This window comes from Pagrus pagrus (assembly GCF_965226575.1).
Source record: "Pagrus pagrus genome assembly, chromosome: 16".
Lineage (NCBI taxonomy): Eukaryota > Metazoa > Chordata > Actinopteri > Spariformes > Sparidae > Pagrus > Pagrus pagrus.
In genome coordinates this window covers 7,620,896-7,692,984 of record NC_140200.1, presented here as the reverse complement: position 1 = coordinate 7,692,984, position 72,089 = coordinate 7,620,896, and the positions used below count along the sequence as shown (strand labels likewise).

General features: G+C 43.4%; 1 protein-coding gene across 2 annotated transcripts; it reads right to left on the bottom strand.

Moving 5' to 3' along the window:
* Positions 1-26,990: 26,990 nt before the first annotated feature.
* Positions 26,991-43,332, bottom strand: vegfab (vascular endothelial growth factor Ab). 2 transcript variants are annotated; one of them, XM_084376928.1, is made up of 8 exons: positions 42,544-43,332; positions 40,469-40,511; positions 39,390-39,586; positions 37,912-37,988; positions 34,717-34,749; positions 31,723-31,797; positions 30,001-30,144; positions 26,991-28,678 (listed from the first exon to the last, which is right to left on the bottom strand). In XM_084376928.1, exons 1-8 carry the CDS (start codon positions 42,595-42,597, stop codon positions 28,657-28,659), a joined length of 645 nt encoding a protein of 214 aa, XP_084233054.1. In that variant the 5' UTR covers positions 42,598-43,332; the 3' UTR covers positions 26,991-28,656. The 2 variants fall into 2 exon arrangements, with proteins under 2 accessions (XP_084233054.1, XP_084233055.1); XM_084376929.1 differs by lacking the exon at positions 31,723-31,797 and having other exon boundaries at positions 42,544-43,331.
* Between the last annotated feature and the right edge of the window lie 28,757 nt (positions 43,333-72,089).

Sequence of the window (72,089 nt, the reverse complement as noted above, 5' to 3'; positions counted from 1 at the left end):
CTTTTTATACCCTTTAATTTCGTCCTTCACTCCTCTCATCTCCCCTCCATTATCCATCATCAGGTAAATCTTCGTTGTATTCATTCTGCCTCCTCATCCTCTCTCCTCCTCCTCCTCCTCCTCGTCTCATTCTTCTAAATCTTGTGCTGCGTAGTATCACCTCTGACCTTGGCCTCAAAGCCCCGTGTTTGCACACAGTCTCAAGATACTGGAGCAGTCACATGGGTGTGTGCATTGGCATGCTACTGCATGCGCGTATGTATGACTGGGTAAACTTGCCTTGCTTATACACACACGTATATACACACACACCCCTTCTAGGTCATTTCAGGACAGATATGTGCGTGCGTGTGTGTGTCAGTGTGTGTGAGAAAGCGGATCTTTGCCTTCCTTTCTTTCCTTTTCAGTCGTCTCAGATATCCTTTGGCTGGCCCGGACAAGACACATCTCTCACTGTCAAGGTCCTCGCCGATCGGGAACATGACGTGGGAGAGCAAAGTGAAGGGAGTTATGAAAGAGAGGACGGTGCGAGCGAGATTTGAGCAAAGGAGGAGGAGGCGGTGGCGCTGTTAGAAGTCTATTAGAAGCTCCAAATGAGCAAAGCAAAGGGGGAGTGCGAGAGATGAGAGACAGTGAGAGAGTGAGTGAGGGAGGGGGGGCCGAGACGAGGAGCGAGAGCGTTCCTGCCGATGCTCACGTAGGCCCACAGCTGCAGAGGCGCAGTTGCCACGCTCGTCTTTGTGCCCCCCCCCACCTCCTCCAACCAACACCAACTCTGATTCAAATCAGGGGCTGATCCCCCCTCCTTCCGCCAACACACGCGTTTGTTGTCACGCTGCTAGTCACACTCTCTGCCTCGCGCCTCTCCAATCAAACCCAGATGTACATGGGGGGGTAGGGGGGTGAACAGTCATGACCGGATGCGCACAGGACTTTGCATATAGGTCAGGATGTATGCATGGTCTCAAAGGGGGCCCCCACACACTCAAAACCCCCCTGTGGTGCTGCCACAGATATAGAAAAGTAATTGAGCTGCGTCTCCTCTGTGTCTGCCCTGGTGTGTAACATTTGCATTCCTAGTTTGTTACTGCACCGTCTGAGAAACTGCAGTTTGCCCGGAAAATGTCTTACGACGCAGAAAACGTTTGAGTCTCGACATCTGTGAGAATGTTAGCAGCACAGTTTGCTTGCGTGCACGGAGGCGACAGACACTGGCACTGTGCCCTTCAGCTCGTCCTGCTGACATCATCGCTCCCTCCGGTGCTCCCTGCGCCGGGTGTCTGCTGGTTGCGGACTCGTGATATCACCATACCCAGGTCCGATTCGAGGCACAAAAGGTATTGTGCACGGTTATCCAATCCCACCGTAATGCTATCTTCCTGTCTGAACCACAAAGCCGTTCAGGCCTTCAATTAAATACCATTATCCTTAATATCCTCCCATGATTCACCAAGATTAGCCAAATCGTGTAACAGATACTTAAGGTGGAAACCCCCTCTTTTGAACCACTGACAGAGCCTTTGCATGAGCTTATGCAATGCACTCTGTGTTAACACAATCTGAAGACTAGGAAAAATGCTTCAAGGTGTGTTCTTGTTTCTTGACCTTTCTCGTCTATTTGACTTAACGAGCCAGTTTAAAAAAAATTATATATAATCAAATATATTTATAACGTGATTTGAAGGAGCTTAAAACCACATCATATCAAGTGAATCCCTCTTGGGTCAGAGGCTGCAGAGACGACAGTTACTGCTACTGCGCTAAGCTAGGCTATTTACATTTTAGCAGGATCAGTTTATCTGATGTTTTTCCTACATCAGGATATGATGCCTTATTTGTGTGGGATAACAAACACAAATATTACGTTTTTGGATCTTTTTGTATGCTAAAATTGCTTAAGCTACGACTGGCTAGCTTAGCAGTCACTGCAGTTTGGTTTTTACTACCTCTGTTTTCTAGTGCGTGCAAATTTTATATGCTGTTTTTTTCCCACCATAATAATTTTATAGGGGTGCTTATATGTAGATAGACAAAACGTTAGCTAAGCCACAGCACATGAAGTCAATTCTTCTTGAGCAAAGGCTGCAGACACAACAGTTACTGCCACTCTGCTAAGCTAGGCTAATTACAATTTAGCACAACTAATTTATCGGCTGTTACTGTTGTTTTCCCTCCATTATGATGTTACTGCCTTATTTGTGTGGGCGGAAAACAACACAATTAATGAGATCCAAATAGAAGATGCCATTGTAAATAAATATGAGCCTACGAAGGCGATATCATGAAGGTATCAGGTAATTTGTGCATTCCTTGTTCTGTAGACTAAATAAAAACTCGTAGAAAAAGATATTTTTGTCTTGTCGTGTCATCATAGGCTGAATTATAGAAGGTATACTGTAGGTCTACTGTGTTACAATTAAAAATATTTATTCCTATCTCATAATATATCAGACTTTGATCCTTTGTCTGCCTGCTCATCCCGTGTCCAAGGCCATTTGTTTATTTAAAAAGATCTAGGCTATTTAATTGTTCTGTATTTGTGCATTTCGTTGAAAGTAACTAAAAAGTAGGTTAATAAGTAATATATCACTTAATGCACTGTATGACACTTAAGATGACACCCGTCCTCCGGCCCCAGTGGCTCACATTACACACTTTTCTATTAACTTGGACTGTGGACCCATAAAGCAAAGGGCAGAGTGCTGCTCGTCGCAGGATCGCCGTGTGATCATTAAATTGATTTGGGTTCAGACACCTGGTGGCGGAGGTTGTTCTGTCCTGTTCTGCCCTATAAGCTGTTACAGCAGAGGATGTCCTGCTGGCTGTGAGGAGACGCTGTTATTTCAGCTGGAGCGAGGATGTGTGCATATATCTGCCGTTGCATCAGCGAGACATGTATGGTCAGGGGATGTGGAAATATGTGTGCACGATGGCAAAAATGTGTAATGTCTCGGTATCACTGATGAAATCTTCCGTGATGTCAGCGCAGAATCTTTCTCTGAAGCGGCAGTAACCGCCAAACGTCACATGAAACACTTCTGTGGTCGTGATTTTTATGAATGAATGTCTGGATTTGTCCACCAGTGGCTGCTGTTGACTCAGTAACACAGACACCCCGGGTTACTGTTTCCTGTACGAGGCAGGCTGCACGTTGCCGAGGCGTTGGGTTCACATGGCATCTGGCCAGGCTGTCAGCTGCCTGCTTACTGGCAGCTTGTGTGGGTCAAAGTCAGAGGCTGCAGCCAGTACTGCTCTCTCTTTCTCTGCTCACACACACTCAGACAGACACTGTGACCACACACACACACTGTCACGGTCTCATTCTGTGCCTTTAACGTTGCACATTCACACTCACAACCTGGTTATTTGCTCTCTCTTCGCTGCGTTTCACTTTCTCCGTCTCCTGTGCAGACAAATCCTCTAAATCCTCGATCCCAAGGCGTACTGCGACCACATTTTTCCTCCCTTCGCCGACATACTGTACATCTGTGGGAGTGTGTGTGTGTGTGTGGTCACCCCATTCCCTCACTGTATTCCTCTGTTCCGACGTATTCTCTGCCTGAGGTTTCCGTGTCAGATCCCGAAGCCTAATCTGGGCAGCAGAACAAAACCCCATCTTCTCTTTCACTGGCTGGAGCAGAGCACAGCCAACACAGCAGCAGGATTTGGCCCATACCGCCTGCGAGGAGAATGGTTGGAAAGGACTGGAAAGAGCAGGTGGAGATCTTTGGCAAGTGTGTTTTTGCCGGTATGCCTGTGTGTGTGTACGTGTGTGTATCACAAGGGTCACACTAATAGAAACTTGACAGATTTCCAGCAGATATCTGATATGCATTCACACGGCAACGATTTGGTAACGTTACGCCGTTTGAGCCGCCGATCATTACGCGTCTATTTCTGGGTAAAGGCTCATAACAAAACACAACATGATGCCGTAGAAACAATGACTGACGAGATTAGTCGGCAAAAGGTTTCACGTATAAAAATAGAGACGTGATCGGTCAACAATGCTTCCCCTAACCTTCAGTCCAGTCATGTCAGTCGTGGTTTTCTTGGCTATTTTTGTTTGCTGCTATCAGCATTTAGACTTTATTCGTCATCTCTTCGCTCGCGTCGTGTCCGTCAGCGAGATCACTCTCCCCTGGCTGCGTGTCAATCTGTCACTTGTTCGTATCCTTGTGATTAACTGTGTCCGTTTAAAGGGTGAAGTGTTCCCAGGGGTCAAAGCTTGTTAATGATGATTTAATTTGCACCAGTGAAACCACCATTGTTTGAGTTCATCTCCCTTTAGCAGTCCTACTAAACCACAGGAAACTACTAGCATATAGCATGCTAATATTTTACACCGACAGTCGTGGTTCCCAGACCACGAACACTAACAACTTTGGTAATCCTCGACGTTTTTTGGGACAAAATACCAACAAAATGTATTCCCATCATCCTCTGATGCAAATGTTAGCATGCTAACACTGGAAGATTGTGATATCTGGATACAGCGTTGGAGACAGGCCAACAAAGCTCAACTTGTCAACTTCTGGGCTCAAAGAGCGTCCGCACTAGAGACCGAGTCAGCTAACTTCGGGTTTAGCGCCCGGCTAACTTGAGTAGGGATTAAATCATTTAAACGTGAGGCTCTTCTAGACTTTCCAAATTTTAGTGGACTGAAAGGCTTTGACTAGTATGAGCGGTCCACAGTACCCTTTCTTGGCCCTGGCACGGTTGGAAGAGCTGTGCTTCGGCACTGAACGGTTGCTCATGGACAAGCACGAGCATGGTGTGCAATGTGAACATGAAGTATAATCATGCATATAGCGCCGCCTTGTATAATCAAGAAATCCAGGAACATTAGAGGGCCGTCTTTGACCACAACGACACAAAATAAGCCAGAAAAAAGTCAGCAAAGTCACGTCATGTCATGTACACGAGGTAACCGCGCTCAGGTCCGGTTGCGGCCAGCGCAATGTGAGTGCAGGCCAGTGGGGGACTGGAGAGGAGGGACAATCGTGCTTCGGCACGGTACGGAGCGACTGGGCCAAGTGTGATTGCGCCATGAAACACCAGAGAAAGAGAACCGAAAGACAAACTCAAGGGTCAATCGCCTATTTTTTAGCAGGTTTACCCGCAATTATAAAACCTGCACATACATGCTAATTGGGTGCATGTGTTTATGTTAATATGTTTATAGCCTAAATCACTGTATGTGCTGTCTGTGTAGCATGAAGGAGCTACCTTAGACTTTGAATTTTGGTATAAAAATGTTATTCGTCTTGTTTAGTCACTCATCACAGTAACTGCATTGACTATAAAGTGTCTGCAGTGAAAAAGTTGCCTTCAGATTATATTTCTGCTTGAAAAGAAAAGGTAGCCAATGTTTTATTATAATTGACTAAAATGTGTTTTGTTCCACCGTCTCTGTTTAATGAACTTCTGTGGATATCTACAAAACCTTCAACATCCTGTTTTTCTGTCTGCCAGTCAGCCTCCTTCTGTCTCGCTCTCTTTCCACCTCTCTCGTCGACCTACTTCTCCTGAGGTGATTGTGCCCCCCCTCCCACCCCCAAGGTTCTTAAATCCATGTCATTTGGCTCGCTGTTGGCTGGAAAAGATCAAACAGCACATGTAGGGCTGACCTTCAGCCCAGCGTCCCCGCCGCCTGCTGCTTATATCTCAGCAGGCATAGTGCGTCTAAACATTAACTCTGGGGACTGGGCACAGTTTAGTCTAATGGACCTGGTCTGAACGTGTGTGTGTTGTGTGTGTGTGTGTGTATTACTTAGTCGCCTGTTGTGTAAGCCTATATGAATAAATGTATTTAAAGAGAGATGTCTTGAAGTTTTAGTGTTCAGAGAGTGAAGAGACGGAGGTTGAAAGAAGAAGATGTTGCTGCCTGAAGTCTACAATCTGTGACATAATCACTCCCTTACACCGTTGATGAGAAACAGAGTTCAGGGTGCAGGAAGCACCTGCTGTACTGGCACAGCCCGACCAGAGTCCTTCTGGCACTTCTGGGGCCGACGTGCACCTGCACCAGGGAGCCCCACCTGTGCTGCGGAGCTCACATCCACACTGGGACCTTCGCTGACACCTGCAGCACAGGGCCTTTCTCAGCAGACAAGCGCGGTTCACAGTCTTGGGGCTGACATGTGAGCAGCTGTTCTTTCACTCCATTATGAGCACAGTCGAGGCTTTGTGCATGGCGAAGAAAAGATCTGCTTGTCAAAACTGTGACGCAAAAAGTCCCCGCTCTGTGGCACAGTGGGGTTTTTTGGGTCAAGTCGCAGTTACATGTGATTGTTGTCACGTACGGCGTTGTAAATGACTCACGGTTACAGTATATCAGACAGGTACGCAAGTCAGATTTGCTTTATCTCGCTGCCTTTCATTCTTGTTTTATTGACGGCTGCTTGCCAGAAGAAGTGGAAGCACAGGGATGAGTCATTTGTAATATTGTGACACTTGTTGCACTCTGGAACGCCAATTCAGTGATATCCTGCAACCCTCAGATTAAATCAACAATATAGGCCAGGTTACGTAAGAGATACAAGTACATTAAGTTTCTTAGGGTTACTCTCACAACAAAACTTTTATTTAAATAATGTATATTTTGTTTGTTTTGGGTCACAATGAGGGCTACGATAAAAGTTTTTTGAATAATGCATATTTTGTGTTTTTTGGGTTATCATAAAACTTTTTTAATAAGTATATTTTGTTTGTTTACCATACAAATTCAACTGGCAGTATGCATTTATATGACCTTCAAGTTCATTTGTATTTGCCCCATGACCACTGGGGGGCGGTAGGGTATTGCCTGACCCGTGACGGGGCATCTGATCCCCAATAACTCAGGTGCTTTCCCCTCAGAACCCGCACTGCCACACGTCCGCTGGCTAAAAGCCCTGAGCCTTCATGAATGAATGGCATCTGGAGTCACGTCTCTTTTAGCTGACCTTGTCGCCAATGCGCTGCACTCATGATTCACACTGGAAACCCAATCCACTACGCAGCTATAACGCTGTTTTTGTGATCGTTTCGTCTTCCTTTTCTCTCTGCCACGCTGTTGCAAAAGCTGCGGGGTGGGACAAACGTGTACGGCGGCGTGTGAAATGATTGTTTCCTGGAAAGTCAACACTCTCCTGTAATCTGGCCTTTTCTGGTCAGAGGGTACATTAGGTCAAACACACAAAGGGGGAACCAGCGGCAGAGGAAAATGAAAGGTAGAGATTTATAGAACTGGAGGACAGCATGTGTGGATCACAGTCTTCATCTGAGGAGTTCATAAATCACCTGCGGTTGACCCTCTGACCCTGTTGCAACACACGGACACCTCCCACGTCCACTGGCTGCTGCTCAGTCCGAACATTTTTTCCTCAAAGGAAATCTCCGATAAGCCCTAATCTCTCACCTTGATATTGTATGCCACCCAGCAGCCCATTCTCACCCCCTCCAGCACTTTGAAGTCCTGAAAAGCAGCCTTTGTTTATTTCAGAGCGGGGCGGGAAGAGAAAAAAATCTGCTGATCTGCCACTCATGTGAACGATATGGAAATTACAGACATGGGAATTTCAGTTTGAGAATGCCACAAAAAAAAAAAGAATAAAAGCTCGAAAATGTTCCGACTATCTCGAATGTTTCTTGCGGTTTACATGAATGGAAATATTGTTGTGGGAGGATTTATTGTGGTTGTGTGTGGGAATTTCAAAACCGGGGTCGCTGAGAGAAAAAGAAAAATATGATGGATTCATTTTTATCTGATGCTGGGTTTCCTGCTGTTACGGTCTGCTTGCTTGTGTATACACAAATGCACACATACACAACAGATGTTAAATTAGCTCTAAGCTAACTCTGGTTTGATTGTACGTGGTCCCTGTACACATGTACGTATACTTCCAGCATGTGCACGGTCAGGTGTTTAACAGCCAGTAGCTGGATGGAACAGGAGCTTTGTTTTCAACACCCATGGAAAATATGGCCACATAAAGTCACAAGACTACCTTTGTAATTAGCCAGTGTCAAATATTTGACTTTGTCATCACAACCACCTGTCTCTCACAGACACACACACATAAACACACAATCTTGTTTTTGTCACATAAGAGGACACTGCATCACGTACACCTTTTTTCCCCCGGGGGACTCTGGTTTCGGTTTATTGCCAACTTTGTATTATTATTGTAAAAATTCAAACACATCAGATTTTGTCAGGGAGAAGACGATAAAGTCTTGGATTCATTTCCATCGCTGTTCCTGGAATTGACACAGTTTACCAACTTTTATCAAGCTGGAGACGGGTATTTAACGTCTGACATTAAGCAGCCGTGGTAAAAATGTTTTTACCTCTAAATTACTTACAAAGACGACCGTTATGAAACAAGTTTAAGATGCAACGATAAAGGCCGTGAAAGGTAGATTATGGAAGACATCGCCACATTTTATGTCTTGTAGCTATTTAAAATGTTCCCAATTTAAAGGAGGCACCTTAAATTCCTTCAATGCACAATATAAATAAAGTCTTTATGACCTAAAAAAGATTTTTAGTCTACCACCCAGGTTCTGGGAGCACCTCCAAGTAAAATCCTAAAAACAATACTCAGCTAAATATGAGGAAGTTGGTCTGGCACTAGAAGTGAAGCTGTAAGAGCTGACACCCACCAACATGACTCACGACTATATCAAAATATCTAGAAACAACAAGACTTTGTTATTGTTATCCGAACATTTCCAATGACAGTTAAACCCAGAGTGACGCGTAATTTTATTCCAGGTAATGGAAGGTGTGTTTCATTTGGTCACCTGTTGCTTGAACTTCCGGGAGAGACTCGTATAGTGTGGAAGGAAGTTGGCGTACGAGATATAAACTAATCATTTCCTTGTCCTTGTGTTGATAGATTTTCATTGGCAGTGGTGGTTGTATAAAGTTCTCAGGAAATAGTTGGCAGGGTTTTATTTGCATGTTTCCTGTGAAAACGGTCAAGCAGGGAGGGACTTGTTTGCTGTCTATCAGAGCCAATGTGCTATTGGAGCGCTGACTGTGAATTATACCCGCTGCCATGCAGCTACATGTCAAAGTAGTTGACTAGGAGATCCCATTGATCACAACCGATTAAGTGATGGCAGGGCTCGCCAAACATCGCTGCTCACGGCAGAAGCATCCAAGACCGACGGCTACGAATTCGTCAACAGGGAATACAGTAGCAACTTGGTTTTCCTGACAGGTTTGGCTCCTGGCAATCTGGGGCTGAACACCAGTCAGCCAATAGTTAAGCCATCCTTGGCTGCATGGCTTAACAAGCAAGCAGTAATTGTTTAACAGCAACTAACTGTACCAGGCTCCAACTGCAACCAATTTGGCAACAGAGAAACCACTACCGAGGTAATTTAGGAAGTTTAGCTGCTGTTAAACAGTTACTGCTTGCTTGTTAACCATGCAAGCCACCAATTTAGGTTACTTTAGCAACAAGTAAAGTCAGTTTGTCATCAGGAAGCTCTGTAAATCACTATGGGTTCAGGACGAGCAGCTGGAGGAGGATATGATACAGTTTCCCAAAAATCTGTGAAAAGTTAGAAATGTTTGTTTTTGCTCAGTAATTAGTGAAATACTCAGCCTCAGCTGTGTCTTTCTGACATGAAATCTTCGCTCTGTGCCACTCGGCCACTGCTTAAAGTTGAAGATTGATTGATTGGGTTGATGGCATTATATTGTTGACCCCTTGTGGCAGAAATGATGTGCGTACAATGCATCTGCCTTCCAAGCATTAACCTAATCTAAAACTAATCTTAAAGATATGCAAAAACCGCTACATGACAAACCCAAACTCTTACCGTACACCTCAACCAAAAACCAAGTCTACAACCCCAAACTTTAATGGTTTTCCCCTGAGTCCCCATTATGTCGTCTGGACTTGTCACGTCCCTAGAGTATTTTTTGGATCGGTCCTATGAGAATTTGCAAGTTACCGCATATAACCTGCCATTACTGTAGACAGAAGCTGAGGCTACACGGATGAAACACAAGCAAACATTACACAATCAAAAGTAGCTCATGTGCGTGACATCATTTAATATTTATGTCCAACATCCTCCTACTGAGGCAGTAACACAGCAGAGAGGACGGCAGTTACAGTGATGATGATGATGATGATAACCACTGAACTTTACAGCCCGAGCCAGCTCCATTACGGAGAAACCTGGAGGATATTTTAAACGGCAGCTCTCACCACTGCAGAATGTAGATAAACACATACCATTTAAGTTCCCTGTCATAATCCTACAGTCAACAAACCTTCCCTGGCAACGCTGCCCCGCCAGTTTACAATGCAAAGTCACAATTACAGTACCCCTAATTACCGGGTTACCTCCGTGTATGTATGTGTGTCGGCGTATGCGTGTGAGCGCGCATATCTGTGTTTCTGCCTGGCCGTGCCAGTGTCTGCAGGACAAAGAGGGCTGAGGATGTGGGTGGGGGTAGGAGGAATCCCTCGGCTGCATTACTGCATGGCTCTCCTCAAGCTATAAAAAGTATTTTAACCAGAATGTCTCACAAAAGGTATATATATACTACTGAGTACACGTAAAAAGAGACACATTCCCTAATGTGGAAGTGAGGAATCGATACAAGGTGGAGGGACTGACACAAGAGAGATGAGGAAGGTTTACTGTACAGTCTCTCTCTAAGAAATAGCTTCTTGCTCTCACTCCATTTTCACTCCCAGAACTCAGAGTTATATTTGGCCTGAGTTGCTCTGCTCTGTCCGCCTTTGTAACTGGCCTTTTCCTCCTGCCCTGCCAAGTGATGGAGAGAGAGAGCGAGAGCGAGCCCGACGGCAGCGCAACAGCCATTTATGTTGGAGGTGATTCGAGCTAACTGCTAAAGTCAGCGCGCTTGGAGCTTGTATTTAAGTGCCAACAAACACAGTGTAGAAATACTCTGTTACAAGTAAAATGAGCGCATTTAATTTTATACTCAGTTTGTATAAATTACATAAAGCACTCATCATGCAGAATTGCATAATGGCATACGGCGAGAGCTCTTAGGTCATCCGATGCTGGTGTTTCATTTGTTCCTGAAGTGGCCAACAAAATGACTGAGGAAGCTGCTTTTAGCTACTATTCCCCAAGACTGTGGAAACCCTGCCCGGTTACATAAGGCGACATGTGCGAGTACTGTTTCAGTTTAAGTTTTAAAAAATCAGCTCAAGACCAGACAAGCATTTACTTAACATTACACGTTTAACTACTTTTACTTAATACTTGTTTTTCTATTATGTTTTGTTGTTAATGCCTTACTGTGAAGCACTTTGGGCAAATGTCAACCTCGGTTTGCAGGAACGTTAACCGCTAATATTGCGACCTAGAAATATTCCCCACGTGTATGATTTGGAGACGACGGTATCCACAACAGAATAATTTAAATTTGATTTTCCGCCTTAGTTTATTGGTTAGACAGGGAGTATGATGATGATAGTGGGGCAACAATTTGTCAACAGGCTGCGCTGTGTGCTGGTGTGTGCAAACCATTACAAAAAAAACAAAAAAAATAAATAAAGTTGCCAAAGAGAAGACCGAGTCCTGTCGTTCTGAGGGTGCAAGACTCATTTTTTATCTGTTAATCTGGCTAAAAATGAGTCAACTTTTACACTGATGTAAGACAACACAAAGTTTCATCAGCTATAATAAGGTGAACTCAAACTTTCAACTCATTGAAAGGCTGTGGACAGAACAGACAGAACAGAACACAAAGTGAACACAGAGGGCAAGAGAAGGATGGAGAAATTGAATTATTGCTCAATGAGTGCAAGTGGGGTGGAGACATAATGTGATAAACGAATCAACACAGCACAGCACAGTGGACAGCGGCGGGACAAAAGAGCAACGAAGGAGAGGTTCTTGCAGGAAGTGGGTTAAGGAGAAGGATAAACAAATGTGGGGTGACTCAGCTAAACAAAAAGGATGTTTTCTCGGTGTATCATCGAGAGGAAAAGGGAAGAAAAATGAAACGGGAGATAAGCAGAGTAATAGTGACGATTCGATTTCATGTTCTTGCTCTTGTTCACCTTGACCTTTTACTGTGTATTCCCTCTTAATGTGGCCACTCCTAGTGACATTCTGCACACACTCACGGAGCCACAGCTATAAACTGTTTTCAAATCATGCTCTGAGCGCCAGGGAAAGAAATGTGAATGAAAATGGGTGTATCAGCAAGTACGGTGATATGAAACATGCTTTCACACGCATGCACCGCCGGTATGCTGTAGGCACGCATGTCACACACTTAAACATTTATTACAGACACACACACACACACACACACACACACAGTCACAACCGCATATACACCGTGCACAGATGCTGTTGATGGCTGGCGTAGTTGGGAGAGTTGAGGCTGCCGTCACTGCCAAGAAGTTTCTCTCTCTGTACCGCTTTCCTCTGAAACCCGAGGAGCAGCATTGACATTATCTAAGCGCAGAAGCGTTGGATCGGGGGGGTTGCCGAAAAACCGAAGCGGTATCACCTGCGTGCACCTGTTTGAGCCGGTAGCCTCCGAGATGTACCGCTTTCCTTCTGTCAGAAATGTTGTGGATCCTTCGACTTCACGGTGCGGTCGATAAGCTACAAGCCTCAACCTGTAGCTCACCCACCTTGGCCTCCAGAAAGCCCCCCTGGGTCGGTTTGTAGTTGTGTGGGCCAGCGTCCGTTAAGCTGCCAATTGGGAACACATGCCATTCCTGAGAACTCTGCGGGACTGAGGGGATCTGGTGACACCAGCTCTTGGCTTACAGATAGCCGATGCTAAAATGAGATACACTTAGGGGCAGGCAAGTGGAGGAGGGGAGGGTGGGAGGGAACAGAGTAGAGAGCGGTGTAATGTGGGGCTGCGATGACCACGCGCCAACAAGTTCATGTTTATCCCTCCTTGCTTGAGGGGTTTGTGCTTTGCTTAATCCACTGCGCTGTTAAAGGAGACACATGATGCTCATTTTCAGGGTCGTAATTTTATTACTAGAATAGGTTTACATGCTTTTATGCTCAAAAAATGCAGCCGTGTATTCTCCCTTTGTCTGAGATGCTCTGTTTTAGCTCCTGTCTCTTTAAGGCCCCCCCTCCCAGAGCCCAGCCCACCCTGATTGGTCAGCTCCCACACGCCCGAGCAAGTCTCCGGTTGGCTCTACTGTGAATGTGTGACATGGTGACATAGTGATGTCGCCGAATTAAAGGCGGGACTACTGATGAGGCGTTCAGGAGCTGTGTTTTCTATGGGAGAGGGGAGCTTTTTTTTCCTTTTTTATCTTTCAAGACTTTTTATATGCACAAGAACCTCAATAAAGAATGGGAAAAAAACCATAAAGCACATATGTCTCCTTTAACTTTTCTATATCATCTCCCCTGCATGGAAAGAGTTAAGATCAGGCTTTCATCTCCACTTGATTTAACATTGTTTATACAGTCTGTGTACACAGTGCAAGGAAGTGAAATCCCATTAGAGCTCGCCCGATCCTTGATAGGTTGGTTACATTCACCGTACCTGACATGCATTCATAATGGGAGTTTGTCGTCACTGAAAAATGCCCCGTGAGGTTCATATAGAGTCAGAGTAAAGCATATAAATAATACGTGCACTCCCTCAGGTTGAAATGAGAAGGAGCTGACATGTTGGACAGAGAACACTTGCTTTAATAAATAGTGCATGGAGTTTATATTTGAGGCGATGCTTCATTCCTTCCTAACTTTTTCCCTGAATTTGATAAATATTTGATTTAGTCTTGGAAACTTGCGCGAGTGTGTGTCTACGCTCAGTGTGTGTGTGTCTATGTGTGCGTTCTCTTATCTGTCTGTCCTTGAGCTTGAGCCGAGCTGCCAGACAAACCTGGGTAAGCCTGCAAACACAGAGGCAGGTTTCCAAAGTAGGAAATCTGCACTGTTTATTGGACGTTTCAATCACGGCCCCGACGAGATGTTTCACTGTTGCTCGCGGCTGAATCTCACAGGCTTTCACAATGACGGGTTTCAAACTGGTTCAAATTACCATTTTTTTTCTGACCGTACAACCCTGTGTTTTAAGGTTTGGTAAGGTTCAGGTACAAAAACAACTTGCTTAGTGCCGGTGAACGTCTTCTTTTGGGTTAAAATTACTTCTAGACTTTCATTGTCATGGTCACAATAATGAGCGCTTGGTTAAGGTTAGGAAACAACCACATGACCATCGTGACGGTTTAAAGAAAGCAGCAAAACTAACAGCGGTCTCCAACGCTTGCTTGACCCATCCAGCCACCCAGGCTGCCTCCGTCTGTGGACTCTGTGGCTCTCTAACAACGTCAGGTTACTTCCTTACTTTGCTCCAGACCGACGAGAGTCATAATTACTGCGGCTGCCAGAGGGCTTTGTCACTTGAACCTAAACATATGTTTTGGGGCATTTGCTGAAACAACTGATGCTTTCGTTTTTCTTGGGAGGACAGTCTGAGTAATAGCTGCTCATTTGTGCCCTGCCCAGATAGACACACAGACTTTAAAGGCACCAAAGAGACTGTCGCAGAGATGAAACAGCATTTGTCAGAAAGAGCAAGAAATGACACTGTAAAAGAAGCTTTCTCTTAATCTTACATAAGACAAGAATGGTTGCGCTTGTACTTGTTTTCCCTTAATGCCGTTATCTTGAGATCACGAGTTGAATTTTGTTCAAACTCACGATAGCGACGCATGTTTCCTCGCGATAATGGGTTATTTATCTCGTTATCTCGAACAACAAAGGGCCGATTTTCTTTTTTTTCGAGATTGCGAGATAATTTATCACGAGGAAACAACTTCCTAACATTCCTAAGAGTGGTACATGACGTGGACACGCTGTAGGGAGGGGTTTGGGAGTTTCAAAGCAAAACCACGTAAACTTTTTATGAACTTTTGCTGCTTGATGGAAGAATGTTTACCCTCCTGTTTGATATGCAAGTATTTACATTATGGCTAATTACTGTCAGGGATTAACTGACGTACAGTGGTGGACAGGATTACAACCAAGGATGTCTCATTGGCACAGGAGAAAGAAACTTCCCACATTTCATGGTTGTTTGATTGGTATAATAAAGAAAGGGGAACCTCTTAGATCGGAAATCTTCACCTTGAATTATGACACGTGACAATCGGATAAACGTGATAAGAAATAAGAGGAAACAACCTTCTGTTTCCTCGTGATAACAGGATGTTTATCGTGTTAGTTTAACAAAAAACCTGAATTCATGATCTCATAATATCTTCATAATAAAGTCATTAAAATAAAAAATATTATAACTGGCATTAAAAAGAAATCTTGGCTTCCGTACAAGTTATTTTATGATCTTCCACCCTGAAGATATCAGACACATTTACGAGCAGGTATATTTGAGAAAACAACCCTTGAAAAGGGTTTACATGCACACATGAAATGGTAAAGTTGATGTGTTGGTGAAAATCTGACAAAGTTCAATGGAAACAGACAAAAAAACATTTAAAAAAATGCAACAGAGAGGAAGGAAAGATCTGTGATGCGATGAGGAAACCGCAACCCCGTGTCCTTCCTCAAATTAATACATGACACAAGCAGAAATGCCATTTCCATCATGTTTTTCTATATTGCCAAACCCTAACAACTGACAATATTTGCAAAACAATAGTGGATGGACCTGCTTTCATTCACATTTGCAGCTTTTCTCCAAAAAAAAAAAGATTTATATTGTGCGCTTTTTGTCTCCGGTCTCTCCTCAATCACATCACAAGTGCATTCGACCGAGGCCACAGAGAAATACTTCAGATCGGCTGGCAGGTTTCAAACACAGCTGCACTTTTCAGTCGAGAGCTGTTAAACTGAGAATTGAGAGATGAACAAAGTCCGAGTCCTGTGATGCAACAGTCTCTACTCTGTGATGCGGCCAGCTCCACCTGTGATGTAACAGTTGGTGCAACAGTAGATCTGGCAATGCGACGGAGCAGTTGGACCTGCGATACAGCTGTTAGTGCTGTGTTGCAGCAGTCAGTTTTCTTCTGTGGGTCCTCTCATGCAGCGTTGGCAGCGAGTTGAAACCGTGGCGCAAAAGTTTTTTGCACAGCTTTGAGTGATGGGGTGCTAGATTTCCAGAACGGATTTGGCTCCATGTATGTGAAAATGCTTAAATATGGCACAGTAAGCAGATTACACACTAATCCACTTTGGGTTTTAGATTATTACCCTAATGTATAGGCAATATACTGCGTGATCACAACATGAGACGTAATGCGACAAGGTCACACATTATCATCGAATTTAAAAAATGAGAGAGGAAACTGAGGCGGGGGAGAACGAGGACGGCGACGCAAGTGAACTACGGACGACTCAATGACAAAATTATAGATAGATTGTAAACATCATCCAAAAACAGGTGTCAGATTACTGACTATCGGGGTCAAACTAAAAATAGAGAGGACCAGATCTTACATTCAAACCTTCCCAGAAAGCTGTGTTCATTTTTAGACGATGTTGTCGCTTGTATCGGACGCACCACGCAACATGACCTCACTATTTCCCCTCACATGCAATCTGATCGACCGGCGAGCGCCAGCGAAGCGAAAGTAATCACATGTAAATGATTTAAGTGGTCAGAAATAGGCTGATTTCACTGAGAACATGCAGGGAATGTCTTAATCTCACCTTTTCCCCCGGCCCCTCGCACTGCTAATCTCCCAGAAACATCTACAGCTCCCGGAGACCGTGTCTCCGTTATCAACAATTAGCCACGGCTAATTAGCAGCAGCGCCAGTCAGCATGTAGTAAAACAATGAGTCATGGCTGAGGTGTCAGGGCTTCATGCTGCCACACACATTATGGTGTCTCGCTCTTTTAAAAGCAGCCATGAATCATGGATAACGAGTGTACGAGTAGATAACTTGTCGGACTTTATTTCTCATATCATGTTGCGAATTCCTGTGTGTGTGTGTGTGTGTGTGTGTCCAGAACATTCAACCAGGCCTTCTGATCACTATACTGTGTATATTTAAAACCTGTTTTAACACAAGAAATACTGTAAAATATGTGATTAATCAAAGTAATGTATCTCTGAATTATCTCAGAAAAAGTTTTTTCCTTTTCCTTAATTAATTTAATTACTTATAATGTATCTATCCCTGACCATTTGTCACGTTCAAGGTGTGTTCATTTAAATTTATTTTAAAGTTGATGTTATTTAATTATATTACTTACATAAGAGTGGATATTGTCATTTACTTGTTTAATTATTAACTAATTATGTTTGCTTGGTCAACTTTGTATTTGTTCTTGGGGTTAGGGTGATATTTTAATGATTTATTTATTACTTTTAGCTAACTGTTTAACTGTAGATATATATAAAAAAAAAATATTTCAACCATTTATCTATAACTTTGACTATTTTAATGTTTATCCCGACCATTACCTAACTATTTAAAGAATATATCAGTGACCTTTAGCTTACCATTTCAAACATTTATCAATTACTATTAGTTTACTATTTAAACTATATATCCATTAGCATACTTTTAGCTAAGCTATATTTCCATTAGCCTACTTGCAGCCAACTATTTATGCCTAAGATATTTATCCATGAGCCTACTTTTAGCTAACTATTTGTAGTAGAGCTAACTATTTTAAATGTTTAGCCTATTCTTAGCTAACTATTTGTAGTAAAGCTAACTATTTTAAATGTTTAGCCTATTCTTAGCTAACTATTTAGGTCTAGCCTAAGCCATCAGCTCACTATGTCATATATTTATCCATTAGCCTACTTTTTGCTACTAATACAATTGTTAATCTGTTAATTATAGCTAACTATTTTTTCAACTGTTTATCCATTATTGTTATCTAAAGACTTCCACTATTTATATCCATTAGTTTTAGTTATGATTTAAAGTTTTTACCCAGTCATTTAATTAACTTAACTATTTAAAGTGTATATATACAAATACATGTAATAAATTGTACGCTTAATAAAAATTCGGACTCAAGTGTTGCCTACTCAAAAATGTTAAGCATGCATCGGCACACGCACATTCATACATGTATATAATATTTTTTTCAATCAGCTGATCTCCACAGTCTTTCCGTGTACTCTGCCAGCTGCTGCGTCCCCCCTGATGTACCGGTACCCTGGGTTTTGGAAGCAACTACATAGCAGCACAGTGAGTAAAGTACTGGTGAAATGTTATCCGGTGAGATCAGTGCGCGGGGGGCACAGGAGTTTGGTTCATTATGGGAAAAGTCAAGGAGACACTGCACAGCATGTTTATTGTCTTGGGCAGCTGATGCCAGGGAAATGTTCAGGCCAAAGTTTGTTGTGGTCAGTTGAAAGAAGAAGAAGAAGAAAAAAAAAAGATCCCTGTGTCTGCCCTGAGGGAGTGAGCTCAGAGAACTGAGTCATAGAGGAGAGAGAAATAGCAAGAAGCGGAGAGAAAAAAGTATAAAAGGAGGGAGAGGTTGACAAATACAAGGCATCAACTTTGACCGAATGACTGCGGCAAAAAGCTGAGCTCCTGTGACGTGGCAGTATCACAAGACGAATGTCAAACAGAACAGAAAATCTGGAGAATGTAACCCCCCCGTTTTTTAAGAGCTACCTTTAAAATAGATGGCACGGTCATTAGGGAGAAGGTAACCTAAATGAAAGATAAGAGATACTCATCACATCGTCTATCACTTATATGTTTCTATAAAGCACCTCGCGAGGGAGTCGACATGTAGGTCAAAAGTTACGGAGGGTAGAGATGTTGGATTTACAGTGTATGTGGGAGAAAGAGGGAAATGTTTACATTGTGGAGCGGTCTGCCGTATAGCACGCGGCGTATTTATCTAAGGTGGTTATGTACATTTTCTTATTTAAAACAAAGTCAAGCAAACTGTTATTTATAGCATCTTCAAACGCAGCCGTAAAATGGGCAACCGGCGCTAAAAAACACTACAGGAAGCATAAAAATTAACATAAATATACTGTAAAATGTTGCATGTTTTTTAAGGTTTATTCCAGAAACAGTTGTTTGATGTTTATTCAGCTGGAGCGTGAAAAGCAGATGGATGAAATGGATTTTGATAAATGGTCTTTTGCAACATGACAAATTAACACCGAGCGAGATAAGAAGTCAAACAATAACTTGCGACATGCACGCACATGCACAAGAAGTGCAGACATAATTCCCTTTTGGACTTTGGGATTAGAAGAATCAGGTTCCACTATGAGAGCATTCCTTCATCCACCTTCAACACAAAGTGTGCCAGCATCCCCCCGACAAACCCTTTTAATCGCTGGTTTTCCTTTTGGGGTGATCGGGAGAGTAAATCGGTGTTGTTCTTTATCTTAATCCTCCAAATTTCGTGCTTTTTTAAGTCAGCTTTTCGGGGAGATTTGCGGTCGATCAGCAGTTGGATAGTTCTGCCAAATTTTTAACACTGAACCCTTGTGGATTCTCTAACAAGGCCGGGCCTGTCTAATACGAAAACACAACACAAATCCAGCTCCTTTTCTGCCTGATCTGCAGTAATTCCCCAGCTCACATCATTTCCGCACTTGCAGATCTCACTCGCAGATAAGCAGAGAAAGTTTATTACTGAACAACTGCTTTACAAAAAAAGTTGTATTTCAAGCGGCCGTACAATGAGACGATTTGGATCGAGTGTTTGTGAGCAGGACACTGAATGCCTCGCTATTGTTTCGGACCCTGTGCTCCATCTAAGGGATAAGAGCATTTCCATAAGGAGATTGATTAAACATCATAATCCCAAGAGTCTGTTCTGTTTTTTAACAGCCAAGTGGCCAGGATAACATATGGCACTTGAACCCCACTGATGCGTTCACATGTCATATCGTGTTCACATTACATGTTCGTGACCTGACTTTCATGTCTGGAGTTGGACGGGATCGTGGTGGACTCACAGGCGAGAGGGTTGGCGAGCTATTTATTGCAGACTGCATTTCAACATTCGTAACACTGGTTTTATTTTGAAGTTATTAAGCTATATCCTTCTGTGAAATGTCTTAATGTCTACTTCCTACCTTTGTCTGCTTTCCCACATTGTGACTGTCTGCCTCTCCCTGGCTTGTCTCACCTGTGTCCAGTTATCCCGACCTCCCTTGTGTATTCAGTCTGTGAGCGCCCTGCTCTCCATGTCTGTTCCTGTGCCTCCCGTTATCTTCTCCTCCTGGTATGTTTCTGGCTTTTCGTTCCTGATTTCCACGTGTTATTCCTGTTTTTTTCCCCTTGACTTTTGATTTGGCACTTAGCTTTTTGTATTTTGTCTTTCATGGATTTTGGTTTTCGACTTTTGTTATTAATACGCAGACAAGATGCACAGCAATGAGGTATTGTATATATTTTATAGATTAGTAAACGATGGAAAATCAAAGTAAACTTTGTTCTCGTGCTGTTCGAACACCGAGGTTAGCCTGCATGTAACCTACAGCTAAAAGATTTGGTTGCTCAGTCATAACAATTTTGTTGAGAAAGCTATAAATATCAACATTCCTGAGTAATTTCATGATTTCACCAGTCTTCTTGCTGACGGTCTCGTTATGTAGGTCACATAAAGGCATCTGTATTAAATTGAGAAGCTGTTTCATAATCGTGCAGCTCTTCTAGACACTCCTAACGTTATCGGACCGACTGGCTCAAATGCTGATAATGAAATGAGTCACAAAAAAAAAATGTAATCACTGTTTTACAGCTGCTTCTTTCACAATGTAAGCTGATGGGAAAAGATCTTGTAAGTTGTAATTACATGCTTTGGCCACTATGTCAATTGGCTTCAACTCCAGGGAGTCATTGCACGTGTTTATTTTATTATTGTCTTGATTAAACAAACGAGAAACAACTCGTCATTAGCGAGTTTGGACGTAGCGCCAAAATATGCCTTGTGCACTAAGGTTAAAGTAAGTACTTGGATGTAGGGCACAAAGAAAGACAGACAGACAAACTGAGAGGATTCAGTAGAAAAGGTTTCTTTGATGTCGGTTAATAAACTCCAGGACACACACGAACACGAGCGCGCTGTCTGCCTGGTGAATGGTAACGTCGTGGTGATGAGTGTAAACTGGACTACACCCATGTGAGAGGGCGAGTGGGTGCAGCCAGGCTGGCAAAACCACAATGGAGCAGCCGTCTACAGACATGTCGCACAGATGTAGCGTGTTTGAAAGATGTTTTATGCAGATGAAATCTCCTGCGGTGAGTTTTTACAGCAGTTTTGAACAAGAGAGGAGAAAGAATAAAGTCACAAACTCATATATGTGAATGAGGAGACATCAGTACGACTCCCTTCCTCCACCTCACTCCTTGTCACTCATGCTTTACTCCATCCCATTTTTATCCTCTTTTCCTCCCCCCCTCAACTCAATTAGTCTCTTTTCCACCCTGCTCCACTGATCCCTCCTTAAACTGATTTTCAGTCTTATTCCCATTCCCTCCCTCCTTCCTTCCCTCTCCGGTTCCCTGCCTCATGACTCACAGAGGATATTTTTCAGTGTCACAATCAGTCGGAAACTCGGGTAAATATAGATCAGAAGCCTTAAAGACGCACTACGTGTGAGTGAGCACATACCTGCCGACACTGCCGTCACCGATCAGGGAGGGGTTTCTGCCGAGTCGTCGTTTTCTCTCCATTTACACCGGCAGTGGGAGGTGACCTACCTGCCTGCGAGCACGTCGCCTGGCACAGATCTTTAAAGCTGGCAGGACCTTTAATCACACCAACATTGTTCTACATTTCTACTTAAGCCCTCTGCACTTAGATCTGATCTCGTCCCCTGTCAGGTGGATCCTCAGACCTCAGTTAGAGAGACATCACATCACTTCTTTGTTCGTCTAGAAAAAAAAACACCTGAGAACCGCGTTGTGGCTTGAATCCCTTTTGTTTGTTAGAAAAACACAATAAAACCTTTAATGACCCTTAAGGCAACACTGAGCTTTGATGTGGCAGCGTGGGAAGCGACATGCTAACTGATAAGGTAATGTTCAAGTTAAAACACACTTATATGGTCCCATTTAATGGTCTTTACTGTACTTTAAAGCTGCTCCGATCAATTTAATTAACTGAATTATGTATTTAAATAACGTGTTCAAATTTCATAAATACTATATCGATATTTGCACAGCACGTGTCGTATCACGCTCACATTACGTGTTTATTACGTGACTTTCTTGGCGAGAGGTCGAGGAAATCGTGGTGCAGTTACAGGTAGGCAGTAAAGCTGCCAAGCCACTGACCGCAGTTCAAGACTGTGTTTGAGCATTTGTTCAGTGTGTAACCTCAGGATAATTTTGTTTATGATGGGATTTTGAGCCAGATGCTGGTGTTCATGCCTGACCAGAACACAAGCACAGCGTCGTCACAACATACAATAGAAACCTGAACCTAAAGAAACGGAAAGTGAAAAATGAAGACGTGTGAGGTTTCAACATATCTGTGGTTTGCAGAAATGAACACTGTGAGCATCGATTCTGGTGATTGGGTCGGCTATGCAAAGTGTAGTTTCGTCATAAGTTGGCGTTATATGCTACGACATGCATGGCCGTGCTAAACAGAGGAAGTAGAAGTCTCAGACAGGAAACGATAAACCTCAAAGAAGAAGAAACAAAACTATCTTCGACATTTACGAGGAAATATGGGAATTTTAGTGGGAATTTTTTATGAATATTCAGGAAGACGCTCTCCTTCTTCTTCTTGTCTCGCAGAGGAAACAGCTGAACACCATGCGAGTAACAGTAAATGTTCTCACTCAGAACTCATTCAGAAAAAGGTGTTTCCATCTCTAATCAAGCGCATCGACTCAATAACTACCTCAAGCATGAGTAAAAGCTGAATGGTAACACTGAGGTTTTTTTTTGTAGATTTCCATGAACCTTTTTTAATGTGATACATCAAAATGAGCGTGAAACACATCGATGGAAACAGTTTAGAGTCTAGTGAACAACGTTAACACATACAATATGCAAAAGGTGGATTACAGCTAAAATAAATATGGTTGTACATGTAATTTCATTAAAAAAAACGTAAAATCCTTCCATGACATGATGATAAGAACACTATCTGTCTGTTTTATTTAAAAAATGTGTGTTCGTCACTCTCGTTCTGCTCTGACTTGTTTGATTGAAGTTGCATAACAGCGCAAGATTACATACAAATCTGTTCAATTAAACCTTCTGCGAGATAAGAACGCTCTGATAAATCCCCAATCACGTTTCTCTCTTTTATTTTCCACCACACGTGACCAGAAACTGTCCAACGTCCAAATGTGAGTCCCGGAATGATAAGAAAGGAAAGGGAGGACGCCTTCACACCCACGCACACACACACGAAACCGGTAAATGAATCTATATATGACGAGCTAGTTTCTCTTTACTCTTAAAGGGTCCGACTTTAAATAAGGATTAATGCGCTTGTTAGTTTCCCATAGTAAGACTCAAGTGCACTCTTGAGAAATGTATGTTTACATCAGAGATATAACGACCTCTTTAAAACCTTAGAAAGGCGAGTTAATTCAGGGGATAACATGAGCAAAGTGGGTTGACGTTGAATTTTCCTTCAACCGTTAATTAAACGAAATTATAGATTGTGTCTTAAAGCCCCTCTAGCAGTATACAATATACATTTTGCTGACGTCACACAAACAGAAAGTAAGTCCCGTCTCTGGTGCTTTTAAATGTCAGATTAAAACATCCCAACAGTCCAAACTGATGGTAAATCAACACAGTTTAGCGCTGTAGACAGCCAGCTAGCTCTGCTCTCTGGGCTCCTGGTAAATCACAGATTAGACGGTTTATAACATTCTTCGGGGTGTTTTCTCCGGTGAAGGGGGGCCCCGCAATTTACAGGGATTATATGGTGTGCTTTATATTTAGGTATGCACATAAAGAGCATGAGTCAGGGAGAGCGGAGCAGAAGCATTAGCGCTGTGCAGGAGCTAAGCTAGTGGGGAAGCAGCAAGCAAATGGGGATAAGAGGGAGCCAGTTTCAAAACAAACACGGCCAAATATCTGAAAACCTCCGCTTAATCTGCTTTCATTGGGGTTAGATTTGGGTCCAGGGGCCTAGAGATCAGCTGCTACAGTGTCACTGATCACTAATCTTGTGCTCTGCTGGCTAAAAACTGCTCTTTGTCCTCTCTGGTGGAATAAGGGAGGACAGGTGATGTGATAATCTGGTAAAGCAGAACAGAAAAGAGGACTGTTTCCTGCAACATGCCACAAAAGTGAGAATTTCTTTGTTAACGAAAGACAGACTCCAGCAGCAGGTCCAGCAGCCGATGTCCCGAAATAGGAAACAAGTTCCCGGAACCTTTGTTCCAGGTAATTCTGGGTCTTCTGGGTTCCTAAAAAAGGTTCTTAAGTTCCTGGAAAAGTTCTGCAGTGGGGGAAAACAACCAATCCAGAGTTTTAATTCCATTTAATCTAACAATGCAAACTGGTAAATGACTCATCAGTTTCAGCGATGCCGCATGTGATGATAACGAGGCATGCAGTGTTGATTCAGGTACCGGTGAGTTGATTAGTAACGATCCAGGTGAGCTGGTTTAAGTTTCGTCCTCCATCTTCCACGTTGCACTGTGTCGTGGCAAATCACCAGGTTAAACCAAATACGTATCACCAATTTAAAGGTGAAATACGTAAGATTTTTAGTTGAAAACATTCAAAAATGTATTAAAATATCATCAGAATGTTAAAAATGAACAGTTCTGACATAATCAACATGCTAACGAGCTAGCCCTGGCCTGTCCTGGTCCAAAGCTCCTGTGTTACCAGTGTAAACACCAACACGCCTCTTGTGCACTGAGCTCCCAGTCGGGACAACTAGATGCACTGCGAACTGAGCTAACTAGCTAGCGGCAGCTACAGTTAGCAGCGGATACGCCTGACCACTATTTGTTTTTTGAACATAATTTCAACAAATGGCAAATTAATTCGTATTGCACCTTTAAGTGACAACATTGAGGATGTTTGAACAGCTGTTACAATCAGATGAGGAATGATGCAATGTTGATTCAGGTACCGGCGAGTTGATGAACAACCATCCAAGACAGCTGGTTTCCGGAATAGATAGAAATGAGTTTCATCATCCGTTTAAATAATTCGCTCGGTAAACAGTACAATCAGCCGGATGACGCTTCAGAGTCACCTACAAGTGTCTACAGTGTCTCCCTAGATGATGTCGAATTGTGTTGCAGCAAAACTTTTCCATTTCTGCTGGTGCAAATGTCAGTAACGTAATGTCCTGCAATGCTAAATTTACCCCAAAGGTTAATGAGCATTCAGTGCGGACAGAATTATATGTTTTTATTTTTAAATTACTAACCATACTCTTACCCTAACTTTAACCAAACCAAGCCATTACTTAAATCCAACTACCTCTTGACAACAGCGCAAGTGTTTTCAACTTGATCTCGAGGATTATTTATAAAAATAACATGTTTTTTTTAAATCTAGTCTCGTATACCAGACTGATCTCCACACACACGCGCCCAAAAATCTGTAAAGGGCAACCAAACATTTTCATTGGTTGCATCAGTGCGCCTGATGTTCAGACGCTATGATTACAACAAAACATCACCTGAACCTTTACTCCTGTTGACAATCATTTACATAATGTGTTAGGAATTAAATTTAAATGTGTTAATGGATGCACCAAAATGATGTGCAGGTACAACCAGTATCAAACGTTAGTCTGGAGCCCTGGAGAGAAAAAAACACTTGGCATGTTTGCATTTCTTGCAGTCATTCACAATAAACCTTATTTACATGGCGGCCATTTTCCTTAAGGTTATGCTCAGGGTGGGAAACTTGAATGCTGTGGTAGATAATCTGACAAATTGTTGTCATTTTACAGCTTCAGCAACTGAAAAGCTGATGGATAGTGAAACTCCAGAGGCACATTCAGCCATATTCAAGGTAAAACAACATATTTGTTGACTCGTTCGCTAATGTTAGCATTTCAACAAGTTCCTAGCTAACGTTACCTTTTTATTACATCCTGTGTGTTTTACTTCCAGGTTTAGATAAATGTCTTTATGCCTTTCCTAATCGTATCACATCAAAACAGTTATGTTAGCTGGAAGGTGGTTGAATGCTAACATCAGCTGTGTGTGTACTGGAAGCCAATCCGTTATCAAACCTGTTGATTTACCTCTAAAATATGGTCCAACGTCCCTCCGGGTTAAAGTACCCGTTGTCTTTACAGTTGCTAATCAGTCAGGAAACAGTGAAATAATGACAATTTGTCAGATTACCTACGTTTATGACTTGCGATGTAGAACACAGCAGTAAGAGACTTGAGCTTCCCACCCTGAGAGTGATGTCAGAGGAAAAGTAACAGTTGCTAGCTTGTTTAATTTGTGCTGTTAGCAAACAGGTTAGGTTTAGGGTAGCATGTCATTTTCAACATGTAAATTGCTAGCTCTAGGGTTGTTGTTGTTTCTCGTAGAGACGGGGATTTTGAAAACAGTAACATAGTCAACCTACTGCAGGCTTAAACCAACAGTCTACTTTATAACCCAGCTTTCAATGTTTTCCTGCGCAGGAAAACATTGAAAGAAATGTTTGCTACGGTTTGTTTTAATGCATGATTTCTTCGTTAACCATTGCACAAAACATCATCGCAAGCACCAAACTGCTTCAGTTGTGTAATTCTAGTTTCCCCTTTTCCACAGATTATTTCGCTAGCGTTACATAATTCTTTAGCAACTGTTAAAAAGTTATCTTCATCGTTCGAGAGGTCACAGACTCTGCTGTCGCCACCTCCAGCGCTCCTAAACGGTCGTCTACGGTTAGATTTAACAGATGAAATTACTGCACACCGCTTCAAAGTGCCATTTTATTCGTGAGGCTGAGTATCTGTCCGTCTGTCATGAAAAGCGTGCAGGAATTTCTTTTTTTTTCTTCTCTGATCTGCTTTCTTTGCTTCTTTCTGCCGCACAGAAACATGGAAACCTCACGTTGCCTTTATGAAATCTCTTGAAAACACAGCATTCACAACACAGCAACCTTTTCCTTATTTTATATAAAAACAATATAATTTGAAAATAAATATGCTTTACTGTTTTACATAGACACAGAAGACATGTTAATAGTGAAGAAGACAAAGAGAACTAATAATGAGGGCTCTAAGACTGATGGCAGATCCAAATTTAAAACCGGTGGTGGTGTCGTGGTAGTGTATGCTGAGCTGCTAGCAGTAGTTTATTCGTATTTGCATCTTGCAGGACGGACAAAACACAGGTCCGCTACTTATTTAAATACTTAAATACAACTTACTAACACCTACACACAGATGTGTGCACGTGGACACACACTCATACACACACATGGACGCAAACAACACATGTTAAAAAGTCTACACAGCACCCACACCCTTAGATAAGAGGGGTTGAAAGATCCAAGAGATGTCATCAGCACACCAGTACAAATGATCCATTTAGGGAATGTTAACAAATCATTCTTGATGGGTTATTTTTTTGTTGTTTTTTCTCGTTTTTTGTGTCGTAGAAGAGCACAGAGAGTCTCGTGCTGAGAGTAGCCATCAGTGAACTTACACATGAGGGGGAGAGAGGACAGCTACAGGTACATAACACTGCATATACAGTATAAATAGACCAAATTAAATATGGGTAGAAGACTGAATACTGAAAAATACTCTATAACATTATAAATTATCTAGAATGGACTATGGCATAAAGGCATATTAAGTATGTACAAGTTCAGAGAAGAAGATATGTAATCAATGGATTCTGTATTGAGTTCAACAACTAACAAAAAAACTACGTCGACAATCCCCTCTCCTGACGAAGGAAACAAAAAATAATTTAAAAAGCACTCGAAAGATTTCTCAGTACATTTCGTGAGGCACAGTTTTTCAAATGGAATCAAACTACAGTATAGGATGTTTTCAGTGGTTTTTCATGTGGGGTATAGCAAAAACATCAGATGCTATATTAACAACCAGTATCCCTTTAAAAAGTATATGGCACTCCAGAGTCTCTCTTCTCCTGCAAGCTGATCGCAATATTGTTTAAAGTCCACAGTCAGTCCTCGCAGGAAAGGAGGTCGATATCACGCAGAGACAGATTTGTTCATCGGATGTCCACTGCTCGTATAGTCCAGAAGCAAAAAAAAAAAGTGGACGAAAAAAAAATCCATCCGTCATATGAGAAGCGTCGAAATGAGAGCGCTCCCACGTCCTCTTCGGCCTCACCCGCTGTTTTAGCAGTTAAATATATCTCAGATTGAGAGGTTTTGCAATTTATGATTGACACACAACCACAGTAGACTCATATCCAGTGAAGTAATTGCATACAATGAATTGACAACAAGACTACACCTGCATCACAAGCCTGTTAGAAATGCAAAACCACATGGCGGCTATTTGCTTTTTTGTCAAATGATGGGTTTAGTGATTCGTTTCTGTAGCAGCATAACAATTTCTGTACTCTTTTTTTCTTTTATCATGGTCTATATACACACAGATATACAGTGGGAGGAAACTTCAGTTCTGTCTCTCGGTTTTTGTTTTTTTTCTCTCTCTCTCAGTCAGTCCACGGGAATGCTTTCCACAGAAAAGAAGAGCTTACGGTTCAAAGGTCAAAGTGCTGTGCTGTGAAATATCTCTAGAATATTCCTTCATCTTGTACATCTGGTGCCGCCACCTCTCTCATCTTCTTGGCTTGTCACATCTAAACGAGAAGAGAAGAATAAAGACGGTTAGTTATCAGTTCGTTAGCGTTCATGGAGACATCTTTCAATCTCCTTTTAACTCTGTTTTGGTCTCCACCAACTCCTGAGGGAAGTATCAGTCTCTTTAGCTGCTAAATTCTCCAGTTTGGCCTCTAACTAGTCACTTAATTAGAAAACAGCAGATGACATACCTCTTCGGATAGCATTAGGAAGATGTTAAGACTTGCTTTAAAGTAATTCTTAAGAACTTTTTGAATTTGACACATTTTTTTTCGAACCGACGATGGAAGTAGCTGAGGAGAGCGTCATCGTGCTTCTTTCCCATCTGTTTTGTGAGGTGAATATAAGCCGTACCGACCAGTCAGTGTCATTATCAGAAAGAGAAAGACTGCTTAAGGCATTTTGAATAGAGATGTCCATAATGCCCCCAAAAGCCAGTCGTAGCATCCAAACTAGGAAAGATGTCAGGCAATTGCATTGTTGCACTGACGGGAGTGAGATCCACGACAGTTTCGACTGATTCGAAAGCACTGAAGACTTGTGGGAAAAGCGTGTTTTAAACCTTATTTTAAAGTAAAGTCAACAAACTAAGCGTTTTTTATGTCCCGTTGACCATTTAAAGTTAAGACAGGGGCCTGGTCATGTTAGCCTGAAATAACCGCCTTGGGGGCGTTGCAGAGATGGCTGCAGCGTGACAAGACTTACCTATAGGGACTCTGGTCCATTGTCAAAGTTATCTTTTACAACGTTTAAGCGCTGCTTGTAAGATACAGTGTGCAGAATCTAGTGGCACCTAAAGAAGGTGAGGTTGCACACCTGACCCTGCCCTATAATGGACGTTAAAAACCCGAAAAACAAGAGAGGCCAGTGTTTTGTTTGTCCGTTGAGGGCTACTGTAAGAAACTCGGCAGTGCAACATGTTGGATGCCGTGGACTAGGACCGAGAACACACATGAGTGGGAAAGTATTTAAGCGTCAACGTCCTTAACTTCAACAAACGTCATCGCATTGGCAGGAAAAGAGACGGAAAGTTAACACATCCAGCTAGTTGTCACGGTTCCATCACTATCGTTTGAAGCCAGTACACCCGTATCTACTGCAGAGTCATTTGACACGGGAGTGGATGCCAATGTATCTTTTCCCATCATAGACTCGAGCCAGATGTTACTGGATGTTTGGGATTTTTGTGTCCAGTGTGAAAAGGGTGTTAGAGAAAGTCTTAGACCCCTAGGCCATGGATTCTTAGTAATTTGCACTGTTATTTTAAATGAGACTTCTTACTTCTTGGAACATAACTTGTACGTTAACTGACAGCACTTACTTGCAGGTCCTCTCGTTGAGCTCTAGCTGGCGTTCTTTGCAGTATTCGTCTGTGTGTTTACAGGAGCACCGGCAGGTCGCGGGATCCTGCACGAACAAGCGCTTTCTCCTCTCTTGGCAGTGATTGCAACATGGCTCACAAAGACTGGACAGAGACAGACAGACAGACAGACAGACAGACAGACAGAAGGAGGTGGGGAGGAAGAAGGAGAGAGGCAGATTATCACAGTGTACAATTACCGCCTCGAAGAAAAAGGCCGCCCTTGGGTCAACCCTTTCGTATTGCTCCAGTTTGCTCTCCCAAGCCAAAGCGCGACAAGTTGTACTGCATGTGACAGTTGGGTAGTATTGCACACAGGTTCCCACCAAGCAGGCAAACATCCAAGCAGTAAAATTACCCTCCACCACGCCCCCCAAACCCTCCTCCGTTGATTGGACCAGTCGCGGATGCCTCTTGTGTGTTAGACATGCAGAGAGCGAAGCTCCGGTTCAAGTTAATGCAACACAAAATGACACAGATTGACTTTGAATTGCAGGTCAATGACAGAACAGAAGACTCGAGGGTCTGCTTGGTGCACCATTAGGAAAGGTTTCATTTTATTGAGTGAAAACGAAGACTACGTTTCCCACAGAGAGACATTAGATTCAGAACAGAGGCTGAAAGTGGTTCGGATGACATTTCTCAGCAGATGAAGGCTCAGATACTCCATTGACATCTCAATATACAAATTACAAATGAACACAAAGACATGTATTCTTTCACAGTATGGGCACAAGATCATCTTTATATTATTTTTGAATGAAGTAAGGGTGCTTTTGTGTATTTTCAAAGACAAAGAAAGACACAAAACAGTACTCGCTAAACAACTTTCTGGTTTACAAACCCCCCCTAGCAAAAGAAAAAAAAGGGCGATAGATAGCCATCAGTCATATCTTTACATTACATAAAAAGTACCAGCATTGTGAGCGGGACAGCAAAAAAAAACCTGTTTGTGAAGATGAAAAGAACAAAGAGTTGAAAGGAGACGGGAACGAGACACAGCAAAGCAGCACAGACTCAACACTGAACACAGGACTATGATTACAGCCCCGGTGATCCCAACGCAGATACCAGGACGGTACGAGCCTTGTCTGCAAAAGCCATGCTGGTGGAGCTGTGATCTGTTTCAGTGGAAGGTTCAAGTTACAGCTAACAGCTGATCTGTTTATCCCAGCTTCTTTAAACACGTCCGTTATCGGTCGTAAAAACTGGCTATCTGACAAGATGTTAGGAGCAACCTCAAGTTTCTACTGCTTTTCATCAGACGTTGCTGTATCTCATCCCAACCGTCGACCCAGTCTCAGCCGTAAAGAGAGGAAATTCTTGCAAACATGGAGCTGGTGGGGTTGGGGGGGAGATTAGATGGGAATTTTGACAGGTGGAGATGGGTTATGGATACGGCTAGCAAGTCTGCTGTACTTCCCTGGGTTATCGCTGTTATGTAAAGTTTTGCTGAAGCTACGTTAGCAGAACATGTTAGCAAACAAGCTTTGGGCACTGATGCTCTGAGCACATGACTGATGGGACAGAGTTAGTTAACACTTGAAAAGCGTCATGCCAATCGCTGCGGCTAATTAGATGGTGCAAAATTAAAAGGGGCAAATGAGCTCCTCCCAAACGAGCTTAGTTATGAGAAGCGCAACACTCAGGTGCAGGTAGGTGGAGAAGGCGGAGCTGACATACGCATCGTGAATTGTTTTGTCACGGTTTTTCTTTCGTTTTCTCTTTAGGCCTTTGCCCTTGCCTTTCCGGGATTTTCTGCAAGAGAAAGAGGACAACAACGCAGAGAGATGCCTGAGAGACTGAGGTGTTAAACTGATGTGTTTAAAACTGATGATCGCCAAAACCAGCACTGATTAATAGCAATCGCTTTGAATCACTATTAATTAAAGAGCCAAACAATCAGTTATTCAAAACAGGTTATTGTTCGATTTGATTATTGTTAGTGATCGGATGATAACTTATACCATCAAGCAGTGTTTACGTGAGAATAAAATAGACAGTTTCTCAACATCTTCAGTGAAGGATGACATGTATTCAAAGATTGCAGCACAAAAAAAAATGTCTTAACCACTTGACGTAACAGCAGCCAATGAAATGTGTCCTGATTTGATTTGTCGGTGGTTTCCACACATCCTGACAATGACTGAACCCATGTAAAAACCATGGGAAAAAAGTATTTTTTCTTAAACAATACACTGACTTTGCAGACAGTAAGCAATCAGTACTTGGTAGTTTGTCTTGGCCGGCTGTTCTGAAATTTCCCAGATGGATTAAGGACAATGAAGTTGGACTTTGCCAAAACTGCATCTTGCGGCCTATCTGGGTCAAGTCCTTATGGCTGATTCAACAGCACAATGAGAACAAGCTCGTTAAAAGCACACACCTGGAGTCCCACAGGTGCAGGCCGGATGAAAATATCAGGGAGCGTGTTCGAATTAAAGCTGGGTCGCACAAGTTTTTGCTGTATAAGATGTACACAACTATATAGAAAGAAAAAAAAGTCCTTGTCCAGAGGGTCAAATCTAGCATCTCTGACCTCATCACTCTGTACTTTAATCCAATATTGGGTAACATGTGGCTTTCCCTTTGAAAAACTTTGGACATGCCAAAATATTTGACCTGTTATTATTATTAAGGTATTTTCATAAAGCCAACATTGCCACTGACTTTGCCACTCTGGCCTTTTTCCTACTCCTTTGTTGGAACCTACGTTAGGTCTCCTGCTCAGGATGTGGAAGTAGCCGAGTCAGTCTGTGGAAATATTGGTTTTGCTCCAGGCAACTAGAACCTGCTACCGGATAACAAGTAAAAACAAGACAAAGAATCTACAGCCACCTTTACACCACTGTAAGTCTGTGGTGCTGTGAGCTAAATGCTAACATTAGCATTCAGTAACACCTTAGTTTCACAATAAGGTAACGCTTTATAATAACCATCAATGATAAATGGTTAATTTAGAGTGAATTAAACATGAGTTTATAGTTATTTCACTGTAAACAAACAATGAAATGCTTTATCAACCATTCATTAAAGGGGCAATGCATAAGAATTTGCTATGAAAACATTAAAAAATAACTAAATTTATCAACAGAATATGAAGAATTAACTGTTTTGATGCTATGATGTTGATATATTGTATTAAAGAGATAGCTAGGGATGTTAATGTACTACTCTGGACCACTAGATGCACAGCTAAATGGGCTAAATAGCTAACTGCAGTTATGGTTAGCTACAGTTAGTGGTGTGGCTTACCCTTAAAAAGTTTCATCTGATGTTTGTGAACCTTTTCAATTGCTTAACAATGGTTTTAAAAGCATTTTGTTGTTTGTTAACTGTGAAATAACTGTTAACTAATGTTGAATTGACGATAAACTTACCATTTATTAATGACTGCTATGAAGCGTCGACATCAATGCTAACATGTTCATGTTTCACTGGTAAAATGTTCACCATGTTCATCTTAGTTCAGCGTGTTAGCATGCTAACATTCGCTAAGTAGCATTGCACACAAAGTACAGCAGAGGCTGATGGGAATGTCAGTTAAAGCAAAGACATTTTGACCGAGAATTTCTCCGCAGACCGTAAACATGTTTACCACCCGTCATGACCATCCATCCAATAGCTGAGGTCACAAATGTGGCTGAGTCAGATCAAGCAGGAAGCGAATGACGCAAATTACACCGCTCAATAGGGACATCCAGGGAGTGATGAAGTCGATGTGTTGTAAATGTACATCGTAATTTCCCCTTTTAACTTGTTTGACATCAGGCCAAAGTTCGCTGCGACAGTTACCAAATTTCACAACCTCAGCAGGAGGACTCATCCTAACGGACCTCTGGTGACCCGTCACCCCCGAGAGGTCGGCTTCCAACGTTAAAACTAACATGAAAAGTATGAAACAGAAACAGGAGTTGAATGACCTAGAGACCGTCGCTTTGTAGACGCACGCCACCAAAGCCGCACTCGTAAACAGCTAAGACAAGGTTAAAGAGTAGGTCTCAAAAACTAGCCTCTTATCTATATGACGGATGACCTAACATAAAAATACAACCAACAAACCCACTCTGCGACAAAGATATTAACAACTCTTCGCATGAGGAGGATTAGAGAGTTTTAATGACCATCAGCACACTGACGGTGCTGCGGGAAGAACGCTTGGGCAAGAACCATAAACACAAAAGTTTAACAGGTCTTCAAAAACACAGTTATCTATATCAGAGCAGCCTGTAACAGGAGTTAAGTGGGATGTAAACAATAAAGAAGAGAGAAGAGGAATGTAGAGATGAGATAGAAAAAGGGAGGAAAGGTGTAAAGGACAGGTAGAGAGGGCAATGACCTCATCAAGTGTCACTCATTCACCTGAGTGGATTACGCCGGTATTCCCCCGTGTTTATCACCTGAGAGCTGCGTGCTAATGTCGTGTAGCGGCCTGTCTGCCGGGGTTTTTATAATGAAATATTATCATTGTGGGTGTTTTAAATCAAAGGAAAGGGGAGTGAGAAACTAACAAGAGATAAATTAAATAAGAACAAGCACGAGGGATAATGTAAGGAAGGCCGAGAGTCGCAGACGGCCGAGAGTTCGTTCAGCAAAACAGGAAAAAGATCAGATCTCAACTCCTCATTGTTCCCCCTGAAAAGCCCAATCTCCATGCAGAAAAAGCACTGTACTCACCTTTCTTTCTGTTCTTTCACTTCTGTCTTTAACCTGAAAGGCAGGAACAAAACAACATGGCATTAGATCACAGCATGTGGTTGTTTCCCAGTAAACAGATACATATCAAGATCATCGGAGGCTCATTATCTGCATGTGTTGCATGTGGCTCCCATCAGTCCTTTTCAAAATCGTGTTACGTCATCGTCCTTTACCAGAAACCTGTGATAAAACTGGCTTTCACTTTCAAATGCCTGGCTTAGCAAATGAACCAGATTTTTGTTGGGAAATAAAGCAGTGTGCACGCTCAGTAGACAGGCGCACAAAGGGGTGTGTTCGCCGACGGACACACACACACACACACACACACACACACACAAACACGACCACAATAGCAGGTTGTCAGGTTTGTTTCACTTCTCGTCCATGTGACAACTCTTGCCGATAACAGAGTGTGGAGCAATAAATGTGCTGGCAGCAGCTATCCAAAAGTGTTAGGAAACCGCTTCATTCATAAAGGTCACGGACACGAAGCCAAGTTTCTATCTGAGCGACTGGTACAAAAACTCTGCATGAGCACGCTGAATAAATCATGAAGGTGTACGTGTGCGAGTGCATATATATGTACATTACGTTCGAGAAGAACGATATAAAAGGGCTCAGTCACAAGCAGCGCGAGTAAAGTAGAGCAGCTTTAACAACGAAAGGCACTCAAGCATTAAAGGTCCAGTGTGTAGGATTTAGAGGGCTTTAGGGGCAGAAATATCACGTTAATAGCTATGTTTTCATTATTGTATAATCACCTGGAACTATGAGACGTCTTGTTTTCGTTACCTTAGATGAGCCTCTTTAATCCAGAGAGATTTCTACAGTAGCCCAGAACGGACAAACCAAACATTGGCGAGAGAGAGAGAGCGAGAGAGAGAGAGAGAGAGAGAGAGAGAGAAAGGGGTCCTTTCACATTTTAAGCGGCCACCATAGGGGAGCCTGAGACGAGGGGTGATCTGTTGGTTTCAGTCTGCGACCTCACAGCTAGATGCCACTAAATCCTAAAAGTGCCTCACTCTAGACGCATCACATACAGCAGCCTGGTAACGTTGTCGTTACCCCTCTAGCATCACTTCTTGAAGCGCTGCTCTAGTGTAACAGTATAAAGAGCAAGTATGTGAGTATTAATAGGACTTTCCCTCCAGAGACCTGTTTGTGACTAAGAGTCAAGAGCGATTTGTTTTTCATTCATGTAACGTAAGTAGGTGAACATGTGTAAATAAACGATGATCTTTTCCCAACCTAACCAAGAATTTTTTTTCCTAACACTAACAAAGAAGTTTATTTAGCATAATCCTAACAAAGTAGTTTATTTTTCCCTAAACCTAACCAAGAAGTTTATTTTTCCTAACCCTAACCAAGTATTTTTTGCGTTAACCTAACCAAACCATGACCGTTTGACTGTGAATAACATTAAAAGCATTCAGTGTGCTTTATTTTGAAAGTCTAACCGCACATTGCATATGACGTGTTTGTGCAAACTTGACCACGGACCCCTTAGGTAGAGCGTCACAGTTCGAACCTTAAGGCCTCTGACCGAAGCTGCCTAATTTTCCAAGTTGGGAGTGAGATCGTGTTGAGGTAAGCTTTCTAAATTGGCAGAACGACCCTTTAAAGAATGTTAAACTGGATTACTGTTACTGATGCAGTGGTGGCAGCACTTATATGTAGATTCTCAGAGGTATAATCCCTGAAATATTTCGGTAAATCAAACTCTGTTTTTGATGCTATTATATTGTTGGTGGCAGGGTCCGCCATCCCTGTGCTGGATTCTTGCCTTGCCCTCCCATGCACGAGGGATTCACAGTAAACATTACAGCATGTAGTCGATTGTTACGGTTTGTAATTGAATCTCGTTGATGTAAGCCTCACTGTTTATTGTTATGCTGCAGCTGTATCAGGGCAAATACAAATCACACAAGAGCCTCGAAATAAATGGAAACTACACACGATTTGATCTTTACACCAGTGGTTATACGTCATTACGTTGTTTTTGTTTGAAACATCTTACATTCATTGCGTTAACAGCACTTAGAGGTAAAATATAACTGTGAGAAATAGATTGATCACATCCTCTAACATTTTACAAAGGTGCCTTAAAGGTTTATAGGTGCAACTAAATGGTTTTACACTGTGCCATCACAGACAGCAGTGAGCCAGGGGCTCGACAGGCAGAACGGTGCAGCCTCACTGAGACCAGCGAGACAAACATATGCCAGATTTGATAGCTCTGGAAAGAAGGCGGAAAGTGACAACCGAGTTTGGTCCTCCGCCAGTAGTCCTCCCTTCACTGTTTGTTTGCTTTTTTACATTTCCTGCAAACGTGGGAGGATGATACATGTTCCCGCTTCGCCGCTGTGTCACGGTCTAATATTTCATGTCGCACAGCTCAAATCTCAGCCGCCACCACGATCTGATTACGACAAAACGTCAGGAAGCGATGCGTCCGACCGCTACAGCTTCCAGCAAGAGGCCCGACAGCAATGAAAGGTTTGTTTGTTAATGATTGGCCCGGATAGCGAGAGGAACGTTTGTAGAAGATGATATGAAGATGAAATATTTACTTTTGCCTCGTTTCACCTTTGGGAAGCATCCAATCCTGCGGTTGCCAGCCGGGCTTAAATGCCAGCGCAAGAACATGCCGTTATGTCACTCCACTTTTACTGTAGTTGCTTTACAGCAGGCTTTTTACAGATTATATAAGCAAGCTATCAAAACAACAGACGAATAACAAACCGAGCCATAAAATGTATAAATCTGAACTCATGTCTAACCTCACTGTGAGGCCACAAAGAGGACACAGGACTTATCTAACAGATCGATAACTATGTAGCTCCAGGTACGACCTCAACAAAGGGTTAGCTCGCTCTGTAATCACACAAATGCTTTTACTTGAGCCATGTGATGGAATGAGGATAAAGCAATATGGAGGATGTGCTTCGGCCTGCTCGGGTCTCTCAGACACGTCATGCACAGTTATCGTTTTCTGACACATTCAACAGATGCATATCAGGCAGATTCACAGCTTATCTTTGCTGCTTTTACTTTGACTGATCTTTAAAAGACCTCCGCTCCGCTGCACACATGCACAGTGGCTGGTTTTGTCTTTAACAGTGTGTGTGTGTGTGTGTGTGTGTGTGTTGCAGTGTGTGCTCGGGGGTTTCTTACCTACACTCACATGCGCTGTGTTCTGTAAAACTCATGAAAATATCATTTTGTTGCCTTTGGGGTTTTATTCTTTTAATCTGTGAAGAAGGAGACAGAGAATTCAGTCAGACTTGAATGAAACATGTGCTGCAATCAACTTCTTGTTTTTTCAGTGTCGCAATCATCGCATTCAAGAAATAACACAGACAGGAAGACGGACGAGGATTCACAATGAAGGAGAACGAGGATCTGTGTGCATCAGGTCAAACAATGAAGTTCCTCATTTAGAAGTTGCAAACTGTGTCCTTAAATGTCGATGCTCAAGGGTAAAATCTCTGAAATATTTAGCAAATCAAACTATAAATGATGCTATAAATCCCGTGCTGGATTATTTCCTTGCCTTCCCGTGCACGAGGGATTCACAAGACACCTGTCTGCATGCAAAACAGCGACGATGAGACTGAAGTTCCTCAAATTCATGCATGACACAAACATAAATTCCATAATTGAATCATATTTTCCTACTGATTGTAGGAATCTTTTATTGACGTCATCTTTCTATTGCCCTTCTTCTTCTTGTGCGATGAGTTGAATGGAAAATCAGCACCATATGCTGTTTACCTCAATGTCCCCAACTCCTACTATACGCATAAAGAGCAGTGGGTGTAAACCTTTTGCCAGCTTTCTTGAAAATTCGCAATAAAATTTGCAATGCATTTGGACGGAAACTTGACTTTAAAGAGGGGAGAGAAACAATGAACGTGTGATCCGGAGGACAGACTGACTCGACGCAGGGGTTAAACATTAAAAAAGGGGCAAATATAGGGTTGATTTTTACCCAAAGGTCACACATGAGCAGCCTTTGAGCAAACAGCAGGAGGACAGGGCGGCATTGTGCCAACCAGAAGGGCACTTGGAGGGCTCTGGGCCAATCACAGGAGCATATGTGCCCCTCTGGTGTGACATTTGGCAAAATATGAAGTATGAAAGGAGACATATAATGCTCATTTTCAGGTTCATAATTTCTTTTTGGGTTACTACTAGAATGGGTTTACATGCTTTAATGCTCAAAAAACACTTTATTTTCTCATACTGTCCGGTTTAGCAGCACTGTATTCCCCCTCAGTCTGTTTTTAGCTCCTGTCTCTTTAAGGGCCCCCCTCCTCCTGAACACCCAGTCTGCCCTGATTGGTCAGCTCACACACGCCTGAGCCAGCACCGCTCACTGTGTCTCCAGTCGGCTTTCAGCTTCCAGTTAAGTATAAATTATGCACGTATGACGTTTAAGGATACGCAGACTTTTAAACTCTCAATACCTTTTACATGCACAAGAACATATATAACCCACTGAAGGAAATAACAAACGAAAAAGGACACAGATTTAAGACATATCGTGGATAAATAAGGTAATTTTAGAAGAAGAGGCAGAAAGGGCAGCCCTCGCCACTGCCACTGCACAAAACACCCAAAGAGCTGCTTTTCCAAACAACACTACTGACCTCCATTGTAATGTTATAGCTGGACGTGGGCATGCACTGCATTATCTCGTCATTGCAGCAGCCGGCGCAGCGCGTCAACACCACGCAGGACGGGATGAAGATGTGCTCCACCTCCTCCGGATACTCCTGCAGAATCTCCACCAGCAGCTCCCGAGGCTGACACAAGCTCTTGTTGTACACCTCCATTAAAGGGATCACTAGGAGACAAGAATCACAGGGAACTGGGGTTATGCAACAGGGCTGCAGTCTAAACCATTGACACTTGAATACTACCGCCCTGTAACAATAACACACGCCTCAAAGGAGACGTGAATCAAAAAACGCCGGCGGGCTCGCGAGGGAGTGAAAGCAACACGTGTACATGCACACACATGTCATGATTTCGATTCTTCCATTGAGGAGCACTGTGTTTATAAAAGTAAACAGAGATTTACCTCCTGCGACAGACACGCAGTTTCCCAATGGAGTGAACAACCACTCCAACTACTGTCTCTGCTGTACAATTACAGCTCTTTCACCTTCAGTCTACTCACCCCCCCTGTTTTTTTCTTTGCAGGAGTTCTTGTGTTGAGAAAGATATTAGCAAAGACACCATGCAACACCTCCAAAATATCACTTATGGGCCTAAAACAACCCCAGCCTGACAGCCCTCTGGTGAGCCAACCCAAATATACAGCGCCTGAACAATATCATGAAGTTCAGCGTCTTGATTGTCCAAATTAGATTGGGCAATGCTGGGATTGTGCAAAATGAAATTGCGGGCCAAGAGGGTGAAATTCCTTTCTAAAAAGGAGTCTGGTCGCCATAACATTTCCCCAGCTCGACCTCAAGCAGGAAGGAATGCTGTCCAAGCGTCCAGATTTAAGGCAAAATGCTCTCATTTGTAAAAGGGGGAGTTTTTTGGGGGTGGGGGGGTGAATCTGGACAGGGTCAAGCTGCACTGCTGTCCACCAGGAGGCGATAATTTCCCCTTTTTTAATGTCAAGGTGAACCTCTAACCAGCCCTTTTCTATTTGGCTGCGTGCCAGCCAGGGAGCCCAGCGCAGACTGTATTCCCACGGTGCCTGTGGGACACCTACCGTCATGTGGACCTCTCTCTGTTGCCTTCGGTATGTGGGCACTCTGCGAGGAGGAAAAAAAAAAGAGAGAGCAAGCTGTTAGTTACAGTAGATTGTGCAAGAGCTCAGAAAAAAAAAAACGCCAGTGACTTTTACTGATCCACAGTTGCGCAAAAAAAAGGCATTTACATTTTGACATTGCCAGCATATAAAACTTACATTATGTGTCTTATCTTAACACAACATAAACACAATACAGGGGGAGAATAGAAGTCAAAGGCACTGACAACATGATAATATAGTCTCAGCTTTAGGAGCCTGATTCTTCTGCAGCACATCTGGAAATACGTTGTCACATTTTGAGTAAAAAAAAAGAGGTCAGCCAAGAGCTCTTAGTTTATGTTTTGACTTTGATTGCTTACTTTATTAAGTTGTCTGTGTGATTATAATCACAGTCTGTTTTGTGTTGTGTATAAAGCGTCAAAAAGGCCAAACGTTTGATCTCAGCCCCACAAGCTGGCCTAAATTCTACCACGTGAGCTACGTGACCAAACTTAATCTGTTGAATTAGTGTGTTTGGTTTTGTTTCAGTCACCAAATCTTTAATGTGTGCCTCCGCCGCCTCTTGGCAACGCGGATTAATACCAGTTGCCATTTAAAACCGGTAAGAATTTCAGCCTGCCACTTTCCCTCACAGGGGGTAGCTGTCACCACACCAGCCGGACCACAATGGATTCTTTGGCAACTTTCCGACATCCGTGCGCGCATTACGCACAACTTTATCGCGCCTTGGCTCACACACGCAGAGCCGTGAACCCCCCCTCCCTCCTCCTCCTCCCTCTCTCTGTCTTTATCTATCCATTTCTCACGTACGCGCGCGCGCATCTCGCGCAACATATCGCCAATATTGCGTAGTCCTGCCCCGTAGCACCGGCTTGTATTCACCGAGAAAGCATTCCTTAATGAAAAGTGAAAAAAAACACAGAGGGATGTGGCTGTGTGGGCGCCGCAGTCTCCACCCCTTCTGGTGGCGTGAGAGGGTCCAACCTTGTGGGCTGAGGGACCCCAGCCCTCCAAAACACGATATATTATTAATGGATGGGTGTCAAGCTGCGAACAGCGGCCCCTAAACCGAGTGATGATAGGCCGAATGATTGTGAGCAGTCGAGGCAGCATCCTGATACTGTTCAGCGTTGATTGGGTGACTTAGCTGCCATTTAATCAGCCAGTTAGTTAAATAAACACTTTACTTGGACCCCTGAGGAGGAAATTTTGTTAACTTGGGCGTGAGATGCTCGACAGGGAACCTCACAACACCTTTGGTTCCTTTTTATAGAAATAATCCCTCAAAGTCCGATCATGTCGCTGGAAAATATGCAGCCCAGCACTGAAGTGGCATTTTGTGGGGTTTTTTTTTTCCACCTTGAAACCTTTGCTCAAGCCTCCCTGGGCACACTGCGCCTGATTAATGATTATACGAGAAACGATTTACAGCGCGCTGTCAAACAGCCATTAAACTCTCGAGCCAACCTGATTAATCTGCCAAGTTAATGCCGCGTTTTGTTCCGAAAACTGTGCGCGAAGTTCCAGCGTGGAAGAAAAAAAAGTGGTGTTTCTTCACGCTGAAACGGGCAAACCGCGAGAGGAGCGTCGGTGCCAGGAGTGAACCTGCTCACATGTCCTAATTCAGAATGGAGCCGCTGCGCCTTTAAAGCGTAATAATATCTCCAAGGTGGTTTAAGAGCAGGCCCCTGCGATCACCCAGCGTCAAAACTTCACAACATTATTTATTTGATTTTTTTTTTAAATCATCACATATGCGACGCAGAAAAGGCGCACCACCCACGGGTGAGTGGGTTAGGTTTATATAGTGTCGGCTTTGCGTAATGGCTGTTTAAATCTCCCCAAAGCCACCAAACATTTGGGCTTGTTTAAACATGAGCGATGACCTAGCAGAGCAAAGGCAAGGACGAGCTACACATTAATGACCAGTGGCTACACTTCGCAAACAGAGGTCGACTGATATTTGTCTTGTATTATTTATTTTTTTCTCCCCCTCCTGTTATTCCTCCTCCTGCTCGCTCTCTGCAACTCACCTTGACAGCTGACAGCGTCAAAAATAATAGTGTCAAACTGTCAATAAAGTTCATGGTGTTGGGGAATCTAAATCCAAAGGCAGGCGACGCTTTAAAATCCAAGAGGCCAATGTGGCGATTTGTCCTCAAACAACAACAAGTACAACAACACAAGCGGACCGGCTAAAACTTCTCTACATGAGGGGCAGGGGGGTGTAATGGCAAATCCATGTTGGTCCCGGGGTCGGAGCATACAATCCTTTGCGCATAACTTCTCTCCTGGTCTTCAACTGTTGCCAATGATTTTCAGAATATCCAGAAACACGAGAATCCAAGACGCAGAACGTCTCACATTTTTCCGCAGCAGACCTTTATTTTCTTGCAAGGCGATAGCAATCCACATTACAAAAATAATCCCATGCTTGTTGCGCCAGCCTTCTCCAAGTGTCTGTCCATTGGAAACTTGCTGCCTGCTCCTATGTGCAACTTGAACCCATGGACCAGGATGACGTTCAGTGTAAAAGAAAACCGCGCCGAGAGATACTCGTCCCACAAAACTTTCTATGTCTGTGTGCCTGGGCTGCTGCTGCTGCTTCTATTCCTCTGTCACTGCGCACTCGGCTCTGCTCGTTGAAACACAACGCGTCCACCTCTGCCCGTGTGTCTCCATACTGTGGCTGTCTGCTGGTGACTAGTAGCGGGACGTGGATAACGATTGGTGGATGATTAAAACACAGTAGGTGTGTCCTGTGTGGGCCGATACGCAGCTCCTCTCTCCTCAAAGTCTTGTTTCAGAAAGTTTCACCTATTGAACGTCGACTCATGTGACCGTGCACATCAGCAGCGAGCTATTAAAAAACGCAGAGCCGAGTTCAGACGTGCCGGCCGGTCTATTTTTATGATTTCATTTGAGGAGAGAGAAAAAAAAAAAAAATGTAACGAGGTCATATTGATATTGTGTCTGTGATCCATGCTTTTATACCATTTCATCATCTCCACAGCTGCAGCTGTGACAAGCCTCGTAAAAGATGCAGGATCTAATAATAAGCAGCTGCTGTGTTGAGGATTCACGCGCTTCTAGACCTCATCCTCTCATTTCTTTTGCGAGGAGACACATTTGTGCGCACACACACTGTAGACAATGTGACCTTGGATGCTCCTCTTCTCTTCTCCTTCCTCCTTTTTTTTTTTGCTAAATATCATATGAAAAAGCTGGCGGAGGTAAGGTGAGTGCCACACCTTCCCGTGTCCAGCTGCTCATATTTTCCAGTCTCGTGGCCACTTACTCGGGGTTGCAGGAGAGTGTGTGCCCCGACACGTAGCCTATACGTCTCTGTGCGCGGCGTGCGTGCGTGCGTGCGCCGGGCAGCGTTTGCTGCGAGTGACGGCATGAGTTGTCGCCGCGTCGCGCCGGGTCAGTGCGCCCCGGCACGAACGCACACACTCACTGGAAAAGTAGGACTTATACGCGCGTCGTGACTTCCTCCCCGTCACCTCACGGACGGAGAATGGGTTTTCTGTGTGTGATGTGCCGGTCAGGTGGTCCGGGCAACAGCTGAGAGACGTCGCGGCGAGGAAGAGGAAGAGGAGGGAATAATGCGCCAAAAGGGAGCCGGAGAGGAGAAAGACGGTCTTTGACTATATATAGTGAAAGAGCTTCTTCATCGTGACTGTTGCTGATAATGATGATGGTGATGAAGATGATGTTACTAAGGACAACGGTCTGTTCTCTGCGACGCTGGGTGACGAAGCATGTACACGATTTACTTCAGAAGAAAAGGAGCGACGTGACCATAAAGTACAAGTCCGCAATTATGAGCCAAAGAAATGTCATGAAGTTGTTCATTAAGTCCCCATGAACGTCCCTGGTCAGTGTTACAGTATTGGATTATAATAAGTGATGCATTAAAGGGGCATTACGAGGTTTTCAAACCACAAGAATTTTAATATGTACAATATTAATGAGGGAATAGAACACTGTTTGAAGCTATAAAGGGTGGCAGGGTCCGCCACTTATAGACAAAGTTGTCCTTTAAGGTCAGTTTGTTTATTCAGTCCATAGTGCTCCTTCATCATGTAGAGATGTGGCTGCGTGACATGGAGCTCATTCGGACTGTTACACTCAATCAGATGTTTTGTATGCGAAATCTTCAGGGTTACTATAGCAACAACTCCTTTTTACAGTAAAATATATAGTAGAAGTACGCAAGAAAAGTACAAGTATCTCAAAAGTGGACTTAAAGGGGCATTATGTAGTTTTGGGGAAGAAGAGAAAGATCTTCATTGTTTTTTTTTTTTTTTTTTTTTTACATCTGAACAAACTAAATAAACAAACTCTCTGTTTTCACGACTGAGTAAACTGAATAAACAAACTGAGCTTGAACACAATTTCATGCTGTTTTACTTTGTTTATATGTGGCGGACCCTGCCACCTTTCTAGCTTCAAACAGTGTTCTGGGGACTTTATTTTCCTCTGAGAACAGCTTGTTTATTCACTTATGGAAAAAATAAACATGTCTGAGTTTGTATTATTACCTCATTAATATAGTAAATATTAAAATTCTGAGTTTGGATTTCTTTTCCAAATACACACAGTGCCCCACAAAGGGCACTTTAAGAGTAAATATAAGCTGCAACATGTTTCATTTATTTGGCTTGATGTGGGGGAAACATTTTATTTTTATCTTTTTTAATTTTCCTCTGCTTATGTTCAGTAAAGTGCAAAATGACCTTGAGTAAAATAAGTTTCAAGGTTCACTTTGTTCATCTGCTTCACATTTGAGGCTAAAGAGAAGAAATTAAAAACAAAAAAATGAACCTTAATCAAAAGGGTGTGTAAAAAGTCTGCAAACAACCTCCTGTCTCTCAACAACCACATGATTCAAACGCTCATCTGCGATATTACTGTCAGTTGTACTTGCCACACATAGCGCGCCCTCTGCTGGACACACGGGTCCCTGCAGGACCACTGCCTCGTCCTTCCTCCAGCTCACTGACAGACTGACAGACACTGAGGAAGTGGAAAGAGCTGATGAAGTCTGTCATGACATAAGTTGGCAGCTATGTGGCCGACATATTAAGGCTTGCTTGCTACAACTCATACCTCACGGTGCGTGTAAATGGAAAAAAAAAAAAAAAGACACGGGACAATGAGACTTTCCAGTAGGAAGAGAAGTGAGGCATGATGGAGCAGGAAAGCAGAGAGGCAGAGTGAGTGATAGATAAGGAGAAAGAGAGCTTTCAGGAGCAGAAGGATGTCACCGTAACCGAAGCAGACCTGAGAGGAGTTCCTTGGCTCGCTACCCATCCAGTAGTTTAATTGAAGAATAACACTTGGGTTCATTAACAGTGCGACCAAGCTCCTGTTTCTGCTGACTCAGAGTGTGTGCGCTCGCCTCTGTGCACTCAAGTGGGCAAGGTTACACTGGATACAGTACATGTGCGAGTGTAATCCCAGTTTATGCTGACATGCGTAAACACACACACACACACACACTTTAATGAAAAGGCCCTGTCTTCAAAGTACAACAAACAGACTCCCCCGGCATCAATCTGCACGTCGACGCACATTTATTAACATCACCAGGGTGATTCCTGTACGTGCTGTGGGAAGCGTTGACGCTTTGATACCACAGAAAAACACTCAGCTACTTTTATCAACAGAAGAAGTACAACAGAAGAGAAAATGACTGTGTCTTGTTTGGAAAAATGTGACAAACCTCGGTGATTAATACGCTGGATTTCCTGTAACTCCTACACATTAAAACCCACGATGTGTAACGCCTGAGCCCGTTTGATTTGATATCAGTGAGATGAAACGACGAACAGTAATGCTGGATTTGCACGTGTGCATTGTTCGAAGCAGTCGGAAATGGCGGACCCCGCCACTGACAATCAAAACTTCTATATATGGTGTATATAGAGAGATAATTGCAGGATGGAAATACATTGAATCCCTGTTAAAATAGGAGCATATACTATAAATAACAGCTTTTATTCTTTAATGACTTCAGTTTCTATTGTTCTCACATGGCTCATATTCCTAAATAGACTTTGTTGGGCAACAGGGGCCCAACGGCTCATTTTTACCACATGTGTAGACAATAATCAAATGTTTTGACTGTGTGCAGAAAGCCTGATTCAATTTCCCCCATTTTTATATCAAATAAATACAATTGTGAGAAAGTTTTTTACTTTTTTTAAACTCACAAACAGCACATTTTCTTGCCTTTATTGCGCTTAAACTATCAATGAATGACTTTCCCCGGCAGAAACAGAAGTGTGTGTGTCTGTGTGTGTGTGTGTGTGTGTGTGTGTGTGTGTGTGTGTGTGTGTGTGTGAGCATGTCAGGATGAAAGTCACATTGTTTAAGTGTATAATGTAACAGACATTCCGTTACCGAAAGCCTAATGGCCGACTGCCACACACTTTTATCACCTGGCACCAAATTACACATTCTTGCTCTCCGCTCACTCCCTTTTTGTAAGTCTGCAGTCTTCTCCTGTTGGCGTGTGTTCGTGAGAGCTGCAGCAAGCCGCCGCCGCCGCTGCTGCTCGGTTTGTGGAGAGGAGTGATTTGCACAGCAAGGTGCTTCTGACCGGTTTATCAGAGTCGACCTCTTCACCAATCTTATATAAATTATCCAGGAACTAACCTTCACGGCGTGCCCCGATAATGTGCTCTGATAACATTCACTGTTAAACATCATGTGACCTCGCCGCATGCGTGCGTGCACACATACGAGCATGTGTGAAATATTAATGGGGTGTATGTGTCCGACCTGTGACAGGCAGGTTGTTTTCGCACTGCTGCAGAGAGTCCATTATGTACGTGCAAATGTGCGTGTCTGAGATTAGAGTGAACTCGCCACTTTCTGGAACAGGGATGAGTGTAGTTCACTTGAAAGTGACTGGAAAAGATGACTCCTTGAAGAATCCTTGTCTTATCAAGTCCCAGGGGCGAAGCAGCTCGTTGTGTTTCTACTCAGCTTTTGCCAAATGTCGTTTCCATTCCTCACGGAAAACGTCTGACGGCCTCTTGGATCTGATGCGGCACAGGTGGCTTCGCTCACTCCTGATAGCGGTGGTACAAATCATCAGCCAATCAGTGCCGCGACCGCTGACCCTGCCCAGCTGTGAGGAGCGTGCCGCACCGAGGCAGCACACGTCCGACCGACCTTCATTACCCTCCTCCATCCTGCTCTCTCGTTAGGATGAGCAGATAAGTAGAGGCTTTCAGATGAAGTACGAGCAAAAGTTCAAGCACTTGAACAAGCGAGAAAAATGGCTTCCCCTTTCCGTTTCTTGCATGTGCTTCCTTTTCTTTAGAGAGCGGTACATCCCACCCCCGCATCACTTTTTCATCTCTCTCTCTCTCTCTCTGTCGTCTCTTCACGTTATCTCCTCCGGTCAGTTCCAGTAAGCGAGTTGGTTTTTGTGTACTCTCAGTCAAGCAGTTCAAAGAGTTCATAAGCCTCTTTGGTCAGCGAAGAAGAAAAATGGAAGGCAAGAGCGAGCGAGAGAGAGAATATACTGTACTTTAACCCGACCAAAGGCTAGACCTGTCAACATTGATCATATTCCAATATGTTGGGACCGGCGCTGAGGGAGCACATGTTCAGGAAGTCACACAGCAGAAACGAGAGAAGTCTGGGAGTTAGTGGATTTAAAGAGAAGACGGCTCAGGTCTGTCTTCATGAGAGTGTATCTGGGATTCATGCTACTTGGCCAAATGACTTTCCTTGTTCACCCAGAGAAGAAGAAAAACTTGATCCTGAGCGATGACATTTGTTAAAATTCTTCCAACATGGTGTGACTAAATACATTTTGCATATTCAACAGTTTTTCATTCATAAAAAACAAAGCAAGTCATTCTCGATGTCTTTCAAAAAAGGACATGATAACAGTTTCTGATCTGCTTTTATGACAGTGTCGGACTCACGATGGACAGCTAAAGATCATCGATTGAAATTGACTTTGTCTTTTTTGTTCCACACATTCTTAATCTTTTTCGAAACCTGGCTCCTGCATTATCCTCGATGCAATTCAACCAGTGACAGTTCAGTTAGAGTACTGGGTGTGTTGTGCTAGTAGCAGGCTAATGTAGCCTTGAGCGTCCAGCCTCAACACCAGGCTACAGAGGTGAGGGGAAAGCTTGGGAAAAGGTCTGGCTGCACCAATTTAGATTATGGCACTGAGGGGAAAAAACTCTCCGGCTTGTTTGTATTTCTTTCAACCAATCACAATCATCTTGTGCAGCGCTAACCCAACGATGCAGCGACGTTGCCCCTGCAAATTAGCTTCATAGGAAACTTGTTTTGCACATGGGGCGGCGAGCCCGGGGACAACGTGACGTAACAAAGGGTGATTTTTGAGTCTCACTCCCAACTCGCCTAAAACTGATGCTATGGGATGGCGTCCGACCTCGAAGTGTCAGTATCTGACGAGTGTGGAATGATTTAAAAAATCAACTTTTCCCACAAATAGGAGCGTTAAGGTGAATAAACAAATTGCACATCAGTAAAGAGAACCAATGTTGACTGTTGATAGGAGACAGGAAAACAAACCTTGGTCTCTGTTTGTCGAGCTAAGCGGAGCTAATCTCATTGTTTCATCTCACTCAGTCTTAATTGCACCCAAAGAAGTGAAATTCCTCAACGAGAAAACAAAGTAAAATCTTATCCCATGCTGAATGCCAAGCCTTTTAATGGATGGTATTTGCTGCAGCCCTTTCAGCTTTTATCTCTTGTGAGAAAATCCCCCAGGTGTGTTTGGGAACTCTTAGCTAAAGTCACTTTCCTAACGCACACACCGTCTTATCTGTGTGTGCCTTTCATTGTGGGCCTGTCACAACTGTCCCACCCGGGCCCGTTGATGACCACACACGAATCCTCAATAAGCACAAACACAAACACACGACCACTTACTTATCCCGACGCACTGCTCCTCACAAACACTGACCTGTGACCTCAGAGTCTGACCTCCGCTTCCTGCATTGTCAAGAGGAGATAAACGGCCGCTGATTTAACAACCTTAATACACCTGGAGTGCTTTAAACCTCTACATTTAGTGGATCAAAGACTACACAGCGTTACTGGATACTTGGAAATAGTCCCCATGAATACTGCTGTGTGCTGTGGATTATCCTGAGAAGGGAGGAAACAGTTTCATTTCAGTGGCGTGACTCCAAGGACGGCAGACTGACCACTTTGGTCCTGATAGAAAAATCTCAGCTGCTATCAGACAGATTGCCTTGAAATGTGATGTTTCCCAGACAATGAACATTATTAACAGCATACCTTTTAAAGGAGAAGTTCACCCAAGTCATTATCTACTCACTCTCATGCAGATAGAAAGTCGGGTGACATTTTGAAGTCTTAAAAAAAAATAAGACTTGATTCATTTATTGAATCCAGCTCTGATCGGCAGCGATGGACACATGAAACAAGGGTGGACACGCTAATTTCGCCCCTTTTCTGCTGCGTCGCTATGACTTGCATGGAAGTTGAGATCTGTCTGTCTACGTTCGAGCAGTGCTCCGATCGTCATTCAGCCGGCATCAAGTTTGAAAGGGAGACAGGGGTGAAGACATAAAAAATTAACCCCCTTAACGTCGTCACTGGCCTCCATAGCTGCTTTCTCCTGTTTCCTGTTTGTCTGTTCAAACAGGTCACACCAGAAAACACAGAAAGGTGAATTAGTGTACAGCCGAAATACCTGTGTTTAAAAAACCTGCAAAAACTCATTCATTATAATGTAAAAATGGTATTAAGATACATTTAAAAACCTGGAAAACATACCTACTGTATGTAATAAATACGTCTAGAGGTAAAAGCGGATTGATTTCTTTGCATTTCGGTTGAACTGGCCCTTTAACTATGTTTCTATACAGTATGCTGACCCCTTTTTGTCCATGAAGACAAAGCAAACCTACCCGGCCTGCCTCTGATAGAATGACCATTGTTGCCCTTCATTTTCCCTCACATGTAATGATTAATCTACACGACGAGTTGAGTGAGTTTGGCTTTTTCCAGTCGAGCCGAGCAGCACAGTTTGCTCTGATCCGCGTCTGAAAATGTGGCCTTTTTTATTCACTTTTAATTAAAATTATAGATTCCCTCTCGGCTTGCGATGACGCCCTCCATCTGAATATGTAACTATTACATTTTTTCAGCCGAAACCACATGGAGAATACTGTCAGGCATGCATTTAAAATGAACTCACTCCACAAGTATTTACTCCCCTTACATCAAGAAGGCCTTACCCATAAAATGCAACACGCTCCACAATTGCATCATAAAACTCTTGATTCATAAACTGCCTCTGTAAACTTCGCGCTGTTATGATGCCACACCTAAAGCACTTTGAAACGCTTTCACGGTCGGTGACCAATTGTGGCATTAACGTGCGGTGTAAAGCTGCGTATGTTGTTGAAACATGTTTACACTGCATTTCAATAGGTGTGTGTGCTTTTTTTTTTTTTTTTTGCTGCACTGTGTGAGTTGGAATTACATGTAATCGAAAGCATGGAAATTAACCCGCGAGGTAAAAAGAGGCAGGTAAAAGAGTGCAGCGCCACCCCGCTCCTCCCCCTGCAGAAAGCTTTTCACCGCATTCCTGAGCACAAGAGTGTGAGATTAAAATACACACAAATTCAATGTAAGGACACACACATTCACATGCGCACCCATATACGCATACACACGTGGATATACATGGGCACCGATCCAAAACACAGTCCAAAGGGCAGAGCTGGAGACAATATGAGTGACAGACTGGGTAGAGGCACACTTGTAAACCACTTTTATACATATTAGATCTCTCTACACAGTGTTGATTTAACCCATTAATGACTTTATTTAATGTGTTAAGGGAAAGTCCCACAGAAATGTTTCTGCTGGAGGTGGTAACTGTCAAGAAGTGTGACTACAAGTGATGATATCAGTGATCATCATGCTGAGGGAGAGTCGGGCGAAGTTTGGTAGTCCACAAAACATTTCTGGAGCTTCACAGAAAAACAGTGTTGCAGCAGTCTCCTCAACAACTGAAGTAGAGGGGGATTTAGAAAAAAAACAGAAAACATAAAATGTGTCAAGCTCAAAAATTTGTGTCAATAACATGTGTTTGCAGCCATCGGCACGGTGGTGAGTAGATAGGTCTAAATCTTCATTCTTTGGGTGAACTTATCCTTTAACATTCTTTCGACCTGCTATATATCAGCCATACGCTGGATCAAAGCAGGATGTTATTGAAATCGAAGTTGTTTTGAATCCCACAGTACCGAGTGTTTGATATAACTCCTTGTAGTTTTTGGGATACAGCCATTTCTGTATCACATTATATTAAGTTGACATGGCGTTACTCAAAACAAACAAACCACATAAGGAAAATACAGTTAAAAAAGAGAGAAATAGGAGAAATATGCTATTCCCCCTCGCTGTTTTAGCTCCTGTCTCTTTAAGGGCCCCCTCCCTAATACCCAGTCTTCTCTGATTGGCCAGCTCACACACGGCCGAGCCAGCACCGCTCACCGTGTCTCCGGTCAGCTCCGTTGTGTTTTCAGCTTCCAGTCATCTTCTCTTCTACCACGAATATATGCATACATTATGCAAATGTGTGACATGGTGACGTAGCGTGATGTCAAGAAGTCACGCAATTAAAGGCGGGACTACTGACGAGGCGTTTCAGGAGCAGTGTTTTCTGTGGGAGAGGGGAGCTCCCGGTGGCGAACAAACTGATGGAAAGGGAAAAAAAACAAAAGCACAATAGGTTTCCTTTAAGAAAAACTTAAACTATAGACTGATTTGAAAACTTTCAGTGGATTCGTGCTTCACTCCGCTTGTAAGCGCTGTAAAGGAAATTGTAAAATTCCACTGTGCACATTAACGTGCGATGATTATACTGCACCTCTCCCTCTAAGCAAGACGTTCAGCCCTTCTCCATAATCACAGCAGAAGACATCCTGTCGATCGGACCGTGAGCGCTGTTTTGCTGAGGAGAACCCTGCAATTAACGACGAACATTGTCAGCCCGTCACACGCTCAGTGCCGTGTGTCCAATCTGTGTTTGTTTAGAAAGTGAGAGCTGGAGAATATTTGACCTTTCCTTTCATGTTGCAGTGAAAGCAGCAAGCAATGAGTCATTCTGCCTGATCGATGGGGGAAGGTACCAACACTCACTGACTTGTGTGGTGGTTTTTCTGGTCATGGGAGGATTCACTCATTGAAACTTGCACCCACCCACACATTGACACACACACACACACGCATAATAAGGGATTAATCCATTTTTAAAGTGTTGTCCTCCTCAGTGGGCATGGACAAGTGTTATTACAAAGTTTATTAAAGCCGAGCAGGATCCTCCCTACAACTGCATGTTCAGTACTTTCACTCGAATAAGAACAGGATGTTATTTAAAAAAAAAGACCACAATCGAGTTAATCCTTTTTTTTATGTAACATATGAACATTCACACATGCCTGCGGGCATTAATAGTAAAAGGAAGAGATCAAGACAAGCTGCGAAAGAAAGTGTTTGTCTGAATATGTGTAAGCTGGAATCTTACAAAAACCAAAACACTGCCAAGACATTCCTTGTTGCTACATGCCCTAATCAATCACACTCTGGGAAAAAAAGACTCGGCACTTTCTTCTACAACAATGACGCTCCATCTGCTACATCTGAACGCGAAATGCGGCATCACAAACATATTTATTACACATAATCGACAGCCTGAGCCCAAGAACCAAGAGTCACACAGTATTCGCACGGCAGACAGGTTGTAGAGGTAATTTCACTTTTCCTTGAGCACCCAAACTCTTTCTCCACGGATGACATGTCTGACCCTGTAGCCCCGGCGGGAGTAACGCATCCACCCAATGGGTGGGTCAGTAATGAGAAAATGATGAAGCTGGGAAACTAGAGGCATCGCTTGTTCATCATCCATTTTACAGCAACAACAGCTTTAGTTACTTAAAAGCTTCTTTATTGCTCAAAATCATCACTGGGTCGATTCCAGGAAGTCCTTCCCTTCCATTGCGTAATAAATACTAAAAGCAATAGTTAAAAAAACGTTCCCCTAAGACACTTTAGCAATACTGTGTTCTTAATCTGATTAAAATCTGATTTCATTGACTGAAATCCAATGATTTCCCCTGAGCCGAGTGAGTAATAAAGACAGTTAACTGACTAATTGCTGGAAAGAGCATCAACTAAAAGGCCTAAATCCTGGAAAGAGATGACACAATCTTAAGATTTCAAAACAAAAACATGGATGGAAGTTTGAATTTCAACCTAGAAATGAAACTGAAAGACCAGTTTATTCACCCTGGACCCAAGCAGTGTTATTTCTTGATAAATAGAAGTAAAAGTCATTTATTTTCCCATAAACAGTGTTGCATAACTGACAGTCGGAGCTCTTATAATCATTGTTTACACCTAAACGTTACAATACCCTCATCATGTCAACTCAATCATAGTTTTTGTCCCCTGGTTATATATTATCAAGACCCGCCTGGCGAGTTATTAATAGTAATCCTATTATAACATTCACTTTTTGGGTTATCTTGACCTATTTGTGAGGTGCAGTGAGAGAAAGGATGCAATCCTGGAGCTGACATGTGTTGGCCCTCCTCGTGTCAGAGGTCGGGCTCACCTACAGGAAAGTGCTGCTGGAGCTGGAAGGGATCGCTCAAGGCCACTTCAGCGGAGCAAATACCTGCTGAGAGAAGAAAACCAAAGAAACACGATCGCCGCTCACACCTCTCCTGATGCCCCGAGGAAAGGACACATAGGGTGAAATATTGTCTTGTTTTTGGCTTTCAAGAGAAGACGAGAAGAGGTCAGAGCGAAGATTCAATTTTCCTCGGTATGTTGGTCCTTTAAAGATCAGCGCGCCGCTCGACAAGCGGGATCATTTTGCATTCATTCAACCTGACAGTATAGAAAAGCCGCGTCCTTCAGTGGTACTTATAATGGGTTAACACAATCAAATAATATTCCAGAGAACTGATGTGGTTTGTGTTTCTCTCACCGCTGCCAGTAACTTGGCCCAGAAGAGCCAGTGGGGAATACTTGCTGGGAAGTGGCTTTGTGTGGGTAAACAAATATGTGGTAAAACATTTGTGTACATATTTTCAAATATGAGATCGAGACCGAGTCAAAGACAATGTGTGCATTACAACAGGCGAGCTTTTGTTTTCATCGGCAACGCTCCAAGAAAATGACGTCCTCTCATGTTCATAACGAAACCTGTCACAACACAAAGACATACCCTCAAACGTGTTTGATTAGGCCGATGTTAATCTTAAGAAAATGAAACGGGAGAGAGACCGAACGCACACACTTTGCACGCAGAATGTGTGATTGAAAGCAGAGGAACTTTGCCGTACGTGCGCGTGTATCCTCTTTCAGGTGGCTAAATTGCCTCGTCTTTGTTAGCGCTGCCTGTTTCGGCTGTGGCTGAGTCCGCAGACTGGCAGTGAAACCCAACACTCACTCGGGGAGAAAAGCCTTTCCCAAAACTCCGGCTTGATTTCTTTACGAGGTGCAGTGTCACACTAGGTGGGCCTGCACGCTGGGGAGTCTGCAAAACCTGACACTGAACACGCCGAAACGAGCCCGCGCCACTTAAAATTTACTCAAAGAAATTAAGACGTCGTGTTTTTCTAGCGCAGGATGCCCCGGGTTTTAATACGGCGGGCGTAAATCAAAGCGAGGGAAGGGAAGACGTGGAGAGAAAGTGGAGCGGATCAGACGGAGCTGACCCCTGCTCTTGAGAGAGGGTTATTTATGTGAACGAGGTGAGAGATCACGGTCGGGTTATGAGGAGGCTGATTTCGGGTGTTGACAAGAAACTTTGACATTTGGCATAAAAACTGGAGCTTATGGAAGCCCACAGGGGACTTTATTAAACCTATGATATAAACTTGTATTTCCACAATAGCATCACAATTTCCACATGTGTTATTTGAGTAAAAATTAAAAATTAAAATGCAATAATCCAGTTTGCATTATCATTTTGTCAGTCATAGTCATCATTACATTTGTTTTAACAGGAAACAATAACAACACACATTTTTAATTTTCATTTTTTAATTTTTACCCTCCCCCAAAAACACACACACAAGTGGAAAATTAGATCGCTATCTCGAAATTACATTTTCATTTTCAAAAAGTCCCCTCTGGGCCTCCGTAGAGACGCTGCTGACTGAGAGCTGTAGTATTTGAGAAAGTTGTGGTGCATTCTTTGGCCGCTCTGATGATGTGCACGGCTGATCGACGATGTGGAACGTGGGATTTTCTCCTTGTTGCAACAGTATCATCGCATTAATGTGACACGATTTTGGCACGGCGCCTCCTTTTGAAAGAGCATTACATTTTTCTAATCCAAAATCTCCTTTTCACATTTCTACCTGACCCATTTTCCTCATCTTACATCTCCTCCACTCCATCCATCTCATTTACCATCCCCTCCGTATCACCTCTGGCCTTTCACCAATATCACTCCCGTCTTCCTCTCAATAGCCCTCTTAAATCACAAATCGTCCTCGGTTTGTTCATCTGGCTGCCAGACATTAAACGATACATGAACTTGTGTTCTCTCTCACCCCTCGTCCTCTCGCTCCCCGAGGCTAGCGGCTGTAAATCTGAGCGAGCTGCTAACTGTCTTATCTGCCGTGTATATTGGCTGTCTCTGGTTTGCCCAGGCAGAGTTTTAATGAGGACACAGACACCCTCGCTTGCTCTGTGTGGTCTGCTCGTAGACTTAACGATATAACGCTGCACTCTATAAACCTCGGGAGGCCATATGATCAGCTAAGCAGCGGTGCCCGGGAGACAGTTTGGAGTAGATGCTAACTGGCTTGTGCTGACATTATGACGCAGTCGTCTGAGTCAGACAAAGCAGCAGAAACAAGCGAAGCCACACTCATTACAAAACTGAAAGAGGGAAAAGCGATTTCCCCACACACCGAACCCTCACTTTACGTATATGAGGTCCCTGGGCCGGTGTTAGAGGATGTGATGTGCTGTGAAGGAGGATGATTTTGCAACAGGCTGGAGACACTTCTTGCAGACGGGGGAGAAAAAAGCGCACGTGGGCTTCAAATGCATTCAGTGCAGCATGACCCAAACTGTGGTTTTATTCGAGGATATAATTATGAATGATATCACCAGCTTATAAAAACCACGAAACTGGGAAAGTTGTCTATTTTAAGTCAACTCTTCATGAGAGAAAGTGGCTAGAATTTGTAGAATTTGACGCAGCTGCATATGTGGGCGGTTACTAATTACTGTTTACTGACAGTGGTGTGATTAATTGAATCAGTAAAAGTCAGGAATAACATTACAGTTAATATAAGACTCCAATATTTTCAGTCAGTTTACAATCTTACAAGGAGTTAACTGGTATGTGGGCACCTCTATACATGCTACAGTTTCATGCATGTGCACTAGAGAACATGATGCCGACCTCCTGACAGCCAGAGGAGCTCCTTTGCTGAATGGCGGACACAGAAAATACATACAATGTTCGAAACAAGCGACCAGTTTTGCTTTTCTAGCAGTCAGTGCACTTGTAGCTATCACAATTGTTGGACCGCACAGGGGTCAGTGAGGACTTTTACACACTTGGGCAGATGACGAGCGGAGGCTTGCAGACATTCAGACGCAGACACCCAGAGTGGACGAACTGCCCAGGATGTGTAAGCTTGGCACACAGACCGGAGTTGAGGTGATGTTGGCTGGCCTCTGTGCTGAGGAGGAAAAAGGGACTTCGCCTCCTGTGTGTTTTTAGCTGGCTTGCTAATATAATTTACTGGTAAGCCTAAATGCAGAAACAACCTGATCTTTTGTTTTGTTTTTTAATTTGTGAAAACCCTGCAGCTTGTACAGCACTGTAGCTCAGGTGACTCTTCAACCCATCAGTCAGGTGCAGAGCCAGTCTGTCTGGAGGAGTAAACACCTCACAGTCACATCAGATTATTCTCTGATCTGTTAACGGACAGACGGAGAGCTCAGAGATTACTTTTAAACAATAAAAAAGTAAATTAATCTTCACTCATGTTTATCAATCAATCATGTTTGTATACTGTTGTGTAATGTTGACTGCCAACTGGAGCTGAAGGGGAAACGTTGTGAACGTTACAGTGACTGGCCTGAATTCAAACACACAGACACACATGCATGCCCTTGCTCGCTATCTTATGGCTAATGTACAGTAATCTATGTTTACAGACTAGGTAATGCTTTGGTTTTATTCAGTGGAAGTTACAGTGACAAGAGACCACGTGAAAGGCTCCATTATCCTGAGTAAGATTGTAGATCCCTCTGGATTTGAACATTGTTGGAAACATTTCGGATATCGTAAGAACACAACTTGTTTTAAATGACAATCTGCTGCTCCACCGAGCTGTGGCGTCGTGTCATTGACACAAAGTCACACAGTCAAAAGAAAGATAAATTAATCACGGCAGCTTATTATAACACAAGTAATTTTGGAGGACATCGACGTGAAATGTTTTTCAACCGCCAGATAGTAAAATATGAATAAAGTTTGGGCGACAAAGTGAGTGCAACACCTGACAACCTTCCACACATATGGTGATCATGTGCTATGGTGCAATGAAAATCTTATTTACCACCCTATTAAAATGTATTCATAGCTTTGGTTGATGGTAAAACATAGAGTAAAATACCACCGGGAGAGGGTTAGTGAGTGTGAGTCGATGTGTTTTATTTGAATCCCAGGCTACAAATAGGCACAGGATTCATGGTGAAAACACAAGATGAGTGTTAGGTACAATAAAACACTCACCCACTCACAGACCCACTTCTCTCCGACCTGTTTTAAGAGAGTAAGTTTTTAAGTTGTAGTTATAAACCGGTGACCTCTCTGAGCCCAGGCTTCCCACGTTACTTTTTCCAACTGAAGCCGGAGCTCACCCTACCGTGGAAGTCGCTGATGCTTCGTGTCGAAGGCTAATACTCGAGCCGCTTTGAAGATGACCCACATTCTACACATGGCTGAGGACACAGCAGGAGAAAAGGACTACTTTCTGACCCTGCGCTACGCTGACCTGCGGATGACCTCTGCCGAAGCAAGAGAGGGATCCCTTCACTGAACACCGGCAACCAAAACACTCGCCATTATAAGTTTTTCACCAATCAAAAAGGTGGTCCGTGAACAAAGGCGAGCGTCGAACAAAGGTAGAACACGTGTTTTCGGTTTGACGTGTTTTCTAATTAAGAGCCGGGGTCAAACAACATCATCTAACCTCGATTTGGTGTTTCTGATTTTCTATCTGTTACCAAAACATCCTCCAGCTCAGCTATTTCCACCGACTTTATTTAAAAATGCTCCGCTTATTGCCATGATTAGATTACCCTGTTTGGAAAGAGAAAACATCTTTTGGGCAGGTAAACAATCGAGGCGGAAACAGCGGTCGCTTTAACCTCAGACCTCAAATATTCCAACAAACTATCGGTGGTTTAGGAAGTACTCAAACACAACCCAACCGACAGGCTGGTCAGCTTGATGGATGCCTGTTTTTCCTCTCCTGAGGTAGTTCAGCGCACGAGGATGTTAACTTTACCACCTACAGCACACACGCTCTTAGAAAAACACATGATTTTGCACCATCATGGCAAACGTCTGAGGTAAGCCACAGACGTTCCTCTCCTCTTGACCTCTTTAAGTGCGACCGCGCAAGTGTGTTTAATGCCAGGTTGGGTTTTTTTAGGCCCAGTTTCCTGTAAAATACTGAGTAAACCTCCAGCACCGCAGGGAGCTCTCACCCTCACCAAAACGATAAACAGCCAACCACAGCGAGATCACCGCTGTTACTCCAGTTAGCCGCGAGAAAAACAATGTCAGTGTGTCCATTTAACTATTGATTTATCAGCCCATCTGCTTAAGTTGCAACCGGTTAATTTACCTGCGCACTGTAGCTGAAAGATGGGTAGTGTAGCTCTGGAAATGTACATGTATGTGTACACAATTTCTCTCAAATAGACACAACAGCTGAGAACAAGAGCAAAAAAGTAAATAAAAAAAAGTAGTTCATGTCTTTTGTAGTGGGGTAAGGCTGCACCACAAATATTTATATTTTTTCCAAATAACACTTTTAATTTGAAAGTTTAGAAGTTGCAAATTCTTTAATGATGTAGGGCGACCAGATCCCAACAAACATGTTTCTGTGGGACAATGTGGGACACGTTACCAAGATTGTTTCCTTCAAAGACAGACATTTATACTCTTCCTCTTAGCTATTTTAGAAAAGCGTTTGTCCTGCTGTGGTTTGAAACTATAGCCAATCAAAATGTGGGACATCATCTCGACAAGGGACAAAAATGCTGTGGGTCGCCTGGCAGTGGCGGACTCAGGATGTTTGAGGGGCGGGAGTGAAAAAATAAGAAGGGCACCACATGTGTGAGGGTGGGGGTGGGAAGTCCACCAGTGACACCTGGTCACCATTAAATGATGTAAGGGTTAAAGTGATTGATAAAGTATATGGTCGTATTATTTTTGGCTACTGGACAGTGACAGGGAAGAAGGCAGACAGGAAATGGGGGAAGAGCGAGGGAGGATTGACATGCAGCAAAGGTCACCAGCTGGAATCAAACCAGCGGCGTTATAATGTGACACGCGCTGTAACCACTTGGCTGCCGAGGCTCCCTATGATGGTAATATCATTTGAATTTCAAGAAACTGCCAAAATAAAGGTTGCAAATTGTGGTAATTGAAAAATAAATAAGGTTAACACATTAGTCGAGCACGTGCTGACTGTACATCAGCGCCACCGGCTGTGGTAGGAACACATTAGCATTAGGTTACTTCAGTCGAGTTCATACAAAAGGGAGGTTTGTCGCAGCTTCACAAACAAATCTCTGTATCTGAACAAGAGTGTATAATCAAGTTAGCACAATGCGAGCAATGAGAGGAGGAAGTGCAAGAACAAAACTGTCAGGGCAAAACTTACAGGCCAGTGTGTGTGTGTGTGTGTGTGTGTGTGGTTTTGCTTGCCTGCACCTCTAAACAGGCCTGCTGGGGCCAGGTAGGGATGTGAGGAATGGTTGTCGACACACAAAAGACTGCGCTTTTTGTCACCCGGAGAAAGGCTGCATGCCAAAACTCGTACGACTGCAGACAGATGACAGGCCTGACAACATCGAGAGCGTACGGCCCGAGTGTGTGTGCGCGCACGTGTCTGCATGTGTGTTTTTTGGGCGTGCGCGCACGAGGCACAGTGGGCCTCAAGAGACAGATTTCCCTGTTTGATTACTTCTCTTTCTCAGGCTTTGGCTCCCCTCCTCCAGCAGCTCGGAGCAGAATACATTTAGAAGTACGCTCCATTTGTTACTGTCTCGTTTCCACTTTATGCTCTCCCATTAATCAGCTCGCAATCAGCGGCAGATTTAAATACTCACTTGTTTTCTCTGCTTTTCTAAAATACAAACTTCAAAGGTATCTGGAAAACAATTTCTTGGGTTCAGAGACGCTCCAGATAAGAAGACAGTCAAGTTTATAAGATAAGGCGCTGATTGATGAGCGGAGTACCTGCAGCCGTCCACCCTCAAATATTCTCCGCACCGAGTGGAGGTCTCTTGTTTAGGCTTCATGTTTTTATGTAATGGATGATCTCCTGTAGCCGGGAACGTTTTCAAATCTTTTTTTTGCTCTGTAAATAAACAAATAGCAGCGGGAAAAAAACTTCTTCTGAAGGGGGAAAATCTCTAACAGTGTTGACGTTGAGCTCATGCCAGTTTCAATAATGTAAAAGCGTGGGGCACCCAAACAAAAGTCAAAGAGAACACACTGACATCTCGCTCTCTCCTTCTCTCTCTGGCTCTCTCTGTCTTTGCTGGTTTTGCAGAAAGTCAATATTGACCTTTGCGGCCGTAAAGCAGGGCCTCAGATCTAATGTAATTTACTGCGTACAGTAAAACCCGGTAGATGTAAGGGAGAGAGCCCCCCACGCACAAACAGTCGCGCATATGAAGACGTATGGACGATTATTTTGATTCTCGGATGTGTTACGACAAAAGCTGTCAAACGGAAGAGACGCGAGGGGAGGGAGGAGGAAGGAGAGGGTTAGGAGAGGATGATAACACAACACAGAGAGGCCTGGAGGAGGTGTTAAAGGCCAGTAGGTGAGAGCGTTTAGTGGAGGTGGTGGGGGGGACGCACACAAAAGAAAGGCAGAAGCTTGAGAGCGGTGCTGGAGGGCAGTGAAGGGGAAGAAAGAGGGGAGACAGGAGGGGTGAGAGGAGTTTCAGGGTGGCAGTGAAGACCACTGAAGCTCTGCAGGAGTTTGGGAACCAGTGAACCTTGTTCTACCCCCCCACACCCCTCCTCTTCTCGGCCCCCCCTCTCCATCAATGTGAGGAAAGCCTCCTGGCGTGTCGGCGATGCGTTTCCCATGAGCTTTAACATGCGGCCCATTAACCCTTCTCTGTAATGCGCTGCGCTGTGTTCTGTGGAATCTGCATGGAAAACAAAAAGATATTTTGCTGAGCACACGATAACATTTTAGGGAAGGCGAGGGCGATTGAGATGAAGCGATGGATCGCGGTCACAGCGGTGGCTGCGGGGAGGACGATTATGGGTGATTTTAGGACGAAGACACAGCGGTTATGACTCTCAGGGGTGGATATATCGTCAGTCGGTCCGGAGCAAAGTATCATGGTCTCCAGAGGATGATCTATCTCATGAACTCACTATTGGCTGCACTGTAATCCTTTGGGGCAACTGTGACAAGTCTCGAGGTGTGTCTGACAATATTACGGAAATGATTCCCATGAACAGACATTTTTGGTAAATAATAAGATCCTTTTTGTAACAAGAGACACGTGATATCTCAGAAGAGGTGAGCTGTTACAGGAAGACGACGGTGGAAACATGAGTTAGAGTTGGAGCGAGGTGTTTGGAGTTTAGAGAGAGGAACTGCCAGCAAAAATGTATTTGCGATGTCATGGCCAAAAACCTCAACCCTTTTTCACACAAGATATTTTGACACGTCACAGTGAGAAACTCTAAAATCCCAATAATAGAATGAGTCATGGCTGAATTCCATTTAGTTGCTTCAGTTTCAGGGTCCTGGCGGTCACAATGTTACGTCTTATTCGAACATCTGAATAGAACAGAGCCATCTTTAATGTTATAAGTGACACCTGTGTTTTTGGTACTAAAAGTCAAATATGTGATCTCTGTGTTATCAAGGTCGACCCTTTTTTCATTAAAATGCATGGATCCACATGTTTATACTCTTTGTTGTTGGACGTTTAATTAAAGATTTTGGATAAACTGTTTGGGTAAAGAGTAACAAACAGCTTTGCCGGCTGGATTGTCACAAATTTGACGCCTAATATCTCTAAAGCCACATCCCACCGAGACGCGATCTCATGATTAAACATTCTTGAAACATGAATACTTTTATAACTGATGAAGAACTCACATTCCCCATTTCAGCAGGAAGTAGACATCAACAAGAAAAATAAGTGTCATCGTGACTCCACTGAGGACTTCACTGTGTGTGTGAATAAGTGGTGATTAGATTCGATGCAAAAGCCCCTATATCAGACACACCCAGACACGCAGACAGACAGCTCGGGACTAATCCCGCAGAATATCAAAGAGAGTCGAGACTCTCGGGAGAGATGGAGGGAGTGACCGCGGAAGAGAGACAGACAGATGAGGGAGAGAGGTCAGGAAATAGGCTGGGGAGTTCAAAGAGGGGATGGAGAAAGGGAGAAGGAGGGAAGGAGGATCTGCGAGAGAGTTAAGAGAGTTCATGTGTAAAATTAAGAGAATAAAACCCTTTGTAATCTGCTACTTGCCCGGTGGCCAATCACTGGTTAGCCATCGCTCGCTGGAGCTCTTCAATCAGTCAAAGCTCCATAAGCCTGTTCAGATTTACGCAGGGCTTAAAGGTCATTTTATTGTCCAACTCAAACACGCAAGCCGGCAGCAAATGAATCGTGCAAAAACACCTGGAATTATCTTGTTGCTTCTCTTCTCGCCATCATTTCTAAAAACGCAGTGAGCGCTGTACAGTAAGGAGGCCAGCGTGGAGTGTGTTTTGTCTGAGTGGCCCCCGAAGCCTGGAGCTGGCCTGCCTCGTCAGCCTCCTCTTGTCCTGTTGCCCCTGGCGACACATCCCACCTGGAGCGAGGCCAGCACCCCATTAAGGAGATCAAAGCTGGGCAAAGTGGATGAAGCTCTTTCTCTCTCTCTTCTTCTGTCTCTGTTTCTCTTCTTCACGTGTGTTTACACCTGACATGCCTTTTCCTCTCTCTCTTTGCACTTTGTGTCTCTCTGCACTCTGAATTTGGTCGTAAAAATTGTCCCACTTGTCTTTTTTATTGTTGTGACAGAGGGTCAGAGGAGGCAACTGGCAGGACTGCTCCAGCAGATTAAAAGTGAATGTAGAAAGAGAGACTTGTGCAGATTGGTTAGGAGATATTATGTGACATGTCACAGATGTTGTTGGGGCGTCTCACTCCGTCAGCCATATGTTTTCAGAGATTGATTACCTTGAGTAAACTTGTGGCCTTGTGTGCAGTGCTGGCGGCAGCGACACAGCGGTACCCCGGTAACAAACCAACCTCTCACATCTTGGTGTCTTTGCTTGGCAGAGTGGACAGGCTGAGTGTCGGCAGGGGAGGGCTGCCACTCCATACACACCGAGCTTGGATGCAAGACCTGGTTTCGGCATGTCCTCCATACGTCCATCTCATCTGCTCTCAAGGCAAGGGCCGTACGCCAGGAGGGACCGCAACGGCCGAAGTGGTCGGTATGTTTACCGGGGAAACTACAGGTCACAATCGCCTGTATGAGCAATACGATGCTACCAAGTGGACCAATCACAGTCGTGGTCTGCATCGCCGACAACGTAACATTTTTGGGGAGGCAGGTGCTGTACTTGGGTACCGCTCTTGGTACCACTCCTCTAGTATCAGTGCAGACTGGCAGGAGCGCGTGTTGCTGATGTGCTAATGCTAATTGCAAAGCATATAAAGGACAACGAGTGGCCAGGTAATGAAGCAGTGATTTATTTTTAATTAATGACTTGATATCGCGAGTTGTGAAAAAATTTAAAATGGTAAATGGTATTTCCATGGTAACGCAAGAGAAATCCCCACAGCTGAAGACGGCATGTTGGAACATTTCCGGTCACGTCTGTTTACATAAAACACGATCGATCTTAAATGGGCTGAGCCAGTGACCACAAAAATTCATGCCAATTGTGTTGTGTGAAGTTTACAAAGTCATCCACAAAAACGGTTGGAGGGGGGAACACAGCCCGGTAACACAAACAGAGAGCTGGTGTGACTCCCACACGTCTCCTCGCTCCGCTTGCTGTGTTTTAAGGAACGGTAGCTAAACCGTGAGGTTGTCTTGGCCCCTGTCTCCTGTTCACTCTGGGTGAGTGGAAAGCGGGAGTCGTCTGCAGGGAGGCCAGCTTGCAAGCGAGAAACTCTTCCAAAAATAACTCCATTACTGTAAGGGTATAGTATACAGTAAAATGAATTAGAAGAGACTTGTAATTCTAGCTCATGCTTTCGTCAGGCTTGTGTAATTTCCATCATCTTTTTCCTTCAATTCTGCTTCAAAAATAGGAAATTAACATCACTGAACAGTCAATAAATCTGCAGGTTTTATTCCAGGAGACAGCTGACATATTTGCCTAGTGTGTCTGAAGTGTTACCCAGCTGTAAATAATGTAGTCATGTATGTGTTACATACAGTCCATGCATAATGCCTGCATGTCTCTGACGCTTCTGTCAAACTCTACAACCAGTGACAACTGGCACCTGTCGCAGCTATTAAACACTCGAAGACACGAGGTGAGTGTCACAATCCATATTCATCTTTATGATTTGGCAACTTGTCCACTGTTGCCTCTTATATTAGACATGACACATTAAGTATATGTCAGCATACAGTGAGGGTGGAGCTGTAATGATGTCGGTTTTTTTACTTCTTCTGGAGGTTTTGCAGTAAATAATGGACTGAAAATAGACTTTCACCCACATCTGCATTCCTCTCCACCAAGACTTCAGTGTTCTCTTCCTTCAGTCTTTTTTTTTTTCATATACACAAAGTCTTCAAAGCCAATAAATATATCTTTTGCCCGTTCGAAGGAGGATTTGTTTAAAAGCTTTATGTGTTTTTTGCAAGAAAAAGGAATAGATCTTAGAGATACTTGTTGAAAGAGAGGAGACCAGATGGAAAATATGAGAAATGGAACAACTGGTTATTGTTTCAAAAGGACCAGATGAAAATAAATAAAACAGTATCACAGTTGTATTTCACAATGATTCACAGACTTTTCCCAAAGGCGCATTAAAGTGCAGATTTTGCACTTCATAACACGCACGCTGGGCTGAAGACATATTTGCTTTTAACAACACATTCAGGTACGCACGATGGCTTGTCCATCTGGAGCGTCGGTCGCGCACGTCCTAAGAAATTAACGCTACGTGTCCGTAAGATACAATATGCACATGAATGGTAGGAGCAGCAGAGACTACCAGCAAATGTGTGCCACCTAGCAGTATCTTCCACTAACACGCGTAGCATATAGGCAAGTATGTGAACAACAGCGTTCACAAAGCAGCAAGTCCAGTATGGTAAGCAGTTCTTACAAATGACACCTTTAAAGATGAACAAAACTAGTAAATACTTGTCTAACTGCCAATTGGATTTCTCTTACGGAAGTCAATCTAAAAAATGAAACTCACAAAATGGATTGAGTCACACCACTAAGAGGCTCAATGAGTCCCAACACGTCAAACTGACACTGACACTGACAGCCTGATCACGCCATAGTCGAGTAACAACTAAAAGAAACATTTCATGTTACACTGTTATTATCATACAGATAAACTGAGCTCCTGTGTTGTGGCACCATGTCACGTCATCCCTGTGCTGCTTTACAGTAGCAACACAGGTGCAGTCTGGTCCGTGTGGGAGAGGAATGTGAAGATGTGTGTGTGTGTGACCTGTGTGTATACAACAGTCTCAACAAAAACGCATGAGAACAGGCAGGAAGGAGTGAAAAGTAGCAAGTAAAGTAGGAGTACTTAGTTACTGTACCTACGTAGATGTGGGCCTTGCATGCATGTGATTGGGGCTTGCACCTGTGCACAACAAGGTCAGACGGCTGTGCTGCTTCTACCTGGAGGAGGCGGTGGATGAATGTGGAAATAAAGAAATTGCCTTCTGTACTCTCATTGGAAGAATACTTGTGATACAAGATCGGATCTGTATGAATCAACAGAAAGAAATGTGTAGAAGGAAGCGTGGGTGAGCCGGGCCGTGGGTGTGCTGCGATGGTATGGGGATGTTGCTACAGGTGATCGTGAGAAAATGCCTAAACCCAACCTGACCTTAAACCCAGCGTTGTCGCAACATAACATTGAAAATTGAAACAAAAAGAAACATAAAGTGTAACATATCTGTGGTTTGCAGAAATGTATAATGCTGATATTTATACTGGCAACTGGGTTGGGTCTAAACAAAGGCAAAGAAACCAACTTCACTACAACAAACTCCTCTGGGAATGGCCTTAACGCGTAATTTATTTTTAAAATCAGATAAGAAGTATTTCAAATGCTTTTCCTTCACTGGTATTCTATAAAGTATTACTTTTACGGCATCTGAATATCTTTTCCAGTTGTGTATAATCTGCTCGCCTGTTTCAGCCTGGCTGCGGATCTGAAGAGTGTAACTTGTGAAACCAAGGTCAGCAGGGATCACCGCAGACAGCTCAGAGACACCCTCCTGCTTTAACAGTCTACAGGAGGCAGAACCAGATAACAGTTGATAAACAGTAGTGGGGGTTTATTCTGAGCCGCCAATGAACCTAAACACAGTGCAAGTTCAAGACTGCACGCATACGCTCACGGAAATGTATGAATGTGTTTATCGAAAGAATCTGCCTCGTCAACTCCGCACGTGAACTTCCTGCTCGGCTGTCTTTGTCAGGCCACGGCTTTGTCAAATGACAAAAAAAAAAAGCCTAAGTCAAACAAGGGAAGGTATCAGGTTAGTGATACTGGATCAGTTTCCGTGGTTAACTCAAACAAGATCTATGTAGCGGGAAATACTCCACTGCCTGCAGTTACTGGCAGGTTCTCAGGAAACATCAGCAAAAGTCATTACAGTAAGTTGTCATCGCTCTTCTCAGGTACCCGTGTGGCACCGGTGAGAAGCCTCGCTTGGATTGAAATCAAGCACAGAAAGACAGTGAGAGTGAGTTTTGGGCCTTTCTTGTTATTTGAGGATACAGTTATACAGACAAAGCTGTTACAGTATCACGTGAAAAGTACTTGGAGAAGGAATTTAGTGTGTTTCATTTGTGTTTTCATGCAACGATCCAATCTGGCTGGCTTGCCATTGTTTCCTTTCACCTCTCTTCTGTCTCTGCCTGTATGAGAAAAGACAAATAAAAGGTTCTCCGGCAGCTCTCTGAGGCTGCACGTAGGCACTGTGGTGCTTTGAGCCACAAGCTAACGTCAACAGGGTGACATGCTCAGTCACGATGCCAGCGTGCTGATCAAGCAGTTAGAACAATGTCCCCCATTTCAGCGTTGCATGTTAGCACGCTAAGACTTTTAATTACAGGTGTAAACCCACCGTGATGTCACCCATTGGTTTGTGGACTACCGCATTAAGGGCCTCGAGTTTGGCTTTAGGACCGTCACCATCTTGGTTTCTTGAAGCCAGAAGTGACCATATTTGGACACGAGGGTGGGGATGTAAAGGACATCCTGATTGGATCTGACAGAGAAACAGAGGACATGGGGCGGTTGCCACTTGTCAATCACAAGGTAGCCACACCCCTAAAGCACAAAGTTTATTTTACTCTAAATGAGACCATCATTTACTAAATGAACATTGTGCTGTATTGAAGAAGACTTAAAACTAGTGATTGAGACCATAAACTCACTAAGAAGCTGTTTACTGAGGTAATAAATCAAATGAGAGGTCATTTTCTCATAAGCTTACATAGAATCTGACTTCTTTTTGGAACCGGTGAACTGATAACAGTCAATTATCAAGTAATTGGCACTAAACACAATGTACACACACAAAAAAACATTAGCTCACTGGAAGTGGTAGATTGCTACCATCTATGTTGTTGTTAAAGAATTGAATAAATAAAAATAATGATACAATAAATGGTGTAAACCACAAGATAAAGTGGTTTGGCATTACGTTATATAAGACTCAGCTGAAACATCACTTTCGTTTAGCACAGGCAGTTGCTAAAATTTCCCTAATGTTGGTGTTTGGACCCTCGAGCAGGCTACATGGTCCAGTTTTACCTGAGCCACACTTTCAGGTCCAAGAACAATCGTACTGCTCTGTGAGGACGGTCCATGTTTCCATTTCTATTTCCACAGGCGAGCTGCCCAAATGTCACTGGCTGTGCTTTTTCTTGCCATCATTCATCGAGGAAAGTTAACTGATACATGTTCCGTTACGCCAATCTACAAATCCCTGTACGTGTGTGAATGTTACTCATTTTTGGTGGGCCGAGGCTTCGAGTGAACAGCTGCGCCGTAGAATTGTCTTAACTCCTCGTTCAAGGACAACTCAACGGTAGCTTTGGAGAAAGGGTGTTTCTTATAAAATGCTCCCAGACCGGCATTGCCAACCTTGTCTGGGGATTTGAAATAAATCCTTTGAGAAGCCTGCAACCTTCAAGGTTTGATCCCCCGTTTTTGTAACCTGTCTTTCAGAATAAAAGTAATTGAACTCATTCCCTGGTTGAGAAGTGAAACATCTTTGGACCATCTGTTCTCTGTCACGGTAACGTCAATTAATGTGAAACTGTCTCCTTCTTGTGCTCCTACGTGTGGATACTTAATTCTGAGTCATTTTTGGATCCACCTGTCAAATGTAAATCAAATATTCGCTCTTCTCTTAGATCTGCTTTGGCCTTCGCCCACTCCGGAGGGAAATATCTGCGTCACCGGCCACGTGCTCACTTTGACTACTGTTTTTTGGCGGTGGGTGGGAATGGTACCCTGGTTTTGTCTGAACTTTTTTGCTACTGTGACTGAAAACAAAAATGATCAATGCCGTGAGAGTGAACCAAAACAGTAAATGTTCCATACAACTAAAACAATGAGCTGAAAGATGCTAAATTGCTCTATAGAGCTGAGGGAAACTGCAGATTTGGGCGATATCTATCCTTGGGTTTGTTTCTGTATTCATTATTGATATATAGCACCAAACCACTGGATGTGTAATAAGAGACGACTGTTTAAAATGGTGTTACAACATTTGTAAAAGTGAAACCGCTGGATATTTTAAACGAGACTATGGGACATTTTCTTGCCGCATTTGTGTCAACAAAACTGAATATTTATGACAAGAGGCCGCTGTTTGAGATGGCATTTCAACATTTGTTCGCTTGAAACCACTGGATGTTTTTTAACGAGTTTTCAGCCACTTTGGTGGTAACAAAGCAGGATGAGACGTCGAAACAGTTTGCTTCCAGCTGTGTGTGAGGAACCAGGTAGGCAAAACATCAACTAGTTTTGTGTGCATCGTCAGATCATGTTCAACCATGTCCAGTGTCAACAATTTTTCCAGGAATCGGGTCGTACATTTTGGTGTGTGACTCTGGATGTAAACATTACTTTTATTTGTTTACAAGAAAACTTGCAAGGGCCCCTTCAAAACCCTTCAGATAGCCTGACTGCTCATTTCTCACCTTGCTGACGCAATGTCAAGTGTTTGTTTTGTGTTTCCAGATCTCAGAAATTACTTTACTTCTTAGTATACGGTTATCATACGTTAGTCGTGATGTGTGTGTGTCTGCGTTCTCTTCTCGGTGCGATGGTGTAAAACAAGGAGGCCTTATTTTACACTGGAAGACATCAGAGACCCTCACAATCAGCAAATGAGCGACCTTCTCCTGCCACCAAGTGAGGGGGAGTAGGAGCTAGAGACAGAGGGAGGAGGAGAGGAATGTTGGATGGAGTGGAGCAGTTCAGTAGTCATGCTTACTTTACTCTGTAGGTTAATTACCATACTGACAGATTGATTACTGAGAGTGACAGAGGAGGGGGGTCTGGCAGCAGCTCCCAGCTGTACTCCTTAACCTTCAAACCGTGTGTGTGTGTGTGTGTGTGTGTGTGTTTGTGAAAGAAAATGAGACTTCAAATGGGAATAGGAGGAATTGTTTTGTGAATAATAAATGGTTAAAAAAACCAATGGACAAGAGTATTTCTAGATCTCAGTGGGTGTATACCAATGCCTGGTTGACTGCAGAATTAGTCTCTCTCTTTGTGTTTGCGTGTGTGTGTGTATGTGTGTGTGTGTGTTGGACACCTGGAGCTTGAATAGAGTGTTTAAGATGTCTGCATCCGTATATGTTTCAGTTCAAGGGTCGCTGCAAAGGTCCTTCTCGTGACTGCAGTTGGAAAACAAACACAACAACAGACACGCACACACACGCGCGATCATTTTCTTGTCAGCAGGTCCTGGCACAGGTCACGTGATTTTAGTTAATTATCATTACTGTGTGCTGTGGCGGATACAACATGCAGATCACACAGACTCTCACACAGTAGACACAACTTCATACATGACTCACACGCTTGGATACGAACCCTGTTTTCTAATATTTACAACAGCAAACATGGTTGAATGAAACAAGTAGCCTGACCTCATGCAATGAACCCGACACGCAGATGTGTGTGTTGACACAAGTTTCAACACAGCTGTTTTTTTATTTAGTTTGAGGCCTCATTTGGCACACGAAAGACACAAACACACCAAGTGTCTGACTACTGCAAGAGGTCCAAAACAGCCTGTGTGTGTCTGTGTTTTGTGTATGCATTCATGTGCATCTTAACATGTAATGAATTAGCGAGTAAGACAAAACTACTGCACTCTAATTTGGATCACAAGCGTGTTAAATCAGATTTTCACGTGTGCTGCATGCCGCCCCGCACAACCTCATTGACCTCATCCTCTGACATTACGGATCTTCGGGGCAGCGATGCGAGGGATGAGCCAAGAGACGAAGTAGGTGAAAGAAAAAGGGGGCCGTCTACGTAGCTTAAGCAGGTTTTTTTTCCTGCTTCTTCTGTTGGGGATCAAAGCTGGCTCTCGCTATAAGAGCTGTCTCTCTCATAAGAAGGATTAGCACGAAACAAATGCAGCTCCCACTCTCGCCGTCTCCCACTGAAGGGAGGAGGGGAACATGTTCCCATGCCAGCAAAGGTACATTACAAGCAAAAGGAGGCTAAATGACACTTCGTTTGGAAAATATCCTGTCAAGTATTTTGGAAAGCGCCGCGTATACGATCATGATATCCTCACGCAGACAAATGGTCCTTTTGATACAGTGACGGGCGAGTATGTCGGGGGAAGCCCTTGGTCAGCCAAGCTAAACTCCCGTCTGTCAGGCAGATAACCCAGCAGGTACAAGATGAAACACTGGAGAGTTGAACAAGTACACTGTGACCACCCTCAGTAGAAGTAGTGTGTGTGTGTGTGTGTGTGTGTGTGTGTGTACACATTTTTGTTACCAATTGGGGACCTTTT

Bases quoted from the DNA above. Each gene is read 5' to 3' on its own strand.
- vegfab (XM_084376928.1), bottom strand. From the start codon at position 42,597: ATGAACTTTATTGACAGTTTGACACTATTATTTTTGACGCTGTCAGCT. The intron at 39,587-40,468 runs GTAGGTGTCCCA...CTTGTCTCCTAG, and splicing joins AGAGAGAGGTCCACATGACG to TGATCCCTTTAATGGAGGTG. The intron at 34,750-37,911 runs GTAAGAAACCCC...CCTGCCTTTCAG, and splicing joins CACAGCGCATGTGAGTGTAG to GTTAAAGACAGAAGTGAAAG.